At 43.5% G+C, this 70,355-nt stretch overlaps 5 protein-coding genes across 8 annotated transcripts in view; 3 read left to right on the forward strand and 2 right to left on the reverse strand.

The window, feature by feature from the left end:
• Positions 1 to 5,273: 5,273 nt before the first annotated feature.
• Positions 5,274 to 15,066, forward strand: LOC124033143 (sulfotransferase 2B1-like). Its single transcript, XM_046345099.1, has 6 exons — positions 5,274 to 5,473; positions 5,792 to 6,000; positions 6,124 to 6,250; positions 6,345 to 6,442; positions 11,673 to 11,853; positions 14,668 to 15,066. The coding sequence occupies exons 1-6, from the start codon at positions 5,335 to 5,337 to the stop codon at positions 14,862 to 14,864; spliced, it is 951 nt and encodes a 316-aa protein (XP_046201055.1). The 5' UTR covers positions 5,274 to 5,334; the 3' UTR covers positions 14,865 to 15,066.
• Positions 15,067 to 27,374: 12,308 nt separating this feature from the next.
• On the forward strand, positions 27,375 to 34,920 carry LOC124033826 (dipeptidase 1-like). The gene is made up of 10 exons (XM_046346185.1): positions 27,375 to 27,784; positions 28,912 to 29,038; positions 29,301 to 29,433; positions 29,776 to 29,926; positions 30,460 to 30,529; positions 30,971 to 31,147; positions 31,996 to 32,080; positions 33,617 to 33,692; positions 33,988 to 34,123; positions 34,352 to 34,920. The coding sequence occupies exons 1-10, from the start codon at positions 27,657 to 27,659 to the stop codon at positions 34,541 to 34,543; spliced, it is 1,275 nt and encodes a 424-aa protein (XP_046202141.1). The 5' UTR covers positions 27,375 to 27,656; the 3' UTR covers positions 34,544 to 34,920.
• On the forward strand, positions 27,795 to 28,991 carry LOC124033827 (ABA-inducible protein PHV A1-like). Its single transcript, XM_046346186.1, has 2 exons — positions 27,795 to 28,662; positions 28,696 to 28,991. The coding sequence occupies exons 1-2, from the start codon at positions 28,198 to 28,200 to the stop codon at positions 28,795 to 28,797; spliced, it is 567 nt and encodes a 188-aa protein (XP_046202142.1). The 5' UTR covers positions 27,795 to 28,197; the 3' UTR covers positions 28,798 to 28,991.
• A 411-nt stretch (positions 34,921 to 35,331) lies between the features above and the next one.
• On the reverse strand, positions 35,332 to 52,989 carry LOC124033828 (putative solute carrier family 22 member 31). Of its 2 annotated transcripts, XM_046346187.1 has the most exons (9): positions 52,544 to 52,989; positions 50,244 to 50,347; positions 49,903 to 50,057; positions 42,256 to 42,424; positions 40,556 to 40,701; positions 38,548 to 38,656; positions 38,149 to 38,363; positions 37,713 to 37,824; positions 35,332 to 37,613 (listed from the first exon to the last, which is right to left on the reverse strand). In XM_046346187.1, exons 1-9 carry the CDS (start codon positions 52,931 to 52,933, stop codon positions 37,208 to 37,210), a joined length of 1,806 nt encoding a protein of 601 aa, XP_046202143.1. In that variant the 5' UTR covers positions 52,934 to 52,989; the 3' UTR covers positions 35,332 to 37,207. The 2 variants fall into 2 exon arrangements, with proteins under 2 accessions (XP_046202143.1, XP_046202144.1); XM_046346188.1 differs by lacking the exon at positions 52,544 to 52,989 and having other exon boundaries at positions 50,221 to 50,347.
• A 6,215-nt stretch (positions 52,990 to 59,204) lies between these two features.
• LOC124033830 (ankyrin repeat domain-containing protein 11-like) overlaps positions 59,205 to 70,355 on the reverse strand; it is a 155,266-nt gene continuing 144,115 nt past the window's right edge. For 2 of the 3 annotated variants that reach the window (XM_046346190.1, XM_046346189.1), the window contains 7 exons: positions 69,864 to 70,006; positions 69,626 to 69,773; positions 62,275 to 69,482; positions 61,977 to 62,075; positions 61,523 to 61,690; positions 60,792 to 60,884; positions 59,205 to 60,672 (listed from right to left, as the gene is read on the reverse strand). In XM_046346190.1, coding sequence (XP_046202146.1) covers positions 60,487 to 60,672; positions 60,792 to 60,884; positions 61,523 to 61,690; positions 61,977 to 62,075; positions 62,275 to 69,482; positions 69,626 to 69,773; positions 69,864 to 70,006 — 8,045 coding nt within the window. In that variant the 3' untranslated portion in view covers positions 59,205 to 60,486. The remainder of the gene's footprint in view (positions 60,673 to 60,791; positions 60,885 to 61,522; positions 61,691 to 61,976; positions 62,076 to 62,274; positions 69,483 to 69,625; positions 69,774 to 69,863; positions 70,007 to 70,355) is intronic. The other variant, XM_046346191.1, reaches the window with a different exon arrangement.

Consider the following 70,355-nt stretch of genomic DNA (forward strand, 5'->3'; position numbering starts at 1 on the left):
AGTGCCGAACTTGCTGATGGAAGGAGGTATTTGTCTGTAGCTCAAAATCTCACAATACGTGGTCCCATTCATTCTTTCCTTTACCGGATCAGTCGTCCTGGTCCCTTTTTGTTAAGGAAAAACAGCCCCTGATGTTTCCCCTGCGTGATTATCAGGGCTGAATGACATAAGGTTAAGAATCGGTTATGTCTTCTTTGGATTCTGCAAGGGAGCCTCAGCATTCTTTGTCCTCCAAACACGACGAGTTGAGTTTTTACCAAAAAGTTATATTTTGGTTTCATCTGACCATATTACATTCTCCCAATCTTCTCTGGATCATCCAAGGGGGACTCTAGAAAACTTCAGATGGGCCTAGGGCATTTTGTTTAACCGGGTTCTGCACGTCTGTGTGTGTGTTACTGATGCTCCAGCTGCTTTCAGGCATTGGTGAATGATGTCTGCAGGTCATGCTGAACATCTTTGTTTTCGTTTACCTTGGTTCTGATTTTTTGCTCACTGTTCATGTGATCATTTTGTCCTCCAGCGCCTTTTGAGAATTGTCTTTATGTGAAGGGAGAAGTGGTCTTTTCATGTCTTCCTTTTCCGTCACATTTCTCGGTTCTGTTATTTTTCAAACCGCTGAAGGCATTCAGATTCATCCCCAGTCCATGCTGTCAGGTAGATAATTTTGTTTCACGTGTCGAACTTTGCAGCGCTTTGGTCTTGGCCGTAGTGGAGTTTGGAGTGTGATTGTTTGAGGTTGTGGACAGATGTCTTTATAATGATTACAAGTTCAAACAGGTGCCATTTAGTGGTAACGAGTGGAGCCCAGAGGAGCTTTTGATCTCCTAAAGAAGCGTTTTACATCTGTGAGAGCCAGAAATCCTTGTTTGAGTTGACAAAACAGTTATTTTCGACCATAATTTGCAAAAAAATGTGGGCTCATTTTGTCTGTCCCATTCTGAAGAGTATGATGAATTACAGGTATTTTTCTCATCTTTTTAAGTCGGGAGAACTTGATTGGCTAAATACTTTTTGCCATCCTGTAGATAGGTGAATTTTGTACAGTGGAAGTTGGGGCTGAGCAAAATTATCCGCACTGGCCTGACCATAAGAAACTGTCTCTGAGCATCCGTTCTGCCAAAGATGTAATGCCTTAATGGCTCATCCATTTTTGGACTTGAAATTAATTTATTACTTATCGATGCTTAAAGAATATAAGCCTTATAAATGCCTTATGTGTCTTCAGTAGCCTCCACCGAATGAGGGGAGACCCTGGGCGTGTTGTCGAGTTGACATCTTTTAATGAAAGAGAAACTCACCAAAACAAAACACTCACAAAACAAAACAATCCAATACAATGTCCTAGGAACCTTTTTCGTTCCCGTTCCTACTGTCTGGCGTTCTTCAGTGGGCTCACTCTGACAAGTTAGCCGGCCACCCGGTGGGAGAAAAAAAAGGGCTTGCTTCTATTCGCCATTTGATGGCCCAATCAGAGACAATGATAAACAGCTGTCTGGCTGATTGGGAACCGGACATCAGGCCAACATAGAAATCCAAAACTCTTCCTGCTTCTGCTCAAAAACTTGCTGTGTCTAAGTCTGTCCCCAGCCACCGATCCTCCTGGTCCTGCTCCTGGCCTTGTTGTGTCTCAGTTTGTCAGCCACCGATCTCATCCTGCCCTTGCTGTAGTTCAGTCTGTCCCCCCCACAGAACTTTCCAAAATACAGGTTTGTTTTCATTCTTTCCAAATGAACAAACACTATATCTCCTCAAAACATGGTTAAAGGCCCAGTGTCTCAGTCTGTCCCTAGTTTTTATATACTCCTGGCCTGTTTGGTCCTGATTGATGAAACTCTTACAGTTCTCTACCCGTGTCTCATTTTTATAATAATAATTGCACTAAGATTCCCTCTTCATGTTTTGTCCCTGGGAGAGGAGTTTTGGGTTCCTGGTGACATCACCTGCAAAATTCTTGCTGATCGATGATTTCCTCCGCTTAGAAGCTTTCCTTTTTGTTTTCAGGATAAAACGGTGAGTGGTGGGGAAACAATCATGTATTGTATTGTCATGTCTTGTCCAATAAATGATTTCTCTTGATTAAAAATGCTGGCATTGGACCTTTAAGGGCTCCTCTTTCAACCCTTTCTGTGGAAATTCAGTGTTACAGCTGTTTTAATTCTTAACGATGTTCCTGCGTTGACAGCATTCACACCTGCATATTTTGCCAATCGGAAATGACCATTACATTTATATTGCGCAATCTTTAATGCTTCAGAATACAAATTGAATAGAGCCCAAAACTATCATTTTGATATCATGCATCCTTGCATTCATAGCTTTGTCTTACATTTGAAAGTCCTGTTGTATTCTCCAAGCCAATACCTTGAGCAGGTTTTACCAAAACACAGGCAAGGTGGGACTTTGTTATTGTTTCCATTCAGCCCTTCAAGCTTCCACAACAACTAGAACGGAGACTCTCCTGTTAAACTGCAGGATTTTGTTTTCATGAGGGTGACTGGGGTCCCTGATTATACTAGTGTTGAGTTTTATTTTTGCCCTGTTTACATTGAAAAGACTCTGTTTCTGTTGATGATGAGCTTTTGAGTCCTCACTCACCTGCATAACACTAAGGATGTTTTATCTAGAGATTATCATAATGCAAACAAGTCATGTCCTTCACAGCTCATCTCCATGGTCAAGACTCTCTTTAATGCTCCTGATAGAGAGCTGACTGTAATCTGATTCAAATGAACCTTTTACCTCCAAACACTTATTTTAAGAGTAGACTTCTAAGTAACCATTAATAAGAGACTATTATGGGATGATCCTCACAATAATCAGGGTGATAAGCTAATGGTATCCATAAATATTCTGAATTCAGTCATAAATGACTAAACCAACACAGTGGCCTTGTGGTTAGAGTGTCTGCACTGAGATAGGAAGATTGAGGGTTCCATCCCTGGTCAAGTCATACCAGGAATTGAACCTCATGCCTCTCTGCTTGGTACTCTGCATTAAGGAAATGGGTTGATGTCCTGCGACTGACTAGCGTCATGTCCATGGGGTGTAATTGCTCCTGTCCCTATGTGTCGTTCTGGCTTGGACAAAGCTTACTTGTCTAAGGCTTACTATTTAGTATTATTAGGAATACCTGTCATGTGCTATTTAGCAGTAAAAGTTTCCACGTGTAAACTCAACATGTCTGAATGTTCCTGACCTGAACCCTCTATCTTCCAGATCCCATATAGGCCTAACAATGTAGAACAGTGAGAGGGTGAGTGAAAAGACCACGGAAAACCCTGGAATAGCTGAGTCAACCGTTAATTATGCCTTAAAATGATACTAAACGGGAGATTACATGCACCAGCATGCTAAAAAAGCTTATTTGCAACACAAGACCCACAAACATAAACCAGCGATTTAGCTGATCTCATGTTGATACTGGGCAGCTGCAACTTTCCCAGTTTAGGCTATCTATTCCCATCCCAGTTGAAATCAGGGGATCGGAAACCGTAAGGCTGATGAATGTAAAATACCAGTATAGGATTAGTAGGTTTACACTTCATTCAAACGTTTCATCTTAAATGACCTAATAATATTTGTGCCATTTGAAATAACCTTGTTAGACTACATTTTAATGTAATTAAAATAATAGATTCTACTCAATCACAATTGGGTTGATTTAGTTACACATTTCAAATATGGAGAGTGCAGGGATATTTCCCCCCCGCGATCTTGATAAGAAATGACACTACTTGTCAAGACAAGTTGTAATTAAATCGATTACATAAATGGGAACAAAAAGAACAGAGTCGGCTACACCAAAGAGTTTTCCATTCATCAAACATGTGGGATAAATTGCCACAGTAGATTTGCCATGGTAAAAAAAGCATGTTTAAATTTACACCGATGATAATTCACACCAGAGGGAGAACATTTCTTCAAAGATGTTGACAGCAAGCGATAGGCTACTAAAAGTTAACACTGACATCAGGTTTAAGGGAGCGGTAATTCAGTGGCCAATGATAATGAAGGTTGCAATTGAGACAAGATGTGCGGGTGATTTTTGCGTAAATTGATGGTTTAACAATGGATTACCCTGTGTTAAATTGGTGGCCAATTGTGGTTGCAATAGGCCCGTTTTAAAATATTTCCTCTTCACTTCAGTTTGCATCTCAATTCATCATCTTTGGTTGTAGAGCGAGGTAGCGACACATTCCTTTCCCTAAACAATGGACAGGATACATGTGTCTTAAGTCTATTTTTGTACATGGGGTTTGTTGTTTTTAATTTTTTTGCATAGCATGTTGACCACGGTGTAAGTTGGTGGGTGGAGCTATAGGAGAATGGGCTTATTGTAATGGCTGGAATGTTGTCAATGGAACGGAGTCAAACATGGTTCCCATATGTTTGATTGGTTTGATACCATTCCATTCCATGGGCATTGTCATGCTGAAACAGGGAAGGGCCTTCCTCAAACTGTTGCCACAAAGCTGGAAGCACATATTTGTCTTGAATGATATTGTATGCTGTGGCCTGGACCATGAAAAACAGCCCCAGACTATTATTCCTCCTCCACCAACCTTTACAGTTGGCACTATGCATTGCGGCAGGTAGCGTTCTCCTGGCATCCGCCAAACCCAGATTCTTAGGCTCGTATGCCACTGCCATTGAAACACGTTTCATGAAGTTCCTGTCAAACAGTTATTGTGCTGATGTTGCTTCCAGAGGCAGTTTGGAACACGGAGTGAGTGTTGCAACCAAGGACAGAGGATTTGTAAGTGTTACGTGCTTCCTCCCAAATGAGCGGAATTGTGGCACTAACTGATGGTTGTATGGGGGAGTTGTTTATGGCTCTATCACTTTCTACGTGCCGATGAAAATGAATGAAAGCATAAATGAAACAAAATATAGTTATGACACCTTAATCATCTAATTGGACTGTATTCTATCTATGTCCATGTTCTTGTCAAAATGACCCTATCATGGCATTGTCTGATGTCATATCTAGGGATTTCCTCATTTGCTGGGTGTTGCTCATTACTATCCTAAGTTGATAACTATATGATAAGTCTACAGCTGTAAGACACAAGTTTTGGGCAGTCTACAGGGATGACCTATGGACTTCTGAGAAGAGAACTGGTGAGTGCTGTAGCTGTAGAGTTAAAGGCCTCAAAATAAATGCTCAACTTTACTAAGGCTGGTGTTAACCACAGGCCAACGTCATGACATACTGCTTGGCTATTTAAGGTCTGTAGGAAGCCAGATCATCTCATACTTCCCTCCTCACAGAGAGTGAGTCAGAAAAACAGACAGAGAGAGACAGGCAGTTAGGTAGACAAGCAGACAGACATGGCCAGGCTGGACGTGACAGAGACCTTCCATCACATCTCATTCCCTGGGCACATTCACACCCAGGACTCCCTGAACTATGCCCTCCACTTCCAGTTTCAGGACAGGGACACTGTCATCGCCACCTACCCCAAATCAGGTGAGACAGGACAGCTCTGTCACAGCACATTAGACATGCTGCAACACTAGCCAACTGCAGGACTTTTTCCTCTTTCACACTTCGCAGTTGAAGCAAACGGTCAGGGCTTTAATAACTGTATATGCACAGACTCCAGTAGGTTATTGTATTGTTACTGTTGGTTTAACTTCTCAACGATTGCTTTCAAGATCCACTTCTCTCAGACCATCTGTCTTTGTGGAAGTAGTGGTTTAGGCAGGGATTCAATGAAGACAGAGGTATTAGATGTACAGTTCTCTCTCTTTAACTCTTCTTTCCCTTTGTGATCTCTGGTTAAAGGGACTACCTGGATGCAGGAGATTGTCACTCTTGTGAAAAACAGAGGGGACCCACAACTCTCCAAAATTGTGCCCAACTGGGCACGAGCCCCCTGGCTGGAACAGCATTACAGTGCAAAGGTGCTGGAAGCCACCCAGGGGCACCGAATCATCACCACTCACCTGCCCTACAACCTGCTGGCTTCTGCACTTCAAGGCTCCAAAGCTAAGGTAGGATGTGGTTATGTTGAAGAGACTATTCTCAAAGCTGTGAGACATTTCCTATTTTGTAAAGCAACTCTATGGAAATAATATATTGATAGTTAGTGTCACTATCTCCACCCCATCTCTCAGGTCATCTATGTCGCCAGAAACCCCAAAGATGTTGCTGTGTCATATTACCACTTCCATAAAATGGCCAAGTTCCTCCCAGAACCCAATTCCTTTGATGAGTTTCTGGATAGTTTTCTGGAGGGATCAGGTGAGTTGACACTAATGATTTGTACCTCGAGCAATTCTGGGATTTAATCCTACTGTTACAGTCAGATCTAATCCAACGTTTACCCTTTTTACAGTGAGTTATGGGTCCTGGTTCGATCATGTGAAAGGCTGGACGAGTCAAGCAGGAGTCTTGGCAAATGTTCTTTATATCTCTTATGAGGAGATGTGGCTGGTAGGATAACTATTGTCTATCACTGTCTGCTATGTATTGTTGTTGTCATCAATTGCAAACATCCCATTACATTCTCTCTTCCTCATTGCAGTTGTGTCACCCCTAACCATATTGTAGACGTGTCCATTTAAGCGCATCAGAACACAACACTTGTATTACAGTCTCATGAGTCTCTGAGGTTGTGTAACTACAGAAATAGGCTATGCTTCAGACATGAAAATATTAGTCATAAATTACAAATAGACCTTGGTGAGATGCTATTTTAAGTGACATTATGAAATACTACGTGAACATAGCTTTAGGAAAAATAAATGCTTGCTTTGTAGATATTCACTGTTTTATTTTTTTTATTTTTTACTTCACCTTTATTTAAACAGGTAGGCCAGTTGAGAACAAGTTCTCATTTACAACTCCGACCTGGCCAAGATAAAGCAAAGTGGTGCGACACAAACAACAACACAGTTACACATGGAATAAACAAACATACAGTCAATAACACAGTAGAAAAAGTCTATATGCAGTGTGTGCAAATGGTGTGAGGAGGTAAGGCAATAAATAGGCCATAGTAGTGAAGTAATTACAATTTAACACTGGAGTGATAGATGTGCAGATGATGATGTGGAAGTAGAGCAAAGTAAATAAAAACAATATGGGGATGAGGTAGGTAGATTGGATGGGCTATTTACAGCTGCAGCGATTGGTAAGCTACTCAAATAACTGATGCTTAAAGTTAGTGAGGGCGATATAAGTCTCCAACTTCAGCAATTTCTGCAATTCGTTCCAGTCATTGGCAGCAGAGAACTGGAAGGAAAGGCGGCCAAAGGAGATGTTGGCTTTCGGGATGACCAGTGAGATATACCTGCTGGAGCGCATGCTACGGGTGGGTGTTGCTATGGTGACCAGTGAGCTGAGATAAGGCGGAGCTTTACCTAGCAAAGACCTATAGATGACCTGGAGCCAATGGGTCTGGCGACGAATATGTAGAGGGCCAGCCAACGAGAGCATACAGGTTGCAGTGGTGGGTGGTATATGGGGCTTTGGTGACAAAACGGATGGCACTTTGTTTGACTGCATCCATTTTGCTGTGTAGAGTGTTGGAGGCTATTTTGTAAATGACATCACCGAAGTCGAGGATCGGTAGAATAGTCAGTTTTACGATTGTATGTTTGGCAGCATGAGTGAAGGAGATTTTGTTGCGAAATAGGAAGCCGACTCTAGATTTAATTTTGGAATGTCGATGTTTAATATGAGTCTGGAAGGAGAGTTTACAGTCGAGCCAGAAACCTAGGTATTTGTAGTTGTCCAGATATTCTAAGTCAGAACCGTCCAGAGTAGTGATGCTAGTCGGACGGCGGGTGTGGGCATTTAGTTTTACTAGTGATTTAAGAGCAGTTGGAGGCCACAGAAGGAGTGTTGTATGGCATTGAAGCTCGTTTGGAGGTTTGTTAACACAGTGTCCAAAGAAGGGCACGATGTATTCAGAATGGGGTCGTCTGCGTAGAGGTGGATCAGGGAATCACCTGCAGCAAGAGTGACATTGTTGATATATACAGAGAAAAGAGTCGGCCCGAGAATTGAACCCAGTGGTACCCCCATAGAGACTGACAGGGATCTGGACAACAGGCCCTCAGGTTTGACACACTGAACTCTATCTGAGAAGTAGTTGGTGAACCAGTTGAGGCAGTCATTTGAGAAACCAAGGCTGTTGAGTCTGCCGATAAGAATACAGTGATTGAATACAGTGATTGAGTCGAAACCCTTGGCCAGGTCGATGAAGACAGCTGCACAGTACTGTCTTTTATCGATGGCGGTTATGATATTGTTTAGTAACTTGAGCGTGGCTGAGGTGCACCCGTGACCAGCTCGGAGACCGGATTGCACAGTGGAGAAGGTATGGTGGAATTCGAAATGATCAGTGATCTGTTTGTTAACTTGGCTTTCGAAGACTTTAGAAAGGCAGGCCAGGATGGATATAGGTCTATAACAGTTTGCGTCTAGAGTGTCATCCCCTTTGAAGAGGGGGATGACCGCGGCAGCTTTCCAATCTTTAGGGATCTCGGACGATACGAAAGAGGTTTAATAGACTGGTAATAGGGGTTGCAACAATGGCGGCGGATAATTTTAGAAAGAGAGGGTCCAGATTGTCTAGCCTGGCTGATTTGTACCGGTCCAGGTTTTGCAGCTCTTTCAGAACATCTGCTATCTGGATTTGGGTGAAGGAGAAATTGCGGAGGTTTGGGCAAGTAGCTGCGGGGGGTGCGGAGCTGTTGGCCGGGGCTGGGGTAGCCAGGAGGAAAGCATGGCCAGCCGTAGAGAAATCCTTCTTGAAATTCTCGATTATCGTGGGTTTATCAGTGGTGACAGTGTTTCCTAGCAAATTTATGTTAGAAAAAGCTAGCCTTTGCTTTCCTAACTGACTGCATGTATTGGTTCCTGACTTCCCTGAAAAGTTGCATATCGCGGGGACTATTCGATGCTAGTGCAGTCCACCACAAGATGTTTTTGTGCTGGTCAAGAGCAGTCAGGTCTGAAGTGAACCAAGGACTGTTTTTTTAAAGGGGCATGCTTATTTAAGATGGTGAGGAAATTACTTTTAAAGAACGACCAGGCATCCTCGACTGTCGGGATGAGTTCAATATCCTTCCAGGATACCCAGGCCAGGTCAATTAGAAAGGCCTGCTAGCAGAAGTGTTTTAGGGAGCGTTTGACAATGATGAGGGGTTGTTGTTTGTCTGCGGACGCAGGCAATGAGGCAGTGATCGCTGAGATCCTGATTGAAAACAGCAGAGGTATATTTGGAGGGCAAGTTGGTCAGGATAATATCTATGAGGGTGCCCGTATTTAAGGATTTGGGGTTGTACCTGGTGGGTTCCTTGATAATTTGTTAGATTGAGGGCATCTAGCTTAGATTGTAGGACTGCCCGGAGTGTTAAGCATATCCCAAATTAGGACACCTAACAGAATGAACTCTGAAGATAGATGGGGGGCAATCAATTCACATACGGTGTCCAGGGCACAGCTGGGAGCTGAGGGTGGTCTATAATTTGAAAGTCACTCTGGATAAGAGCGTCTGCTAAATGACTTAAATGTAATGTAAATGTAACAGGCAGCAACAGTGAGATTCTTATTGCTGGAAAGATTGTTAAAAATTAGAAGCTCAAACTGTTTGGGCATAGACATGGAAAGTATGACATAACTTTGCAGGTTATCTCTGCAGTAGATTGCAACTCATCCCCATTTGTTAGTTCTATCTTTTTGGAAAATGTAGTAGTTGGGGATGGAAATCTCAGAATTGTTGGTGGGGTTCCTAAGCCAGGATTCAGACAGGGCAAGGACATCAGGGTTGGCCGAGTGTGCTAAAGTAGTGAGTAAAACAAACGTAGGGAGGAGGCTTCTGATGTTAACATGCTTGAAACAAAGGCTTTTGCGGTTACTGAAGTCAACAAATGAGAGCGCCTGGGGTCACGTAGAACCTGGGTTAACTTCCACCACCCGAGGAACAAAGGAGGATTGGGATACGGCTAAAGGCTATCAAAACTGGTCGTCTAGTGCGTTGGGGACAGAGAATAAAAGGAGCAGATTTCTGGGCATGGTAGGATAGATTCAGGACATAATGTACAGATGGGTATGGTAGGATGAGGGTACAGTGGAGATAAACCTAGGCATTGAGTGACTATAAGAGAGGTTGCATCTCTGGAGGCACTAGTTATGCTGGGTGAGGTCACCGCATCTGTGGGTGGTGGGACAAAACAGGTATCTGAGGCATGTTGAGTGGGACTAGGGGCTTCGCAGTGAACTAAAACAATGATAACTATCCTAAACAGTATACAATGCATATTTACATTAGAAAGAGACCTAAAGCGAGGCATAAAGCAATCATAGGTGTTGATTGGGAGAGCTGGCAAAGACGACAACGGGTAAGACAACAACAGCTAATCAGCTAAGACAACAACAACAGGTAAAAAGGCGATGAATGGGCAGAGAGGGTCAGTTAACTACACACAGGTCCTGAGTTCGAGTCTGGGGCTGACAGATAAACAAAATGGAGTACTGTGATTAATGAACAATCCAGCAGGCATCAGCTAAGTAGCCAAGTTATCATAGGGTTCAGTTAACAGCAATAGATTAAATAGGGAAGCCGCTAGGTAGTCGTTACTAAGGCTAGGAAGCGGCAGACAAATAAATAATACCTTAATAAAGTTAGCAGGCCACGGCTAATAGAAGCTTCTCTTCCGACGTCCGGCAAAGGTCAGTTGGGGGCACAGCGGGTGGAATTACGTCGGCAGACCAGTCATGATGGAACGGCAGGGGTCCATGTTGACAAAGAGTCCAGTCCAGTTGGCACATAGGTATTGTCACTGGAGTAACTTTGTTTGCTAGCCGGGAGATGCGCCTAGCTCTCGGCTAACTGATGCTAGCTTCGGGACAAGGGCGTTAGCCACTGTAGCCACTCCGTAGCAGTTCGATAGCAGCGATGATCCGATGCAAAGGTCGAGAGCTAATGGCTGGAATCCGGTAGTGTAGTGAATTCTAGTTGTGTTAGTGAAGAGTCCGGGAGGCATCAACTGTGTGGCCAAGTAATCATAGGGTCCACTGAGCAGGCCGGGAGATGGGCCTGGCTCAAGGCTAGCTTCGGGGCTGGGCCACTCGGTGGCAGCTAGCTAGCTGCGATGATCTGGTGTAATGGTCCAGAGCTTACGGCAGGAATCCAGCATTATCTTGGAGGGAAAAAAACTGTCCGATTTGCTCAGGGTTGATAACGCGCTGTGCAGGCTGGAAAGTAATTATCCAGGCTAAAAGAGTGTGGTGTGCTAAAAGTAAAGGCTGCTTGCAGTAGCTAACAATGACTAAATAGCTAATTAGCTGGTTAGCTGCCAATTGAGGTTTTGGCTATAAGGTCTAAAAATAGCAGATCTGTATCACATTGGGTGAGGCGGGTTGCCGGAAGATGAATTTAATTTTACAAAATGAATAAAGATAATGAACATATTTTGAAATATATACAAAAAAAGACTAAAAATAAAATATGTACATGGGAGAACGACAAACAACGTTTGCACTGCTACACCATCGTGGATTTGCACTAACCAACTGTATCCAACCTAATGAGCGTTTGGTCCTAGTTTGCCACAAATGTTGTTGATAGACGAGACATAGAGGATCAATTCAGCCTTTTGTGAAAACCACTCTATTTGTCCACATCTATAATAAGAGCATTGACTTTCCTCAGGACCTGCAAGGCTCGATGGAGAGGATCAGCTCTTTCCTGCAGTTCCCCCTGGTGGGCGAGGAGTTAACCAATTCCCTGAGACACTGCAGCTTCAGCAGCATGAGCGATAACGCCATGGTGAACTACACTCAGATCCCAAAGGAGATCATGGACCACAGCAAAGGCAAATTCATGAGGAAAGGTGAGGCGCCCTTGCTCAACAGGAGTTATATCCTGACTAGAGTTGTGTGTCAGTCAGTATCAGAAGGATAGAACAGTACCATAGACCTCCCCTGCACTCACAGTATGGTTAGAAGTGTGTAGTAAGGATGATCCTGAAATGTCACTAAGTTTGTTTATGAAATTATTTATGAGTACAGCTGATAAGCACATCCCTTTAAGAAAATGCACTGCGAGGTGAAATGGTGCACCATGGATTGATGATGAGCTGAGAAATGATTCAACGTTGGGATGCCAAAAAAGTAGCAGATAAATCTGGTACTTTGTTTGATAAGCGAAGTTAATGTAAATTAAGAAATCTAGTGACCAAGCTAAACAAAGGAAACAAAAAGGGATTCTATCAGCACAAAATTGATGAAGTAAAGGGTGATGGGAAAAAGCTGTGGAGAACGTTGAACACTATTATGGGTAGGAATTCAAACATGTCTGACACTTTTGTTGAATCAGAAGGTATATTTATTACAAAACCACATGACATCGCAAACTACTTTAATTAATATTTTACTGCAAAGTGGACAAGTTGAGGAATGCTATGATTCCAAATGATGGCTCCATGTCATATACCCTTATAAAATATTTTATCATGAAGGAGAGGCAATGCGGGTTCAAATTTCATCAAGTAGAAAGAGAAGAGGTAGAAAAGATGCTGTTGTCTCTTTTGGATGAAAAGTCACCTGGTACAGATAGTCTAGATGCCAAATTACTTAGAGTTACAGCTAACCAAATATCTACACCAATCTCAAGTATTTTTAACAAGTGCTCGATGTATGGGGTGTTCCCAGAAGTCTGGAAAGAGTCAAAGGTTATTCCACTACCTAAGGATAAAAAATCTGCATTCACTGGTCCTAAAAGTCATCCTAAAAACTTGCTGCCTGTGTTAAGTAAATTATTGCAAAAAATTGTATCTGTACAAATAGAGGATTATTTATCATGTAATGATCTGATAACGGGTTTCCAGCATGCATACAAAGGCCATTCTACGAGTACGGCTTTAGCACAAATGACAGATTGGTTAAAGAGTATAGATGATAGGAAGTTAGTTGGAGCAGTGTTGCTGGATTTCAGTGCTGCTTTTGAAGTAATTGATCATGAACTGTTACTTGGAAAACTCAAATGTTATGGTTTTAAGGATGCAGCTATCTATCCAGGAGAAGGAAAACGTGTTCTTTAATGGTAGCTTTTCAAATGGTGAAGATATACATTGTGGTGTTCCTCAAGGAAGCTGCCTAGGCCCACTGCTCTACTCTATCTTTACTAATGATTTACCTTCAGTAATGAACAAAGCAAGAGTGGTCATGTATGTTGATAACTCGGCAATGTATAGTGCAGCATCAGAATGTAATAAGCTAACAGATGTATTGAGCGGTGAACTAAGAATGGTGCCTGAGTGGGTTGATATGAACAAATTGGTGTTGAACATTTCTAAAACTAAATGTATTGTATTTTGTTCAAGATATATTCTTGCTGATGACCCCCAATTGAATTTGTTGATGAATAGAATACATGTAGAGCAAGTGAAAAAAAACTAAACTACAAGGCGTGATATTGGACTCAGCTTTATCATGGTCAGAACACATAGATAATATTACAAGAAAATGTTCAGACTATGTAACATCTAGTGCTCTGAATCAGGTCATCAATCCCTGGTCCTATCACACTTAGAGTAATGTCCAGTTTTATGGCCAATCCCTGGTCCTATCACACTTAGAGTAATGTCTAGTTGTATGGTCAATCCCCGGTCCTATCACACTTAGAGTAATGTCCAGTTTTATGGCCAATCCCTGATCCTATCACACTTAAGAGTAATGTCCAGTTGTATGGTCAATCCCCGGTCCTATCACACTTAAGAGTAATGTCCAGTTGTATGGTCAATCCCCGGTCCTATCACACTTAGAGTAATGTCCAGTTGTATGGTCAATCCCCGGTCCTATCACACTTAGAGTAATGTCCAGGGGTATGGTCAATCCCTGGTCCTATCACACTTAGAGTAATGTCCAGTTGTATGGTCAATCCCTGGTCCTATCACACTTAGAGTAATGTCCAGTTGTATGGTCAATCCCCGGTCCAATCACACTAAGAGTAATGTCCAGTTGTATGGTAACCTGCAGCAAAGAAAGATATAAAACAGTTCCAAATGGCTCAAAACAGGGTTGCCAGATTCTCTTCATTGCTCTAACCGAATGAATATTATTAAAATGCATCAGAATCTCTCATGGCTTCACGTTAAAAACAAATTACTATCTAGTCTTCTGATTTTCTTTAGGAATGTTATATTTAAAAATTTTAAAAGACACGGTACTTTTCTGTCCAATTAGTACATACTAGCAACACACATAACCACCAAACCAGACAGACAAATTCAGCGCAGCTAAAACAAATCAACCCAAGGACAAATCACCTTAAATGTACAGTTTTATATAGAGCTGTAGCTGAATGAAACATTTTACCAATCCATATTTCTCAGGCAAAAAGTAAATCCTTCTTCAAGAAAAAAATAAAAGAACATCTAATGAGATAGACCATATACCTGGACAGCAAATAGAAAGTATCAACTGAATGTTAAATGTGTTTCCTGTCAGGTATTTTAATTATCTGTATTGTCGACTTGTTGAATGTTTGAAGTCTTGATTGTGGTTGTTTGTAATGTCTTGTTAATTGCTGTTGGACCCCAGGAGGATTAGCTAGCGTTATGGCATCAGCTAATGGGAATCCTAATAAAAATGACAGTGCTGTGGAGAGATTGGCCATAATAATGGAGGCCTTGTTCTGTTTACAGGTATAATCGGTGACTGGAGAAACACTTTCACAGAGGAGCAGATTGGTATTTTCGACACCGTCTACAGCTACCAGATGAAAGACTGTCCCTTGACCTTCATGTGGGAGTGTCCTCCTGAGTCCTGTGGGAGAGGAGGAGGAGGACAGGCCTCTGGGGATCAGGATAGGGCCCTTACCCTCCACGACGCCGGAGATTGATGGATACGCTTCATACAAGTCCTGGAATTCTCTCACTGATGTTCTGTGTTTTTGTGAATGTACATATAATGTACACAACCCAATATAGTAAAACTATATAATGAAATTGATATGTTAATATAACAAAAATATTGTGTGTGACCTATTTGTTCTTGTAGTTGGGTTTTTCCACCTCTATAAAAAATCTAAATGTTACAGTTAACTGAATGAGAGTGAAGTTTCTCCTCCATCTTGGCTTGTGCTGCAATAGCTAGATGATGGGACACGAGAGGGACACATTTAACTCCCTGATTTTGACACATTTGCAAAACCTTCCAGTTTGTGGCAGTGCATCAATCAGACGGGATGATATATTAACTCCAGAAAGGCTGATGTGTACATAAAAAGCTGTTGTCACATAGCTTGACTCCGAACAACCTGTCAGCTCATGGGAACATGATGAGGAAGTTATGCAAACACATTAACTTAAGGTCATAATCCTCCCGATCACAGATTATATCAATGAGTGGCAGTGCATCAAGCAGAAGGGATGATATATTAACTCCAGAAAGGCTGATGTGTACATAAAAAGTTGTTTTTACATCAGTCACATAGCTTGACCCCGAACAACCTGGATTTCCCATATTTTAGATCATCTACTTACTGTATGTCCATCAGTAAGGTTCACAGCCCTGAGTTGTTAGGAAACTATGTGACTGATGCTAACATATGGGCATATATCATCATTAGACCTATCTAATCCCAGATGTGCTGCTCAACTAAAATAATGTGAAAGATCTGTTGCTCTCAGTTGTGTTATGAAAGCGTTCAAGACAGTACTGTCTCACCGACCAGAGATTGCGGTCAAGTGTCTTTATCATAGCGCTCCGGTTGTCTCATTGATGCTGCTAAAATATACAACCACATACAGTATGTCCACCTAATGCGTGTCATATTATTCAGTCTGGGTTGGTTGTTGAAGTTGTCTTTGTGGGGGCTTGTGCGTCGTGGGTCTTGTGGTCAGTGATGTCAGGATTTACCACTGGATTCCATTACGAAGGCGTGTGCCAGACCTGTTGCTGGGGGTCAGCATGAACTCTGTCCCCAAGTGACATGCATCAGCAACACAAGTATAAGAAGTGGTTTAGTCAAAGAGGAAGTGGTCTATTATTTCACTAGTGGTGAGTTCCAAGTCACATGTGTCCCAATCGCTCTTGGGCCTGTCAAGCTGTCAGCTCATGGGAACATGATGAGGAAGTTATGCGAACACTAACAAAAGGTCATAATCCTCCCGATCACAGTTTATATCAATGAGTGGCAGTGTGTCAAGCTGATCCAATGAGTGGCAGTGTGTCAAGCTGATCCAATGAGTGGCAGTGTGTCAAGCTGATCCAATGAGTGGCAGTGTGTCAAGCTGATCCAATGAGTGGCAGTGTGTCAAGCTGATCCAATGAGTGGCAGTGTGTCAAGCTGATCCAATGAGTGGCAGTGTGTCAAGCTGATCCAATGAGTGGCAGTGTGTCAAGCTGATCCAATGAGTGTCCCCTCAGCAACTAATGGCATCAATCTTCATCTGTTGCTCTCAGACTCCGGCTGCTTGATTAGTACTTACACAGCAAGACAAGTGGTGCTTCAGAGAGTACATACCTGGCCGGAATGTGTTTATCAGAGGAAGGGCTAGAGCTAGAGCACTGCACCTGGCCACCCAGAGGGTGGCACGTGGTTGTGTTGCCAGACTGACTTCACTGTGGAGACCTGCTGCCGCCCTCATACACCATCCAAATATAACTCTGAATCTATAGTTCAGAATAGATGGGTCTTTGGATGTACACTACATGTGGACACCTGCTCAAACATTTCATTCCAAAATCATGGGCATTATTGTTGAGTTGGTCCTCCCTTTGCTGATATAACAGCCTCCACTCTTCTGGGAAGGCTTTCCACTAGATATTGGAACATTGCTGCGGGGACTTGCATCCATTCAGCCACAAGAGCATTAGTGAGGTCAGGCACTGATGTTGGGCGATTAAGCCTGGCTCGCAGTCGGTGTTTCAAGGGGTTGAGGTCAGGGCTCTGTGCAGGCCAGTCTTCCAACCTGATCTCGACAAACCATCTCTTTATGGACCTCACTTTGTGAACCGAAGCATTGTCATGCAGAAACAGGAAAGGGCCTTCCCCAAATCTGCTGCCACAAAGTTGCAAGCACAGAATCATCTAGAATAACATTGTAGGCGTGAGCGTTAAGATTTTCCTTCCCTAGAACTAAGGGGCCTAGCCCGAACCATGAAAAACAGTCCCAGACCATTATTCCTCATCCACCAAACTTTACAGTTGACACTGCATTGGGGCAGGTAGCGTTCTCCTGGAATCCGCCAAATCCAGATTCGTCTGTCAGACTGCCAGATGGGCAAGCAGGATTCAGTTCTCCAGAGAACATGTTTCCACTGCTCCAGAGTCCATGGTGATCTTAGGCTTGTGTGTGGCTGCTTGGCCATGGAAACCCATTTCATGAAGCTCCCGACAAACCGTTATTGTGCTGAAGTTGCTTCCAGAGGCAGTTTGGAACTCGGGAGAGAGTGTGACAACCGAGGACAGATGATTTTTACGCGCTATATGATTCAGCACTCGGTGGTCCCATTCTGTGAGCTTGTGTGGCCTACCACTTCGCGGCTGAGCCGTTGTTGCTCCCACTTCACAATAACAGCACTTACAGTTGACAGGGGAAGGTCTAGCTGTTGGAAAGGTGGCATCCTACGACAGTGCCACATTAAAAGTCCGGCGCGAGTTGTGACATGGAGGACAAGTTGGAAATGGGATGCGCCACACCGGTGACATCACTGCCATATCTGCTTGTTGCCCAAGCTAAACATGAGAACAACTCCCGCCCACATTTTAAGCCCTGCCTTAGCAAACCTCACGATTTGTTGGGAGAGTTGTCTGTCTGAAGAGGACTCTCCCCAGACCCCTCCTTAGTTTCAGAGAGTAGCATGACACTGATGGTTGTGTGACCAAAGTGTTTAACCCTAACCCTAACCCATGGTTGAATCAAGAGCATATTTCTCACATCCAAGAGCCCTATATACCCTACTCAGACCGGAAGATGGAACATTTGAAAAATGTGAATTAGGTGAATTATTCATTTGAATCACTACAACTTATCAGGAATAGTGATGAAGGGGAGACCATCAAACCACTCCCAATAGCAGCAGAATAATTAGTATTTTGATCTTCCCTAAAAAGTCAACCTCATTGGCTATGCTACTCACTTCAGCATAGAAAGGGACGAGAGGTAAGTGTCACGTGTAAGTTGCCTTTCCTCTCTGTGCCTCTATCCAAATTGGTCCCAATTACAACATAATCTCATCCACTTCAGGAAGTTAAGCCTTGGACTTTTTGTTCAATCAAACTCTGTAAGCCAGAACCTTGTTAAATCAGGAATGCATTACCAATTGACATCAAAGCCAATGAGCACTGCCTCTCAGACCCAAGAAGAAAAAATAAGAATGAATGAAGAGTGAAGCAGTTGAGTTTGTGCACAGTGGCTGCAGGTCAGTTGAAACAGAACCACAACGTTTCCTGCAAGAGATTCAGACCGTCAAAAACATAATTTCATGCCTGATCTTCTCAGCCAATTGGCTTCAATATCGTATTTGAACTTCCCTCTTTTCTTATTATCTTCTTGTCTGGGCAGCATGTTGACATACAGGAACTAAGAAGCAGTGAACTAAGTAACAACTCTGAAATAACGTCTCCTGAGTCAATAATTCATCATGTCCTTCATCTGAATGTAAAATAGGTTCTCAAACATAATCAAGCGGCTGTAAGCTGGTGTCCTCCAACAGAGACAGCATCATTGTAGTCATACTGTAAAGGTCTCAAATGCTACACTGAACCTCATAGTGCTTGTGATGTCAGTAGTCAGACAGAATTACACTTGGTGCAGTCAAAGGGTGAGATATGCCAATCTAGGGTCAGAAGGGGAAATCATTTGTATTCTGTTGATAATAGCTGAAGGATGTGCTAGTCCTTATTATATTATTCCGACAGGTACTGTCACGTTCTTTCAAAATCGAACCCAGAAGCAGACCAGGACAAGGAGAGTAGGAAGAAGGTGAGTATTTATTTACAAGTGAATGTGAATGTGAATCCAGGTGGCGTAGCCGGCAGCGGTGGTGAGTTGATGGGAGTAAATAGGTGGATCCAATGGGGTAGCGGAATCCTCCGACGACCAGGTGGGAATGGTGTAAATGATCCGGGTGAGTAACTGAAGACCGAACAAACGGTGGTAAGTTTAAGGCAAGCAATACGTAAAAAACTAATTCTATCCAACTTGTGGCTGATACTATGGCACAACATACTGTTCATGGCTAACTATCCGGCAGGGAATGGATGTCAGGTCCGGGCTTGAAGAGGAGAGATGATGATCAGGACCGGGTGTGCAGATAGCTGATGAGATACAGGTTCGTGGATAACAGAACTCCCAACTGGCCACATTGCCCGGCAACCAGACAGGGTGCGTTCCAGGACACCGGAAAAAACACTCCAGGACAGAACACATGCAAAAAACAGACTCAGGAAACGGGATTCGTGACAGGTACAGAGAGAACTAATAGCGAATTCTTGTTATTATTTGACGTGATTTGATTGTAATTCTTTTGCTGCTTATCTACCTTATCTATGTTTTGATCATGTAATGTTATATAAACTAATCTGCAAACTCAATCCGAATCGATGACAAAGGCAGAGAAACCACAGAAGGACAGATGAAACATGTCACACATACACGGTGCTGTCTGCAACATTTACATTACATTTAAGTCATTTAGCAGACGCTCTTATCCAGAGCGACTTACAAATTGGTGCATTCACCTTATGACATCCAGTGGAACAGTCACTTTACAATAGTGCATCTAAATCTTAAAGGGGGGGGGGGTGAGAAGGATTACTTATCCTATCCTAGGTATTCCTTAAAGAGGTGGGGTTTCAGGTGTCTCCGGAAGGTGGTGATTGACTCCGCTGTCGTGAGGGAGTTTGTTCCACCATTAGGGGGCCAGAGCAGCGAACAGTTTTGACTGGGCTGAGCGGGAACTGTACTTCCTCAGTGGTAGGGAGGCGAGCAGGCCAGAGGTGGATGAACGCAGTGCCCTTGTTTGGGTGTAGGGCCTGATCAGAGCCTGGAGGTACTGAGGTGCCGTTCCCCTCACAGCTCCGTAGGCAAGCACCATGGTCTTGTAGCGGATGCGAGCTTCAACTGGAAGCCAGTGGAGAGAGCGGAGGAGCGGGGTGACGTGAGAGAACTTGGGAAGGTTGAACACCAGACGGGCTGCGGCGTTCTGGATGAGTTGTCGGGGTTTAATGGCACAGGCAGGGAGCCCAGCCAACAGCGAGTTGCAGTAATCCAGACGGGAGATGACAAGTGCCTGGATTAGGACCTGTGCCGCTTCCAGTGTGAGGCAGGGTCGTACTCTGCGGATGTTGTAGAGCATGAACCTACAGGAACGGGCCACCGCCTTGATGTTAGTTGAGAACGACAGGGTGTTGTCCAGGATCACGCCAAGGTTCTTAGCGCTCTGGGAGGAGGACACAATGGAGTTGTCAACCGTGATGGCGAGATCATGGAACGGGCAGTCCTTCCCCGGGAGGAAAAGCAGCTCCGTCTTGCCGAGGTTCAGCTTGAGGTGGTGATCCGTCATCCACACTGATATGTCTGCCAGACATGCAGAGATGCGATTCGCCACCTGGTCATCAGAAGGGGGAAAGGAGAAGATTAATTGTGTGTCGTCTGCATAGCAATGATAGGAGAGACCATGTGAGGTTATGACAGAGCCAAGTGACTTGGTGTATAGCGAGAATAGGAGAGGGCCTAGAACAGAGCCCTGGGGGACACCAGTGGTGAGAGCGCGTGGTGAGGAGACAGATTCTCGCCACGCCACCTGGTAGGAGCGACCTGTCAGGTAGGACGCAATCCAAGCGTGGGCCGCGCCGGAGATGCCCAACTCGGAGAGGGTGGAGAGGAGGATCTGATGGTTCACAGTATCGAAGGCAGCCGATAGGTCTAGAAGGATGAGAGCAGAGGAGAGAGAGTTATCTTTAGCAGTGCGGAGCGCCTCCGTGATACAGAGAAGAGCAGTCTCAGTTGAATGACTAGTCTTGAAACCTGACTGATTTGGATCAAGAAGGTCATTCAGAGAGAGATAGCGGGAGAGCTGGCCAAGGATGGCACGTTCAAGAGTTTTGGAGAGAAAAGAAAGAAGGGATACTGGTCTGTAGTTGTTGACATCGGAGGGATCGAGTGTAGGTTTTTTCAGAAGGGGTGCAACTCTCGCTCTCTTGGAGATGGAAGGGACGTAGCCAGCGGTCAGGGATGAGTTGATGAGCGAGGTGAGGTAAGGGAGAAGGTCTCCGGAAATGGTCTGGAGAAGAGAGGAGGGGATAGGGTCAAGCGGGCAGGTTGTTGGGCGGCCGGCCGTCACAAGACGCGAGATTTCATCTGGAGAGAGAGAGAGGGGAGAAAGAGGTCAGAGCACAGGGTAGGGCAGTGTGAGCAGAACCAGCGGTGTCGTTTGACTTAGCAAACAAGGATCGAATGTCGTCGACCTTCTTTTCAAAATGGTTGACGAAGTCATCTGCAGAGAGGGAGGAGGGGGGGAGGAGGGGGAGGAGGATTCAGGAGGGAGGAGAAGGTGGCAAAGAGCTTCCTAGGGTTAGAGGCAGATGCTAGGAATTTAGAGTGGTAGAAAGTGGCTTTAGCAGCAGAGACAGAGGAGGAAAATGTAGAGAGGAGGGAGTGAAAGGATGCCAGGTCCGCAGGGAGGCGAGTTTTCCTCCATTTCCGCTCGGCTGCCCGGAGCCCTGTTCTGTGAGCTCACAATGAGTCGTCGAGCCACGGAGCGGGAGGGGAGGACCGAGCCGGCCTGGAGGATAGGGGACATAGAGAGTCAAAGGATGCAGAAAGGGAGGAGAGGAGGGTTGAGGAGGCAGAATCAGGAGATAGGTTGGAGAAGGTTTGAGCAGAGGGAAGAGATGATAGGATGGAAGAGGAGAGAGTAGCGGGGGAGAGAGAGCGAAGGTTGGGACAGCGCGATACCATCCGAGTAGGGGCAGTGTGGGAGGTGTTGGATGAGAGCGAGAGGGAAAAGGATACAAGGTAGTGGTCGGAGACTTGGAGGGGAGTTGAAATGAGGTTAGTGGAAGAACAGCATCTAGTAAAGATGAGGTCGAGCGTATTGCCTGCCTTGTGAGTAGGGGGGGAAGGTGAGAGGGTGAGGTCAAAAGAGGAGAGGAGTGGAAAGAAGGAGGCAGAGAGGAAAGAGTCAAAGGTAGACGTGGGGAGGTTAAAGTCGCCCAGAACTGTGAGAGGTGAGCCGTCCTCAGGAAAGGAGCTTATCAAGGCATCAAGCTCATTGATGAACTCTCCGAGGGAACCTGGAGGGCGATAAATGATAAGGATGTTAAGCTTGAAAGGGCTGGTAACTGTGACAGCATGGAATTCAAAGGAGGCGATAGACAGATGGGTAAGGGGAGAAAGAGAGAATGACCACTTGGGAGAGATGAGGATCCCGGTGCCACCACCCCGCTGACCAGAAGCTCTCGGGGTGTGCGAGAACACGTGGGCGGACGAAGAGAGAGCAGTAGGAGTAGCAGTGTTGTCTGTGGTGATCCATGTTTCCGTCAGTGCCAAGAAGTCGAGGGACTGGAGGGAGGCATAGGCTGAGATGAACTCTGCCTTGTTGGCCGCAGATCGGCAGTTCCAGAGGCTACCGGAGACCTGGAACTCCACGTGGGTCGTGCGCGCTGGGACCACCAGATTAGGGTGGCCGCGGCCACGCGGTGTGGAGCGTTTGTATGGTCTGTGCAGAGAGGAGAGAACAGGGATAGACAGACACATAGTTGACAGGCTACAGAAGAGGCTACGCTAATGCAAAGGAGATTGGAATGACAAGTGGACTACACGTCTCGAATGTTCAGAAAGTTAAGCTTACGTAGCAAGAATCTTATTGACTAAAATGATTAAAATGATACAGTACTGCTGAAGTAGGCTAGCTGGCAGTGGCTGCGTTGTTGACTTTGTAAGCTAGCTGGCAGTGGCTGCGTTGTTGACACTACACTAATCAAGTCGTTCCGTTGAGTGTAATAGTTTCTACAGTGTTGCTATTCGGGGGCTAGCTGGCTAGCCAGCAGTGTTGATTACGTTACGTTGCGTTAAAAGAACGACAATAGCTGGCTAGCTAACCTAGAAAATCGCTCTAGACTACACAATTATCTTTGATACAAAGACGGCTATGTAGCTAGCTAAGAAGAAATTGCTAAGATTAGACAAATCAAACCGTTGTACTATAATGAAATGTAATGAAATGTAATGAAAAAGTTATACTACCTGCGGAGCGAAGTGCCGATGCGATCGCTCGCTCCAACCCGGAAGTAAAATTTTTTGCAACACTGAATAGTAATCTATTTAAATCCAGTAACTTTCAGAGTGAAGGTTTGTTCAGCCCTTATGCACAGGCCAGGGATATAAGCAAATCAGATAATCTGCTTTTGGAGATAGTGATAACTCCCTGTCTCTATTAGTGACTTCATTCAATTATCCCCACTGTATGTGTGATATAAAACACTACATTCAACGGGAGGGGATTGGGGTTGCAGGGGGTTCGGACACATGGAAGAATTGTCAAAAAGGTGCAATATTTTCCGTTTTTTATTTCATTTTCACTAGTTAGAGTTTTCTGATGCCCTGTATGATAAAGTATTATCTTACATCATATCTCTCAGTGACTTGATCTCTGCATGCTGGTGTCTCTGGCATCCTGTCATACAATCCTCTCCATATAAAGCTCTCTTTTCTACTTTCTCTTTATTCTGTCCACTGGGAAAACATTACCCCTCAGCTCCCACCTGGAGTAAGGGGCTGTCACTCATACAACACCATTTAGTCTAGTAGTTTAGTCATGGGAGAGTTGGCCACAGTCACCACAACCAGTCAGAACTGTCCCAGCTTCTCAGGTGTGGATGGAGGACCATAACCATTGAAGGGCTTGAAGGGTTTGTTGAGTCATTATGATTCCACATAACACCATTACCCTTACCAAAGAACACTCGACAAACACTCTTTAAGTGTGTACTAGCGTTATCAAATGCGTGTTTGTATACCAGCCATATCTATAACAATTAAATATCGGACTAGTTCAGTATGAATTTTCTGTGGAAGACGGAGTCGCTCTGGTAGAGTTCACAGGCTTCTGTGGATATACAGTATCTCTGATATTGTTGCATGTTGAAAAGGCACATTTGTGTGGTCGGGCACTGTAAATATGTCAGCTGTGAATGTTTCCTGGTTGGCTTGGCAGATATTAGTTTCCCAGATACAGTGGAGGACATGAGACAAAGCCAAAGTCCTCTCCACAACGTCAGAGCAATTGAAAACAAATATTATTCATGGATTTTACTCTGAATGGCTGTTTGACTTTTATTTGTCAGTTCAGCAACATGAAAGGCTTTCCGATAATGCTCCTTCTAAAGCCACATTCTACTCGTCTAATAATGGTATGGTAACTCAGGCCCTATGGGAAATAAAATGTTTTTTACTCACATACATGTTCTCAGAAACACACACACAGGAATTCCTGGGGATGTAGATGAGAAGGGAAACAGGAAGACAGGAAATTAAAGTCAGTCTCCCAATCAGACCTCAGAACACATTGTGATCACCCAATACCAACATAAAAGTACAAAGCGCCTCACGTTTCATAAACACGAGACAACTGTCTGTCTGTCTGTCTGTCTGTCTGTCTGTCTGTCTGTCTGTCTGTCTGTCTGTCTGTCTGTCTGTCTGTCTGTCTGTCTGTCTGTCTGTCTGTCTGTCTGTCTGTCTGTCTGTCTGTCTGTCTGTCTGTCTGTCTGTCTGTCTGTCTGTCTGTCTGTCTGTCTGTCTGTCTGTCTGTCTGTGTGTCTGTGTGTCTGTCTGTCTGTGTGTCTGTGTGTCTGTGTGTCTGTGTGTCTGTGTGTCTGTGTGTCTGTGTGTTGGGCACATAGCCCAGAAATTCGATGTGTAGGTGAGACTGCGACAACAGATAGAGAAAGAGACTGAGTGTCTTACGTACGTTTAAAGACTGGGCAGAAAGTGTTAGCGATGGCTTTCTAAAATCAGTCCAGAAACATGGACATACACAGACCACTCTGCTCAACACGTAAGTGGGCCACAATCATCTGTGAACACAAGTGGTCTAGATGAGCACTTATACAGCCAAGGTTCCACAAGGAACTTATTATTGGGTACAGATAAAGGATCTTAATTTGACCAGTTTCACAGTAGGAAACAATCCTACAACAACAGGACATGTGAATTATTGTATGGATTATAATTAATGGACATTTATGTAGGGGTTGATAAAGCATTATCATATAAGATAAAAAAGAGCCTATAGACTGACTACAAGGGTTATGTACTAGCGTTCAGATATCCCACTGCTATATTGATATACAGAGACCAGATTCACTTCCTGTCATTTGAGAAAAGGATTAACGCTGAAAGCCAAATCATTTGATTTATTGAAAATGACAATTCAAGGCAGAACACATACAATTTGAGTTGTGTACATTGCACCTAGTTAATTATCTAGGAGCTGTATGAATTAATTATCTTTCTCATCAAAGGTTAGAGAGCTACCATGAAGCAGAAGCTGTGCAGAGACAGCATAGCAAAGCAGGATAGTCTGGTTAAATTGTGGCCTAAGAGGGATAAAAGCAAGAATGACAAGAATGTTCCTCTATAATTATCATTTTCACTGAGGGTGCAGAGGTTAACCTTGTGTGAATTGAAGAATTGTGTGTTTACTCATGAGCATAAAAAAACGTTCATATTTTTACTGATGTTTATTTTGTCTTTTTACATATTTTGTCCTTTAGCGGATGCTCTTATCCAGAGCAATTAGGGTTAAGTGCCTTGCTAAACTGCACATTGACAAATGTTTCACCTAGTTGGCTCAGGGATTCAAACCAGCAACCTTTCGTTTACTGGCCCAACACTCTTAACCACTAGGCTACTGTACCTGTTGTCCTGTGTTGTAGAAATTCATCCTGAGAGAGACTTTGTCATTTCTTCAATCTATCATCTTTATTTAACATTGATTCATTATTGCAATAATGAGACTAGTCAACCCAACAGTCTTGTCTTTTGGGCCCAGTAGCCTAACCTTTACAGACAATGCAGTTTCTATATAGTTGTCACTAAAGAAGCTTATCTGCCTCTGGTGTTGCTTCTCAGATGCAAGAATGAACAGACACAATAAGGGTTTTGTTCTATACAATAGAATAGAATAAAACTTTATTGTCCATCCAGGATGGACATTTTTCTTTGGCATCATCTCCATTAAAAGAATCAAATACACACATTAATTTGCACACATTTAAACCAGTCAGTCCATCATGTTGCATGCACTAACAACATAGAGGACATTAATACATTCACTCGCACACGACCACTGTGCCAACTGCACTAGACGGATAAGTACATATACCGATACAATTTACTTTGCATTTAGTTGTCCAACAGCACAAGGAACGAATGAATGTTTGAACCCGTTGTTCTGTTATTCTGAAGCACCGTTCAGAGGGAAGTCTCTCGACTGAGGGTGTAGAGGGTGGGAGGGGTCACCAATGACAGCCAGTGCCTTTTTTTTGGTTGCCTTGTGGAACAGAATGTTCAAATACGCCTGTGGTCGACCAATTACTTTGCTGGCTGTGTTTACTATTCTAGTCAGTTTGCAATTGCTCCTCTACGCTCAGATTACCATAGCAGACTGTCATATTGAACACGAGGATGCTCTCCACCAAGCTGCTGTACACCCTCTCCAGAACATCCTGGCTGACCGCAAACCCCTTTCATTTCCTGATTAAGAACAGGCGTTGGCTTGCTTTTACATTTTTAAAATTCATATTCCTCCAGGCTCCCTTTATCTCAGTTACGCCCACCACATCTTATCTATGGAATGCTAGCTGTAAGGTTATTAGGCTCCTCTCTGTTCACACAGACATTTCATAGAACAGAAATGTCTTACTATTGGTTAAGTATATAATCGTTAACTATTAATATCAAACAAACCAGGTAAATATGTCATTTTTCTATCATACCTGTCATATGCAGGTATTGTGACTCAAATATAGATGTATTTATATTTGTGGACGTATAACAGTGACTCCACTCTGAGTAGAGTAGAAGGTTAACCCATCTTATTAAACTTGCACTGACCCCTGATAAACTCTGACCCTCGGCACATATTGTTGATGAGGTGCTCTCTACATATATTTAGAACACATGTTTAGAACATTTCTTATTTGAGTAGTCATGCCATCACCGGGCACTTTCCAACGTTAATCCACATCTATATCATTACCGGGGATGTCTTGCATATGGATTTCAAACTTGAGGGAGTTGTACTGAATGTTACACATTAACCAATATGCTCAACTTCATGTGTTGACTTTACAACCAAAGAGATAATGACAGAGTCGACATAATAAACTCTCAAGTATTTGACCCTGGCCCACAAGGAGAAACTTTGGGGACAGAGGAAGAGTTCGGAGGGAACACAGTGAACTGTGAAATCTGAAGAAGCACCAGACAGACCAAAGTCAAACTAACTTAGTGTAGGCTGAGAAATGTATTGAAACAAGTCAAAATACACTTTTTTTTGAGTTAGTAACAAACAGAGTTAGAGAGAAAACCATAGTGGCTGTAGTGAACCAGAGGCTGTTGGAGAGGACAAGTCCAGGTCAGGCTGGATGAGATTGTGTGTTAGTTTGACAGAGTAAGAGATGTTGTCTGGAGGTAGTGTATGGGGGACTCTGCTGATACTGTCCTGTGCTCTCAAGCTCTCCTTGACACAGGACGAACACATGAACAACGCACTGAGGCTAATGTCAGAGACACCACTGATTGATGGGTAAGTGACTAACACATTTTCCTCTCCTCACAAGACCCTAGAGTGGGTGATTTTGAATGTTTAAACCAAAATGAATCGTTTATAATACATTACATCGACATATTTGATTCACACTGTAATGTTAATGGCATAGAAGACGTGCCAATGTAAGGTGTGTATTGTATGTGTAAAGACTGACGCTGGAGATGAGAAGCAGGTACGGGGAGTTGAACATTTAATGAGGAACGGACAGGTAACAGGACAGGAACAGCGTCAGCACACGGGTAAACAAGGACGTATGGCAATCAATGCAGAAGCAGGGAACAGAGCGGGGAACCAGACAGATATAGGGGAGGTAATGACAGAGGGGATTGAGTCCAGGTGAGTCCAATGATCGCTGATGTGTGTGACGGGGGGGAAGGCAGGTATGCGTAATGATGGTGGCAGGAGTGCGTCGTGCTCGGGAGCGAGCGGGGGCTGGAGTGCGTCGTGCTCGGGAGCGAGCGGGGGCAGGAGTGCGTCGTGCTCGGGAGCGAGCGGGGGCAGGAGTGCGTCGTGCTCGGGAACGAGCGGGGGCAGGAGTGCGTCGTGCTCGGGAACGAGCGGGGGCAGGAGTGCGTCGTGTTCGGGAGCGAGCGGGGGCAGGGGTGCGTCGTGTTCGGGAGCGAGCGGGGGCAGGAGTGCGTCGTGCTCGGGAACGAGCGGGGGCAGGAGTGCGTCGTGCTCGGGAGCGAGCGGGGGCAGGAGTGCGTCGTGCTCGGGAGCGAGCGGGGGCAGGAGTGCGTCGTGCTCGGGAACGAGCGGGGGAAGGAGTGCGTCGTGCTCGGGAGCGAGCGGGGGCAGGAGTGCGTCGTGCTCGGGAGCGAGCGGGGGCAGGAGTGCGTCGTGCTCGGGAGCAGGAGTGCGTCGTGCTCGGGAGCGAGCGGGGGCAGGAGTGCGTCGTGCTCGGGAGCAGGAGTGCGTCGTGCTCGGGAGCGAGTGGGGGCAGGCGTGACAGTATATGCTTCGTTAAGATTTTGGAGTCTGTTTTTTAACGTTTCAAGATGGTTCTGTCCTAATGTACAGTTAAATAATGGCTGTGTGTTAGCAGCACTGACTGCCCTGCATGAATAGTACCATGCGTTGATCTCTCTGTCTTGACTCCACAGCCATAATGATCTGCCCTGGCAGTTGAGGATGAAGTTTAACAACCAGCTGAACAAAGTGGATCTGTACACCCTCAACAACACACACACCAACATCCCCAAGATCAGGGAGGGACGACTGGCAGCACAGGTACACACACGCATGCACCCACACAAACTGACAAGGACGCACAAAACGGTGTATGTGAGGGTGGTTGATAATAATACATGTATTAAATCAGGGACCCTAGCTTCAGCCGCGGGTCAAATTTTTTTTTCTTGAGTGGATGGTCGGGGGGCCAGAACATAATTACAAATAATTTGTAGACTTCAAATTGACCACAAGAAGCTCGCCAGTTGGGGAACTCTGTATTACGTAATAAACTGATAAAACATTTACTGTCCACTTGCAGTTCTGGGCAGCATATGTACCATGTGACACTCAGTACAAAGACGCAGCCAGACAAACTCTGGAGCAGATTGACGTCATCCACAGAATGTGCATGAAATACCCAGAAGCCTTCATGTTTGCTACCAGCAGCAAAGGTGAGAGTCATCTACAAAAAAAAAGTGTAATCAAAAGTTATACAGTAAGGGCTTTAGTTAATATGTAAAGTGAAAGTGTCATAGATTCCACAATGTACATTTAAAGGTAATTTCCAATTGAGCCAACATATGCAGCGTTTAACGTGAATGCAGTCTCCGCCAACACGGGAACATTGCCTTTAAATTTCAAACACAATGTAGAGCTGAACATCCGCGATACGGATTGAATGGAGCCATACATTTGGTTATGAGAATGAAACCCCTTTGGAACTCAACTGTGAAATACCATAGATAGCAGTTGCATTCACCCACCTCTATCATCAAGTATTTATTTTACCACAGATATCGTGGATGCCTTTAGTCAGAACAGGACAGCCAGTCTGATCGGGGTGGAAGGAGGACACTCTTTGGACAGCAGCCTGGGAACCCTGCGTACCATGTACCACCTGGGGGTCCGCTACCTCACCCTCACCCACAGCTGCAACACACCATGGTGAGTAGGCTCTGCTACCCTGCTAACGCCAGGGCCACCCTGGTCTGGGGACTTGGTGCCACAGATTATACTTACAGACAAGGTGCTCAACATTTTTTTTGTCGTACTTCATAGTTGAGATTCCTAAGTATATCAATGCTTTACACAGCATATGATGCTCTCTCAAAGAGCACATACAGCTAAGATAGAAATGACACGAATGTAAATGAATGAGACACAACAGGTAACAGCTGAAACTGCTTATTAAAAGACAAAAAAAGACTGTATTTCACTCAATTATGTGGTGGGGAAAATAGGGGATTCCTGTTGCCACCTGTCTCAGAGGTGTCATATTCTGGGGGGGGGGGGGGGGGTCTAAACAGATGGTCCTGCTAATCAAATCATGGCCCTGGACAGACTACAGGGCCTAATGAATCCCTCAGCCCCTCACTGATTCATATCATGTTAGCAGGATATAGGAGAGTGGAAGGGAAAGATCACTTCCAGAAGCTGGCCTGGTGTTTTACTGTGGTTGTGTGTGTTTTCCCCCCCAGGGCAGATAATTGGCTCGTGGATTCGGGAGCCGAGCAATCGCAGCACAATGGACTGTCTGAGTTTGGCAAGGTTGGTCTATCACACTGAGCCGCACACACACACACACACATTGGAAATACCCCACTCATAACAAAGGTAATATCTATGATACTATTTGGTGCAGCTTTTAATACTTCTGCTTCTGTCAAAAACATAGGCAATATTCCAAGTAAATATTTTTGTCAAATGAGCAATTCCTCAGAAACTATTGGATTACCCTCAAAGACTCATTTTCGTCTAGTTTGCCTTTAGATGTTCATTTATGTTATAGCAGTATGATATCACTTGTATAAAACACACTGGATGAAAACATGTTAATTCTCTTGATCCTAGCTACAAACCATATCATTAGGTTTGATAGGCTGAATGAATCACGTAGAATTGTCTCTATAACACCAGTAGGGTGACACAGTAAGAGGGTCATTTCCCCCAGTCCTGGCAGAAACATTCATTTTTTTCTCCACCCGACAGCAACTGATATTTGAGATGAACCGCATTGGGATGTTGATTGACTTGGCCCACGTGTCAGAGAACGTGATGAACCAGGTTCTAGACCTGTCCAAAGCCCCAGTCATCTTCAGTCACTCCTCTGCCTACGCTGTGTGCCCACACAAGAGGAACGTGCCTGACCACGTCCTGAAGAAGGTGGTGAGTGAAGGGGGAGAGGGGCAAGGGGATAGTGGATTACAGAATATATATGAGGGACTTGGTCATTCCTTCTCCTTAGACCTCATCCCTTCCCCGAGGAGGGTGGTGAGTCGGGGGAGAAGGGTGAGAGACGAGGGGATAGAGTATTGGGAGTCGGGTAGTGAGAGGAGAAGGACTAGGAGAGCAGGTAGAGTGAGGGGATTGGAGGGTGAGGTGTATAAAGGAATTGGACCTGAGATTGAGTGGACGTGATCGGATGAAGGGGTATGTGACGGGGGATAAGGGGAAGAACATGGATTGAGGAAACAGACAGGGAACTGAAAAGGGGTTTAAGAGTGAAAAGGAGGTATCTGGGAATATAGGCTGAGGGGAGGATGAGAAAGGGAAGGTTGAGGCAAAGGCAACGAAGAGTAAGCAATAAGACTGAAAATAAAACGTGGTAATGTCTACAGTGATATTAAAACTACAAAGATATCAAAAGGAAGTTAGAAAAGCCATCAGATCTTTCCAGTACCTTGGAAAACAGACACAAACTAAAATGTTTTATTACACTATTAAACCCAGCTCACGTCAGAAGCATTTATTGTGAAATACCTCATGCTGACAATAGCTTTACCAACGAGAGTACGGGAAACGTTTGAGCTATTCAGTGGTAAGGGCCCATAAAACTACAGATGAAGGAACATTGTATTTCTATATAGCACCATAAAATGTTAACAACAGAACATAAAAGCCCAACTGACTACACCAATATGGTAGCTACAGTTCTTCATTGTAATGGTTAGTGACTTGAGTTTATAGTTCTCACTTCATACAGTTTATATGTCTGTGTCCTTTTTTCTCACCAGCAAAACAAAAAAGGAATTGTCATGGTGAACTTTTACAACGACTATGTCACATGCAGCAATACAGCCAACCTATCACAGGTGGCAGGTGAGTAGCTGAGTCATGGTCATCATTTTTATCATTACTTTTTACTCTCCACCAATCACTCACTCACCCAACCTTGTCTCTCAAATTTTTATTATACAGTTTCTTCAGAAAGTATTCGTACCCCTTGACTTATTCCTCATTTTGTGTTAGTCTGAATTCAAAATGAATTCAAAAAATTATAATTCTCACCCATCTACACACCATACCTCATAACGCTAAAGTCAAAACATGTTTTTATACATTTTTGCAAATGTATAAAAAAATACACTGAAATATCACATTGACATAAATATTCAGACACTTCACTCAGTACTTTGTTGAAGCATCTTTGGCAGTCATTACAGCCTCGAGTCTTGACGCGAACAAGCTTGGGACACCTGTATTTGGGGAGTTTCTCACATTCTTCTCTGCAGATCCTCTTAAGCTCTGAGGTTGGATGGGGAGTGTCGCTGCACAGCTATTTTCAGGTCTCTCCAGAGATGTTCGATCGATCGGGTTCAAGTCTGGGCTCTGGCTGAGCCATTCAAGGACATTGAGACTTGTGGTGAGACTCCTAGGTTGTCTTGCCTGTGTGCGTAGGGTCGTTGTCCTGTTGGAAGGTGAACCTTCGCCCCAGTCTGAGGTCCTGAGCAGATTTTCATCAAGGATCTCTCTGTACATTGCTCTGTTCATCTTTGTCTCGATCTTGACTAGTCTCCCAGTCCCTGCCACTGAAAAACATCCTCACAGCATGATGCTGCCACCCCCATGCTGCACCGTAGGGATGGTACCAGGTTTCCTCCGGATGTGACACTTGGCATTCACGCCAAAGAGTTCAATCTTGGTTTCATCTGACCAGAGAATCTTGTTTTTCATGGTCTGAGTCTTTAGGTGCCTTTTGGCAAATTCCAAGTGGGCTTTCATGTGGCCACTCTACCATAAAGACCTGATTGGTGAAGTGCTGCAGAGATGGTTCTTTTTCTGGATGGTTCTCCCATCTCCACAGAGGAACTCTGGAGCTCTGTCAGAATGACCATCAGGTTCTTGGCCACCTCCCTGACCAAGGACCTTCTCCCCCAATTGTTCAGTTGGCCAGCTCTAGAAATAGTCTTCGTAGTTCCAAACTTCTTTCAGTTAAGAATGTTGGCGGCCACTCTATTCTTGGGGACCTTCATAGCTGCATAAATGTTTTGGTACCCTTCCCCAGATCTGTGCCACAACACAATCCTGTCTCGGAGCACTACGGACAATTCCTTTGACCTTATGGCTTGGTTTTTACTCTGACATGCACTGTCAAATAGACAGGTGTGTGCCCTTCCAAATGATGTCCAATCAATTGAATTTACCACAGGTGGACTCCAATCCAGTTGTAGAAACATCTCAAGGATGATCAATGGAAACAGGATGCACCTGAGCTCAATTTTGAGTCTGACAGCAAAGAGTCTGAATCAGTTTTAGAATAAGGTTGTAATGTAAATATAAATGGGAAAAAGGGAAGGGGTCTGAATACTTTCCGACTGCCCTGCATATTCACCTTTCTTTTCATGTTCAATCTAGATCACTTTGACCACATAAAGAATGTGGCTGGACACAGTATCATTGGTTTTGGTGGGGATTATGATGGAGTGGGCAGGTGAGTCGAGTGAATTGACCTAGGAGTTATTCACCTAGTTGCTAATTGTAATAATTCACCTAGTTGCTAATTGTAATATACCAGTAAAAAAGTATAAAGTAATATGTCTGAGTAGATATAGTAGTAGTATTTAAAAAATATATCAAAAGTCATGTCTGAGTAGTGGTAGTAAAATATTGTATAAATGTTTTACATGGAAAGAAACCCATTCTGCTGGGGGAGGAGTTCAGAAGAATTGCATAATATTGGCTTCAGTTTGACACACACACCCCTCTCTACCTGTGCCGTCTGTCAGGGTACCGGGGGGGCTGGAGGACGTGTCTAAGTACCCTGCTCTGGTGGCAGAGCTGCTGAGGAGAGGATGGACAGATGCTGAGGTGAAAGCTGCTCTGGGAGACAACCTGCTCAGAGTGTTCAGAGAGGTGGAGCGTGTGAGTACGACAGTAAAAGTTACACACTGACCTCTACAGCTCAGCACCCCTCACAACACCACTGTTTCCACACGATTGACATCAACACACACGCCTCCATAGATCCATTTAAAAAAGGGCTGATGCAATACAGAATACAGTGCATACACATAGATTACAGGCATATTTCATGCACTATTTGGTCCAGTGCTTTGTTACCCTTCCTGACTCTGAACTCCTATCTTCCAGGTACGAGACAGCATGAAGGGTACGGCCCCAGATGATCTGCCCATCCCTTATGAAGAAGTGAAAAACGACTGCAGGACCAGCTACGGCTACCCTGTCCCCAACCCAGACAGTGCTGGGACGATTCTCTCCCTCAGCCCTCTGGCTCTGGCACTAAAACTGACTCTGAGTAGCCTGCTCTCTTGGTCTCTATAAGGCCCCTGTACATAGACCATGCTGGGTGTGATGTTATGTCTATGGCAGTAGGCTGCCCAAGGCATAGCTGGACCTTACCACTGGAATTCTGCGGTCACTTCATCTTTCACAAGTTCTATTGGTGATGTAGTCCATGAACCGTGTTTGAAGGATTTGTACAACGAAATGTTAACATTAGTAAACCAGTAAATTCTTCTGAAACGGTGTTATATACATCACTGTTGACCTTATACCAAGTAAATCCATGACCAGGCAACTTTACATTTTAGAGTTGAAATTGAACGGTTAAATGTGGCCCTCAATAAACAAATAATCAGGAAAATTGTGTAAGCACAAGTATTTTGGGGGGGTATAATAATAAACATCTAATAACTCTACCATGCTGTCTTTACACCTTCCACTGCATCACTGCCTTTTTCACTTCAGTGTTGTACCATGAGCCATGTGACACAGGAAATACTAAACTGACTGAAAAGCTTTCAGAGGGGAGTTTATGGTTGAGAGACAACAGTGAGCATCCCAAATAATTGATAGGCTGTTCCAGATGTCATGTTCTGAAGCCCTGACTGAGCCGACTGCTGTACCTCTGTCTCCCTTTCCCCGTTCCTATACAGCCCTAGAGTCACGGAACACTGTCCGTTGAGCACATTTGACTTCATTTTGACATTCACAAAACAAACTCAAGGGCAGGTTAGAACAGTGTTTCACTCAGCAAAACAGTGTCTATGATCCCATCTGGCTCCGTCATTTTGATAACGCTGTACAAACAGACATCGTGAACTTGGCAATGGTGTGTTTGGACTTACTCCAAGCCATCTGATTTTATTTACACTGAAATACGTTTCCAATTCTTCAAAATACAAAAATCTGACTTTGTTGATAAAACATAACACAAAGTTGAAAGACAAAATGGTGGGTTTTGTACATGCAATACATTTATAAGAGAACAGCACCATCTTGTGGTAAGCATTGTATCAGACATATGAAGCACGGGGCAGAACTCAAAACATTTTCAGTTTTGGGCCATTCAAACTTACTGTTTATCGGATTTCATTTTTGAAAAGTGAGGTGAGCAAGCAAATAAAAGTTAAAAATAGAAGTGGATCAGCTTCAGAAAAATACTATAGCAACCTTAGTTCAACACCCAGTGACCTCGTTAAGACCCCATTGATGTCAAAAGCAGAATAGCATTGTTGAAAATGTCCCGGCCGGGTCTGTTCGTTCACCATAATCTGAAAGGAAGTTATGCATCTCTTTACTTGATGCTCGAGATCACTGTTATTCTATTTGTTTTTTTCTATGAGACATGTGAAGAGGGGCAAACAGTAGATCAACATTGTATGGCCTCAGCTTCCAGACTTTCGAGAGTCAGTCAAGTTATTCATAGCTGAAAATAATATAATACTTTGTACATGTAATTTAATATAAGTATTTTTTAGAAGGACAGAATATTGTCCGCTGTGGGGAAAAGTTGAGCAGCTGCATTTACATTTTTTCCTAATAAACTCACTGTACAAGGGGCTATGTTCCCATGCAAGCAAAAGAGGGGGATGAAAAAGGAAGAGCGAATGAGTTAGAGTGTAAACATCCTATCCAACAATAACGTAAAACAGTTCCACAGCCAACCTCAAACCACAGTCAAATACCAAAAAGAGCAGTGAAATGTGCTTTAATAGTTGATAAAAATGTATTGAATTAAATTACTTATAGAATGTTAAGTATCATGTCCTAGCAACTGCCTTCTTTGAACAGGAAAGTTCACCGTTTAAGGCAGAGAGATGGACGTGATACAACTAAGCACAATGAGGTAAAGTCCCATTTGAAAGGTTATAATGACTCCGAGTAGAGGTCACATTTCAATAATTGTAACAACTTTGTTCCTGATGCAAATCATCATGTGACAACATCTCATGTTCTTAAAACAAGTGGACAGGATGAAATGACCTTTCATTGCTTAGGTCATATTATCAGTACTTCATTGAGCCCCCCCCCCCCCCCCCCAAAGAAAAAAATCTAACAATTGGCTACAATACATTCCAGTTTGAGCCAAACTGACTTCTATCTGTGAGGTCCCCTCATTGAGTCACCAATGAGTCAGATTAAGTAACAGTCAGGACCCTGCTCTTTCTCTTTGCAGTCACAAGACAGCAGTACTGAAAAGCATGAGTCACCAGTTAAGTGGACAAGCAACGCTTCTCAAGTGAGCCTTAGTGGTTAATAAAGCCATAGCTCCCATGCTGCACAGCCTGGAGAAGAGAGGGCGTTAACACAGGTCTTAGAAACAGCAGATCTCAATCAGTGCAAAAACAAAGGACTTAGCACAGTCTTTCAGCAGAGTCTGTGCAAGCACACACACAGATAGTTTCTGTTGTATTGTTTGAAACACTTGGCACAACAACAAATAAGACGGACACAGTAAATACACACATCTCCAACTCTCCTCCCCTTCCAAATATCCAAGAAGACCAGTCGTTCAGAGCGATACGAGTCTGGATCACACCGTCTCAGTCTGGTGAAGGGGAACCAGGCAGCTAGCCCAGGATGAAACCAGGGAGAGATATCCAGAGGGTTTGAGGTGAGGTCTCTCTGTGGGAGAGGAGAATGGGTGATGGTAGTTAGAGGCTGCTAAGATAAGTCCTCTCTTAGTGCCTCTTCCTACAGTATTCAGTGCACCTCGCTGTTGGAAGGCAACAGTGGGGACTGGGAGGGCACAACGATCTTATAGGGTAAATTGTCTTTGATGAGCATCTTCCTGGTGGCGGTGACCAGGTGGGAGTAGTTATCAGGGTTGTACTCGGAGGCTCCACACCGGGTATAGAGCAGGGGCAGGTTGTCTTCACGGGACAGGAAGAGAGGGGGCCGTCGCTGGCCCTCTCCATCCTTCAGGGAGTCGGGTAGCGGCTTGCGCTTGCTCTCCGGCAGCAGCATGATGGACAGCACCGAGAGGACGGCGAAGGAGGCGAAGATGACGTGGTGGAGGAAGAAACCCCTGTTGTTCTGGAGCTCCATCATAGAGGAGGCAGCCATCCCCATACAGCCAGACGCAAGCACCAGCCCCAGGCAACCACCACTGAGTCAGAGGGAGAGAGAGGGTCAGGAGAGATATAGAGCTCACTAACATTGTCAAGGGCACCTGACCCAGCATTCTGAGAGTAGACATAATACTCACCGGACTACGGTAGGCATGACCTCACTGGCGAAGAATGCACTGAGCATGGCCAGGGCCTGGGAGAAGAGGAGCCCCAGCACAGACAGCACCAACACCAGCACTCCACAAAGATCTAGAGAAGGACAAGGACACGTCTTTCTGATGACTCACTAAACTAGGCAAACTAGGAAACAGTCCATTTAAAAGAAAATTGACCTGAAATAACCTGAAAAAAATCTAATGGCCAATCAGAATCATAACAGTGACATCATTATGAATGAGGTCATTGTGGAAAACCTATGGCTACTGTACGAGGAGAAGAGTTACTAATGAACCATGTACAGGAGAGAGAAGACCGTATGAGACCCTGTATTGGTGTACTTAAAGAAAATGTGTGTATAGAAATAGTAAAGCAACGTAGTATCATCATCATTGAAATAAAGCAGGTTAAACCTACACTGTGTGAGGGCCAGCAGCAGCAGCGAGGACAGGCCGGTAATAATGGCAGACAGAAGCAGGATACCACGGCGACCAAAGAGGTTGACGGACAGGCAGAGGAAGATACATCCCAGAGCTCCAGTCACCACACGCAGGAAGTAACTAAAATAGAAGTTGTGGGAGTAGCTGTGAAGGTTCCTGATGAAACAGTACTGGATGCCTGTGCCTATGAACCTGGAGGAGGAGGAGAGTTCGGAAAGGTTAGGTCCTTGGCCCAAAACATGAAACTTACTCTGTCCAAACTGTACTGTTAAAAGCAGCTGCGGTAAATGCTAACATTACCATTCCTCGTGGCTGTATTGCTCAGTGGAGGGAGTCATACAGAAGGTCATACAAGCTGTGTTAGATACTAACTCACATAGTAAAGCTAAGGATGAGGCAGTTCCTCCAGATCACTCGGGTGGAATGCAACTCCAGGACTGAGTGGTAGCAAGGCTGAGTATCATCTGGGTACTCCGCATCCATCTCTACCGAGAAGAAAAGGAGAGGGAGGGAGAGATATGAGCCTGTATTCACACTGCCAATACCAAAGCCAAAGGGCACTTGACCCAAACGCTGTTCACTTGGTACAAACATATAACCCACATTCCATAGGGAATCTCTCTCCTCAGAAGCAGTGCCTACGATTAAAATCACACTAAATGGAACCATTCAGTCGGACTAGAAGTTAAGAGCGTTGGGCCAGTAACCGAAAGGTCTCTGGTTCGAATCCCTGTGCCGACTAGTTGGAAAATCTGCCGGTGTGTTCTTGAGCAAGGCACTTAACCTTGATTGCTCCTGTAAGTCACTCTGGATAAGAGCATCTGATAAATTACCAAAATATAAAATGTCATGGGTCTTGATTTGGACTAAGGTAATTCCAGTTCGCGATTTAGTACACTACGGTCGCATTGAAATGTCCAACAAACAAAGAGCTCTTATCGTGACTACCACAGGAGAGCACAGGTGTTGGATGCTCTCACTCGTTAAGTGACTGGCTGCCTGTGAAAGGCTGGGGCTGTGAAAGAGCTCAGTTGTCTAGCTGGCACAGGTAACCAGGCACACTTCTGAACCATCTCAGAAATGTCCAATGCTACGTGTACCTCAAACAAAGTTCACTAATATTGGATATGAGGGAATGCTGTGAGTGGACTGGATGGGTTGTCTGTTAGGTGTTGCTGTGCTGATTGTGGATAAGTGAAAACCAATAACCTAACATATGGGGAAACCTGGCTCGTTTGGATGTATCGCCCAAAGCATTAGTTTACCTCTCTAACAATGCAGCTACAACGTTAAGATAAAGATTTTTGGTTTGGGTGCCAGGCAGGTATTAACCCTGCTGAAAGGAAGAGAATAGGATAGAGAGAGTACAGCTAGCACACACACACACACACACACACACACACACACACACACACACACACACACACACACACACACACACACACACACACACACACACACACACACACACACACACACACACACACACACACACACACACACACACACGAGGCTGCCTAGAGTGTAGCCTGTTTGCCAGGTATCCTCTCTCTCCACTGGCACACCACAGGGGTAACCCAACCAATAATACCTCACACAATAATAAGGATTAGAGCGACTCATAGGTAACCGACTATAGAGAACCCAGTCATCAACAAATAATTTGCAATACTCTGTGTTAGTTCCAAAAGTGAAGAGTGAATGGGTGTATGAAATTGTGTGGGTGTAGACAAAACAAAAAAAAGGCTTAAAAAAGTACCTAAGTCTCTAAGGACAGAAAACCATAGGAACCAATATAAATCTAGTTCAATCAATAATCCCATATAATAAACAAATATGTCCTGAAAGCAATAGTAGGCCAGCAGTACTGAACATACTATGGCGTGCAGCGCAACAAAAATAAAATAAATCAGCTCCAGTGTGAAGCACTGGAGCGAGAGAGGGCTATGTCTTCGCTATAAACTCCAGGCTTTCAGTTGCACTCGTCTGCCAGTCTGGTTTGTTGGTTTATTTGTCAACGCTTCGCAACAATGTTGCTACTAACAAGAGCAGGTCCCGAAAGATTCAAAACACGACATTGAGCAGTAACACCGGCGCGATCGATTTAAACACTTTACCAACTAAGCACGCTGAAAATAAACAAGACTTCTGCAAAGAGATACACACAGTCAAAACTACCGCGTCAACCGACAGCTCTCACAGAGCGGAAGAGTCATTTTCATTTCCTCCTTCCTGACTGCTGATGCGCTCTTAAAAGTGGCAACACACGGTAAAGGCTCCGTGCAGGATTTCGCCGCAACCGATTACACTACCAAAGGCAGCAGACATTATTCATTGACACAGACCAGCTAAAAGGGTCAGGATAGGGTGGGGGATGATGATACCTGAGAGCAGGTTCTCAGCAGGGTAGATGTCCTCATTGAGATAGACTCTGTTTCTGGTGGAGAAGATCTGGAGACACCTCTTAGCCTGGTGGATCTGACCTGTGGCCAGAAGCCAGCGTGGAGACTCAGGAAACACTGATGGACAACTGAGGGGGATACGAGAAAACAGGAATAGAAAAACACACGTCTCTTCCTCCATCCATGACACTCTCTACTTCCTGTCCTTCCACAAAAATGCATAATAATTATAACACACATCCCTCTTTCTCTATCCATGCCTTTAGACGTTCTGTCCCATGACAAACAATATACACTATTACCAGGGGTGGGCAAACTTTTTGGTTCGAGGGCCACATCGGACACATTTTTTGGGGGGACCAATTGTTTGTTCAAGTCAATTTGCGGGGGCCTCCATAGTTGCGCAGCGGTCTAAGGGACTGCATCAGTGCTTGAGGCGTCATTACAGACCCGGGTTCGATCCCAGGCTGTGTCACAGCTTGCCGTGACTGGGAGACCCATGAGGCGGCGCACAATTGGCCCAGCGCCGTCCAGGTTAGGGGAGGGTCTGGTAGGCCAAGATTTCCGCTCTAGTGACTCCTGTGGCGGGCCGGGAGAATGCACGCTGACACGGTCACCAGCTGTCCTCCGACACATTGGTGCGGCTGGTTTACACGTTAAGTGGGCATTGTGTCAAGAAGCAGTGCTGCTTGGCTGGGTTGTGTTTCGGAGGACACGCGGCTCTCGACTTTCGCTTCTTCTGAGTCCATACAGGAGTTGCAGCGATGGGACAAGACTAACTACCAATTGGATATCTGATAGGTGAGAATAGTCTGTTAATTGAATGATTAGAATATTCCGCCCTGAAACATATCATTGTATTGATTATAATGTATGAAATCATAATCAATAAATGTGTAGTCCTAGTCAGAATTAGGGTGAAACAATATGCCTTTATGGTATTCTAAACACAGACTGTCTGAGCTTGGTGCCGACCTGACTAGAGATTTGTGAGAGGACGGGGAGTCTCAAGGACAAAGTCACCATCTCTGTCGGCTGGGTAGAGACAGACAGTGTGTGCGTAGCAGGACATGTGTGTACGTATGTTTGTGTGTATGTGTGTGCGTATGTATGTGTGGGCGTATGTTTGTGTGTGCGTATGTTTGTGTGTGCGTATGTGTGTGCGTATGTTTGTGTGTATGTGTGTGTGTATGTGTGTGCGTATGTGTGTGTGTATGTGTGTGCGTGCATATGTTTGTGTGTATGTGTGTGCGTGCGTATGTTTGTGTGTATGTGTGTGCGTGCGTATGTATGTGTGTGCGTGCGTATGTTTGTGTGTATGTGTGGGCGTGAGAAGTCAGTATAAAATGAATTGATTTGTATTCTTGACTTCAGAATGTTCCCGTGAATAAACATTAACTTTGGTAGACTGGGCCTCTGTCTGTTTCCTTTTCTACCAGTATCTTACAAATCCTGATATAACAGACTAAGGAAAACTTCATTGAATTGGTAAATGAACAGGAGTATAGAATTCTCCTGACAATATCACAAAATTAATGAGAAAAAAACACACAAAAAACAACAATTGTAAAAAATAAATAAAAATTGTCTCGCGGGCTGGATTGAAGTACCTGGTGAGCCGTACTTTGCCTCCCCTTGCACTATACCGGGTTTACACAAAAAAATGCTTATGACAGACTCACCACCAATAGGAGAGCAACAGGAGCAATGGCAAGGTTGCCACTGCTTGAAGAACTGGCCAATCACGACACAGCACCGCCAGCCCTGGCAACAAGAGCTCTGCCACGATGGCAAAGAAACCACTGACCATTTCAACCATGAGACGATGGGGAGGGTCACACAGCTCCAGTCCTGGAGAACACAAAGGGAGATGCAGAGGATGAAGGAAGGAGATAGAGGAAAGAGAGAAAGAAAATGCAAATAGTAGCCTGACTGACCGTAAAACTATTTGTGACCATTTGTATGGTGTGAAATTCCTCTCTACTTTGACCTAAACTCCAATGTCCTAGTTCTCCTCCTTCAAAACCCCTCACAGAGAAAACAAAGGAAAAAAATACACATTTTCTTCCACTATGTTCTGTCCTGCTATTGTTCCCCCACTCCCCCTTTGAAGAACTCTCTGTCAGTAGATCAGAGGCAGTCCTCCAGAATACAGCCTAAAACCAAAATTTAACCAGTGACCTTAGAGGAATGTAAGAAGAGCAAATGTGTGTGTGGGTGTGTTAAAGACTGCGGTGGGCCTCCCTCTCAGGCTGTATCTAGCAACATTACTCCCACACACAGAAGGGTCTTAAAAACACATGGAGCACTGCTTGACCTCTTTCACTCAGCAAAGAACACACCATTTCACACAATTAGCAAACCCCAAACCTCCTAACAATGGAACAACACTGGGGAGGGGACGACTCTTGGTCTAGGGATGGTCTAGCCCAGAGAGCCTTGAGTTACCTCACACTCAAGCCATCTCTGAGAGAGGGAGGGGGTGTAAAGGGGGAAGGAGAGAGTCAGTGAATAAGTAATGCTCAGCTTGGCTCCAGGCTGTTTTTTATTTTATTTATTTATCCGTTATTTTACCAGGTAAGTTGACTGAGAACACGTTCTCATTTGCAGCAACGACCTGGGGAATAGTTACAGGGGAGAAGAGGGGGATGAATGAGCCAATTGTAAACTGGGGATTATTAGGTGACCATGATGGTTTGAGGGCCAGATTGGGAATTTAGCCAGGACACCAGGGTTAACACCCCTACTCTTACGATAAGTGCCATGGGATCATTAATGACCTCAGAGAGTCAGGACACTCGTTTAACGTCCCATCCGACATGCCCTTTGAACCCTAATAAGACAGCAGTGCAACAAGATGGCACCCGGTGACCCGGGTATGCGACCACCACTCCGACACAGTCAACCCCTAACCTGTCACCCTCCCCTATCCCTTAAACATCCCCCAATCAATGATCCTTGATGTTTATTGGCAACAGAGGGAAACCCCCAAGTGAGGAATCCAGAGGCTAGGGATTGGTGTGGGATCATGGGACATAAGGTAAGGACTTTCTAACCCCCCATAGCAGCAATAGAGGGCTATGGTCAACCTGGAAGTAACAAACATAAATCTGGGACATTCCAAATAGTATGGCACGTTTCGTATGGTATTTATTCATTTGTGGCTATCCATCATCCATTTCGTACAATATGTTACGAATTCCAATTTGTTGTAGCTAATGTTAGCTAGGTGGCTAACTCTAGCTGGGTTTGGAGTTAAGGTTAGGAGTTAGGTTAGGGGAAGGGTTAGCTAACATGCTAAGTTGCAAAGTAGTTTAAAAATAGAAAGTAGTAGAAAATGTGAAAATCAAATGTTGTCAGTGATGAGATTCAAACACGCAATCTTTGGGTTGCTAGATGTTAGGCGTTCGCATTATATGCCTAGTCCACCCATCCACACTGCTTTTGTTTGCCTTCTGTCTTATGTAACCATACCAAACATAACATACTCATTTGAGTGTCTCCGATTTACTTATACGATGTTATGTTGAGTCTATGAGACCAGGTTGCTACGGGAAGTAATGGGGGAATGCCACACAGCCTCTTTTTAAAATATTTTTTTTACAACGTCAATATGTATTTGTTCTCAATGTGTTGACGTGAAACTGGTAACAGTTGAGAAAAAAGTCAATAGTTGGAAGAGTCGCAGAGTTAATTGAAAATAATGCCATTGTTGATTAGATACTTTTTCATCAGACTATTTTCTCTTTAACTATATGGACAATATTGACACACAAAAAATGTAAACTATATATGAATACAGTTATCCAAGTATAAATGACCAGAGTTACAATAGATTACCAAAATGACTGAAGATTCCATTAACTTTGGTATATTACCAGTAGCTTTGCAGTACTTTTAGAAGAGTGCAAATTACATGTAATGGCAGCAAATGGTCTCAGTTCCATTGACTTCTATGCAATATTGACGTGATTGATTAATCTGTGTGCGCTATTGATTAAAGTAGAACAAGCGAATCAATTTCAGTCTGGAGTGACCGTTTGGTAACTGTTGATGGGTGAACAGTTAAGGTACTAATTTAGCAAAATACAATGAACAAAAATATAAACACAACTTCAAATATTTTACTGAGTTACAGTTAATATAAGGAAATCAGTCAAAAATAATAATAATTAGGCCCTATTCTATGGATTTCACATGGGAATACAGATATGTATCTTTTGGTTACAGATACCTGAAGAAAAAAATTAAAAGTATGGGCATGGATCAATATCTGGTGTGACCATCATTTGCCTCATGCAACGCGACATCTCCTTTGCATGGAGTTGATCAGACTGTTGATTGTGGCCTGTGGAATGTTGTCCCACTCCTCTTCAATGGCTCTGTGAAGTTGCTGGATATTGGCAGGAACTGGAACAAGCTCTCACACACGTTGATCCAGAGCATTCCAAACCGGCTCAACATGTGACATGTCTGGTGAGTATGCAAGCCATGTGGAACATTTTCAGCTTCCAGGCATTGTGTACAGATTCTTGCGACATGGGGCCATGCATTATCATGCTGAAACAGGAGGTGATGGAGGCGGGTGAATGGCACGACAATGGGCCTCAAAATCTCGTCACAGTACCTCTGTGCATTCAAATTGCCATCGATAAAATGCAATTGCATTCCTTGTACGTAGCTTATGCCTGCCCATACCATAACCCCACCGCCACCATGGGGCACTCTGTTCACAAAGTTGACATCAGCACATCGCTCGCCCAAGCAACGCCATACACTCAGTCTGCCATCTGCCCCGTACAGTTGAAACCGGGATTCAGCCTTGAAGAGCACACTTCTCCAGCATGACAGTGGCCATCGAAGTTGAGCATTTGGCAAGAGCTCTGGTGGACATTTCTGCAGTCAGCATGCCAATTGCACTCTCCCTTAAAACTAGAGATATTGTGTAACATTGTGTTGTGTGACATTTTAGAGTTTCCTTTTATTGTCCCCAGCACAAGGTGCACCTGTGCACATGCTATTTAATCAGCTTCTTGATATGCCACACCTGTCAGGTGGATGGATTATCTTGGCAAAGGATAAATGCTCACTAACAGGGATGTAAACAAATTTGTGCACACAATTTTAGAGAAGTAAGGTTTTTGTAGCTATGGAAGATTTCTGGGAAATTTTATTTCAGCTTATGAAACCAACACTTTACATGTTGCATTTATATTTTTGTTCAGTATACATGTGGTGTGTATAGGGAGCATTTAAACAAATCTATTGTCTTCAACATCAGAACTTATTTCAGCATATTGATATGATTTTGGACATTTAAAACTGGTGTTTTGACACCATGACAACAGGAAGCAGCAACAGTATTTTTCTCAACTTATGTTTTAGTAATATAAACTCAGCAAAAAAATGAAACGTCCTCTCACTGCCAACTGTGTTTATTCTCAGCAAACTTAACGTGTAAATATTTGTATGAAAATAACAAGATTCAACAACTGAGACATAAACTGAACAAGTTACACAGACATGTGACTAACATGAATGGAATAATGTGTCCCTGAATAAAGGGGGGTCAAAATCAAAAGTAACAATCAGCATCTGTATTAAGTACTGCAGTGCATCTCCTCCTCATGGACTGCACCAGATTTGCCAGTTCTTGCTGTGAGATGTTACCCCACTCTTACACTAAGGTACCTGCAAGTTCCTGGACATTTCTGGGGGGAACGGCCCTAGCCCTCACCCTCCGATCCAAAAGGTCCCAGACGTGCTCAATGGGATTGAGATCCGGGCTTCTCGCTGGCCATGGCAGAACACTGACATTCCTGTCTTGCAGGAAATCACGCACAGAACGAGCAGTATGGCTGGTTGCATTGTCATGCTGGAGGGTTATGTCAGGATGTGCCTGCAGGAAGGGTACCACATGAGGGAGGAGGATGTCTTCCCTGTTACGCACAGTGTTGAGATTTCCTGCAATGACAACAAGCTCATTTCTATGATGCTGTGAATACACCGCCCCAGACCATGACTGACCCTCCACCTCCAAATCAATCCCGCTCCAGAGTACAGGCCTCGGTGTAACGCTCATTCCTTAGACGATAAAAGCGAATCCAACCATCACCCATGGTGAGACAAAACTGCGACTCTTCAGTGAAGAGCACTTTTTGCTAGCCCTGTCTGGTCCAGCGACGGTGGGTTTGTGCCCATAGGTGACATTGTTGCCGGGTGATGTCTGGTGAGGACCTGCCTTACAATAGGCCTACAAGCCCTCAGTCCAGCCTCTCTCAGCCCATTGAAGACAGTCTGAGCACTGATGGAGGGATTGTGCGTTCCTGGTGTAAATCGGGTAGTTGTTGTTGCCATTCGCTACCTTATTTTATTATTATTTATTTCACCTTTATTTAACCAGGTAGGCTAGTTGAGAACAAGTTCTCATTTACAACTGCAACCTGGCCAAGATAAAGCACAGCAATTCGACACATACAACAACACAGAGTTACACATGGAATATACAAACATACAGTCAATAATACAGTAGAAAAAAATCGAAGTCTATGTCTATGTTCATCCACCTCTGGCCTGCTCGCCTCCCTACCACTGAGGAAGTACAGCTCCCGCTCAGCCCAGTCAAAACTGTTCGCTGCTCTGGCCCCCCCAATGGTGGAACAAACTCCCTCACGACGCCAGGACAGCGGAGTCAATCACCACCTTCCGGAGACAGTAAGTAATCCCTCTCACCCCCCTTTAAGATTTAGATGCACTATTGTAAAGTGACTGTTCCACTGGATGTCATAAGGTGAATGCACCAATTTGTAAGTCGCTCTGGATAAGAGCGTCTGCTAAATGACTTAAATGTAAATGTTAAATGTACAGTGAGTGCAAATGAGGTAAGAAGGGAGGTAAAGGCAATATATAGGCCATGGTGGTGATGTAATTACAACATAGCAGTTAAACACTGGAATGGTAGATGTGCAAAAGATGAATGTGCAAGTAGAGATACTGTGGTGCAAAGGAGCAAATAAATACAGTATAGGGATGGGGTAGTTGAATTTGCTGTTTACAGATGGGCTATGTACAGGTGCAGTGATATGTCAGCTGCTCTGACAGCTGGTGAGGGAGACATGACTCTCCAGCTTCAGTGTTTTTTGCAGTTCGTTCCAGTCATTGGCAGCAGAGAATGGGGCCTGTCCCGCAGGTGTGATGTTCGGATGTACCATTCCTGTGCAGGTGGTTGTTACATGTAGTCTGCCACTGCGAGGATGATCAGCTGTCCGTCCTGTCACCATGTAGGGCTGTCTTAGGAATCTCACAGTACGGACATTGCAATGTATTGCCCTGGCCACATCTGCAGTCCTCATGCCTCCTTGCAGCATGCCTAAGGCACATTCACACAGATGAGCAGGGACCCTGGGCATCTTTCTTTTTGTGGTTTTTAGAGTCCTTTTTAGTGTCCTAAGTGTTCATAACTGTGACCTTAATTGCCTACCGCCTGTAAGCTGTTAGTGTCTTAACAACCGTTCCACAGGTGCATGTTCATTCATTGTTTATGGTTCATTGAACAAGCATGGGAAACGGTGTTTAAACCCTTTACAATGAAGATCTGTGAAGTTATTTGGATTTTAATAATTCTTTTTTAAAGACAGGGTCCTGAAAAAGGGACCTTTCTTTTTTTTTGCCGAGTTTACATGGTACTTATAATTTTTTAAACATGTTTCTACTTAAATCAGAAAATGTTGCTAGGATTGATTGATTTTGATGATATTAGTGAAATTGTGAGAATGAGTTTGTCCTGGCTTCCCATAGATCATTGTCCCTACACAACGCTAAGGGAAGCACTTTGTGTGGGAGCTTTTGATATATGGGTTTGGTCTATAGTTATCCAACAGATGTTAGCCACTGACATACTTCTGAGTGAGAAGTAATAAAAACTGCTATTAAATATATTTAAATATATTTAGCCGACTGCTTTAATTCAGCTAAACAAAGTCGGATGTAGAACTCCCACCTGAACTGTCCAGAATACAGAAATCTACAATATGATCCACATGACCATTTCACAAATGATATTACATTTTGAAGAGGAAACGTGATTACATTTCACAGAAATACTCTGCGCTGACGTAAGAACAATACCAGTAACTGCCCTAGGCTTGGGCGGTATACCGTATATAGGGGTATACCGTATACCGGGGTATTTAGAAATAGCCACAGGAGGCTTTTTTAATACCGTCAATACCGAAGTTTTTCAATAAATTTACATTTGTAGCTTTTTAAGTAAATACCTGCAGACCGCGTTCTTCATTTTACCTTTCACATTACGAAGCTTACCGCAGTTCCACAGAACAGTTGAGCCAGTTAAGTGTTTGTTTGTAAATTGCACAGCGGGGAAAATGAGGAGCAGTTGAGTTTAGCTGTGAATTGACAGGGGTCGTGTTTCATATTTAAAGTCAACAGTTTTTTTGCTTCAATAGTGATCAGGACCGTGCAACTACTAACTAAACCACTACTGTTTTCCTTCACAGAAAATACATTTGTGCAACACATTCAGAAAGTGCACAACGCTATTTGGCTGGCAGCCACACAAGTGAATGAGCTTACAATGAAAAAGCACAGGTTTTTTTTACTTGAAGTTTTTTGCTTGAAGTTAATATTGCATTTTACCAGAGAAAAATAGACGACTACACCGAGAAGCGTACAGGAGAAAAGCAGCTCCACAGTCAGAGCGCTGTCTGCTGATAGAACACCCATTGGTGAATTCCCAGAGTGGAAAAGTGAAACTGAAGCACAAAATGTGTCTGATACAGAGCAGAAATTACAATAAGAAGCATTTTAGATCTGCGTTTACAAAAAACGCAGCAAGATATTTCTTATGCATTTTATATTTATTTTCTGGGTGAAAAACGCTTGCATTTTGCATTAACGCAACCCTCAAATTTACACTTGCTAGTTATCTACGTAAATGGCTGAATTAATAAGGAGACGGGGCATCATATAGTGTTAGCTTTCATCTGTGTTTGGAAAGTCAAAGCCCTTTGGATGACTTATCTGTACAGCTTCCCCTGCCATCATGGACAGTTGCTGCTTTGCGTGATGCATTATTGTCTCTACCTTCTTGCCCTTTGTGCTGTTGTCTGTGCCCAATAATGTTGGTACCCATGTTTTGTGATGCTACAATGTTGTGCTGCTACCATGCGGTGTTGTCTTAGGTATCTTTTCATGCAGTGTTGTCTCTTGTCATGTGTGTTTTGTCTGATATTTTTATTTAATTTAAACTGCCCCGTTAAGTGTGTACTCAGGAGTGAGTGGTATTAGTATGGTGAGTCAAGTGTACTTACTGGCGAGGTAAGAGGAGAGGAAGACCCCAGCCAACATGGCACCCTGAGACAGGCGTAGCAACAGAAACACTACAGGGCTGTTGGACAGACACACAGCTACTCCTAACAGACCGGACAGAGACACAGACAGCAGGAAGCCCTGTCGACGACCCAACCTGAACAGAGAAAAGACAGTTAGAGACACATAGCTTCCCATGCACACATATTAAACATTCATAACAGCCTAATACCATCAATAACATACATTAAATATGTGTGGTGAAATTAATACAATTGTAGTTTACAATTATACATAAATATAACAGAAACATCACGCACACAAAATGCAGAAGTGTAGCTACCAGTCACACACTGTGCCCAGGAGGACATATCCCACAATCCACCCTGTCATGAAGCAGATGTGCTGCAGAGGAATCTTCCAGTAGTCAACACACACTAGGTTCCACTGTGGAGCAGAGAGAGACAGACAGAGAGAGAGACAGAGAGAGAGAGAGACAGAGAGAGACAGAGAGAGAGACAGAGAGAGAGAGAGAGAGAGAGAGACAGAGAGAGAGAGAGAGACAGAGAGAGAGAGAGAGACAGAGAGAGAGAGACAGAGAGAGAGAGACAGAGAGAGAGACAGAGACAGAGACAGAGACAGAGAGAGAGAGAGAGATGGTGAGTCATTCCACCTCAAAAAGAACAATAAAGAGGATTGACACCCACCATCTCAGATTGTTCTGAAATAGTTTATGTAGTTAGAAAAAGATAAGATAAGTGGGAGGCCACAATCCGGGTTAGATCCCGGGCTGTGTTGCAGCCGGCCACAACCGGGAGACCCATGAGGTGGCGCACAATTGGCTTAAAAAAAATGTAAAAAATAAAATAAAAAAATAGATTAGCATTTCTGAAACATTATTTGTTGAAATATAATTGATTTGATCCAAATTGGCCATTTTAAATGTACAGGATTCATATAGTAACTATTTAGTTGCAATCAATTAGCTTAATTTCTCAGAGATACAATTATTTTCAACAAAATAATGTTTCAGGAAGGCTAATCTTATCTGTTCCTAACTACAGAAACGATTTCAGAACAATCTGAGATGGCGGGTGTCATGGCTTTCTGAAATAACATGGATAACATGGAATGACCCTTTTGCCAAATAGTTAGGAATGAGGTAAAAGAGCCAAGTCAATGGAGCCACTGAAATAATGACATAATGGGGGGCACACACACACACACACTTGAGGGCAATGGAAATCCTTGTGCGAAGGAGGAGGAATTCAGGAGGAGGAATTCAGCTGTGTGATAGATATCATCTCCTGATTGAATAAGAGTGACTGCAGATAGGTTTATAACATTAGAGCCACTGCACTGTTTGGTTTCCAGTGCCTTCCATCATTCTCCACCCTACTCTAACGCTTTCTTTCTTCCTCCCTCCCCCATCTAATAATTTCATTTGCTCCTTTTCTCTCCCTTGCTTCATCTCTTGATCTGTCGTTATCATCCCACCCATTAAAAATGTGGGGGGGGGGGGCTGGTTGCCAGGGAAACATGCGCGAGAAAATACACCACATCAGGACAGCCGGCACACACTCTCTCTCGCACACGCAACAGTATTTGCCTTGTGTCTGAACATTTGAGTAACTGCTGATACTTCAGTTTACCAAGATCCCGTTCCAGTATTTGCAGTGGGATGGGCTTTCCCCTTTTTTTGATATTATAATGGGCTGCTGAGGTTTGTCCAGGTGCAATAAGTCAACATTTAGTTAACTTTTCCCAAGACGCAAAACTGGACAGCGTTAGAGAGGCATTGACCGTGCTAGTCTGAAATAAGAATATAGGGCTAGTAGTAAAACATATGAAAAGGGTTCCCTTAGAGCCAAATAAATTCAGTTGAACTCGAGTGTTCCTTGGTTATGAGATGGCTAAGGGTCAGTACAGAAAGATGAATGCTCATCCTAGACTGACCCCTCGTGTGCTCTGTTGAGGACATATCTTCCCAGGAACTCCATCAGGGTGGAAGAACACGGTTGTCCCTGCATTTCCTGTTGTGCTGCTATCATCACATAATCACACATTCACCCATATTTCATGGCTCTGCACAGCAGTTTCGTTATGTAATTAACATACTAATGTGATCTGATAAATAGTGCTAATAGGATTTTGTGTTGTTGAAATCTGGTAATCAAATTCAGCACATAACCAAAACACCATGTATCCTAGAGTTACAAACTCTAAAGCATGTTAACCAACAGCAGACTTGAGCAATGAGTAGGACTAACAGGGCATGTGCCGTGTCATCTATTGACGTTATCTAGTAGGCCAATTAATGACCGACTCTAGCCCCAGCAGTCTGTCTGGGACAAGCTCAATTAACACAAATGGGAATTAAAAAATTGCAAACCCCGAAGTAATAGGCTAAACCCAAATGTACTTTGAGTAGCCGACTTTGAATGGATGAATAACATTCGACAGAGCTTGGCAAAGATATTTACACATTAGCCTGAAAGGGCGGCTACTTGTAAACCAAATCAGGTAAGGTAAATGCGTCGTCATAAAAACATCACTAGCACACGAATGATTGCTAATCTGGCAAAAGCACAAACTCTCCTAAAACAACCACAAACCATCGAATCCAAGTATATATTTGTTTACCTCTGTCACATAGTTGCTCTGAAGCGCCGCAGCTTGGTCGAACTCCCATCCTCTCGTACATGGCACTATCTCCTTTGGAATGCTGTCTATGAAGTTGGAGACGTTTCTAGGGTACTTATAAAGTTTACAGTGACTCAGTCCAGAACCATTCTCCCACGGTATGGCAAAATTGAGATACCCTTGTCTGGAATAATTACTGAAAATAAAACCCGAAGGTAAAAGGGTCGGGTCGGGTTTACAGTGGTACGACCCGGGAATCAGGGTGTAAAAAACGTCGCAAAAAAGATTCAGCATCACAGCAAAATTCGGAAACCAGCTGAATATGGAAACAATTCTGTTATATCGTCCATATCCACCGATTTTGGTATAAATCTTCGTTTCAAAGTCCATTGTTAGAGACAATGCCGAGACAGCTGTTAGTCAGTAGTGTTGGACATCCACACACACCGCTGGGCATGGCAGGATAGGTTAGATGAGATAGCACAACTCCAGCCAAGTGGGCAGGTCGGTGAGTAACCGAAGTGTCATTGGTGGGAAGTCTATCTGCTCGTAGATCAGTGTTTGTACGCACTGTGGCCTAGGCCTATTTCGCACTGACAGATCGACATATTTCTTAACTTTATTTAGAGGATGATTTCAAATGGTTACCCTCTTCATATCTGGCTCATAAGTAACCTACTATAAATACTTCTGTGTCAACAAAGATAATGGCATCTACTGGTCATATTGCATGGCAAAAAAATAGGCCTGTTATACCCACAGGTCTACGTTTTTCTCAAAAGTCAAAACCCCTCATAACCATAGATCTAAATATCAGCCTAAACACACACTTTTCCAGGCGTCCTCCTGGGACGATGAAATTAAGATGTAAATTAAATCTGGTGCAACACATCCCTTCTCATACTCAGACTGTTGATTTGTTGTACATTGTCCCTGCCAAATAAAGTATACATAGATGTAAAGTGTGACATGTGTACACTGATTGGTATTCTATCAACTTAACTTGCCTGTGATAAATGTGCTAACCAATCTTAATGAATTAAAATGAACTGTTTTTAACGTTCCTCATTTGTCTCAGAAACTGTGTGCGTGTGTTGGCATGGTGCTAAAATAGATGTGCCCTTCTCCCGAATGACACAAGGCATATTTAAGAGTGTATGAATGAGGACAAAGTAAAAGCAGAAAACAGGAAATATTTCAAAATTTTATTTACGAACATAATCTCTGAGGAACAACAGCAGTTCTCGCGCTCTCTGTACATGCAACTGTAGAAAATAACAATTTAGAATTTTTCTTATCAGTTTAGTCTTTTTTAATTTTCTCGCCTTTGTTTTTGCAGGAAATCAACACAGCTAGAGGTGAAAGTACTGGATCTTTTACAGCACTGACGATAGCATCAACAAACCCCTTCCCCCATAGCTGCTCCAACAATATGTACACAATTCAACTACATTGTACAAATAAAAAAAGTGACGTTGTTACATCACCTGCAGCGAGCGCACTGTCTCGTTGCTGTTAGAACCCCACATTCTACGCAAGTTTAGACTAGTACAAAGAGGAGGGTGCAAAACGTCCTGGGATATTTATTTACAATTATGTACAATGTCTCCAACGCATTACAGGAGGAAAATTTACACAGCGGAGACCTTTAACTGAAACATACCACAGGTGTCAGAAAGATAATAAATAGGTTATTTGTCACCATTTAAAGAGTAGTTCTCCATGCTTTATTAGTCATTTCCCATTCTAATGAATCAGCTACTGTCTTGTTCAATAAAGGAAACTAGAAAAAGGCTTGAAAATGTGATTCTATTATGTAAAATAACAGTATGTCCAGTTAAATATTAAATTAACACTCAGATGGACACAGTAGAGGTAACTTGTTGCAGACTGATGAGGTCACAGGGTAATCTAGGGCATGGCCAAGTGGTTCACAGTAGGGGGGAGAAGGGAATGAGACCGGTGTACATTTCCTAATATGAATGATTCTTCACTGGTGTGGCTTGGAAATAATATTTGGATGTGTGTATGAGACACCGGTGTCTCGACAAAAATCACAGGGGATGTTGTCTTGATATATATATATTATATATATATATATCAACCAAATGTAGATTTTTTTTGGAATGAAAAATAATTTGAATGGTTAAAACTATTGCTCTGTATGTTTGCTGCAAGCTTGGAATTCCAAGGTTAGATTTGACACTAATTAGCCATCACAATTTCAAGCCTTTGTGGTTCAATAAATGATGAAATAAAGAAATCAAGGCAGGGCTCAAACCGTTCAGGTGAGAGAGACGAAACCGAAACACACTTGATGTCTTGTAAACAATATTGAGGGTGTGGGGGTGTAGTTACGGTATACATTCTGCTCATAAGAAGTGATTGACATGCCACTGGTGTTTTATGCTTCGTACAGAAGAAAAAACCCAAGAGAAAAAGACAACACAACACACTCTGATCTAAAACACAAGAGGATTCTGTTGACAAAACTCCCTCTCCCCCGCAGAAAAAGCACTAAAAAACAAAAATCAAATAAAGAAAATTGAGGGCTTAAATCAAACTGCTGAAGTCTACATGATGCTGACTACCTGTGCTATGACATTTATTTATGCGTTTACTGCCTTATGACTAGATTTTCCTCTTTCAAAATGTCCAGGACTACAACTAGTCAACTGCCCGTACACTGGAGTAGCAACACCCATTGCACTTGAATAGACACCTCATACACAGCTATGTTGAAAGTGTGTACATAACGTGACAAAATGTCACTTGATATTGCCATTAGGATGAATGTGCAGATCACAGACTCAAATCTTTTTTTAAAAATCAGGACCAACCAAAAATAAGGAAACAATCAATTCTCACAAATCAATATTCCTATTGGATAAAAAAAAAATTATTTCTTAACTATCACTTTTGCACCATTCTTCCCCCCTTTGTGTACGAGTTAACTTAGTCTGCTTTTTGGTTCATAATTGTCTAGGCCTTACTCTTAGCATGGTAAACAACACAATAGAGCGAAGTATGATGGCCTACTGAATATGAATCAAACGGAACATTAAAACTTCCTGATGCCCCTGACAAATACCTACACTTGGTACACTTGAGAAGCTAAAGTGAAACAAACTACCTTCCTGTTAATATCACCATCCACCAAATAGTTCTGAATAAACTATGATGAAACTTGCTTTTAGAGTGATTAGTCATAAAAGGATTATTGACTAACAAAAAAGGAATTTGATTAAAAGGCTAATTAAACAAATCTCATTCATGGGCATGCAAGTCAAACCTAGTTCTTTTAAAATCAAAGAAACAATTGACCACAGAGGAGTATGATCTTTACTTTGGCTCCACCCTTTGAGTATTTGAAGAGCAGCACCTTACACTGTAAACTTATCTCCACTACTGTACAAAACTAGATAGAGGGGGTCCATACTTGCGAACATTAGAAAAAGTTTGAGTTTAAACTTTCTCTGTCTCAAAATATGCATCAGCCAATTCAAATCGCTGACATAGTTGTATTTGACAAGGCTACGTTAGCTGTTGCACATAACATAACCTGGCACATTTAGCCCTATGCTAGCCTGACCAGTTGGCAGTGATTATTTCCTGTAACAAATTCCACATCAGCCTATCAAAGATCTCAAGACTTCACATCCACCAACCAATGGCATCACTTAATATACATCAACTTGGCCACCAGAGGGAATATTTTAAGCTTCCAAATTCAAAGGTTTACATTTGTTCAATTTGGTCTGTAAAGTATAGCGTCCCAATATTGCATAACACATCATTGACTATGCTGCTACTAGCTACTAACGTTGGACAAAATTCAAAAGGCATGTTTTCGCATATATGACAAAATCACAAGTTTATGCTTATCCGTTTCACACACATCCATGTGCTTTTAGGGGGAAAAAAATATAAAAGGGTCATTTAAGTTTATCGTACATTGGCCCCAAAAAGTCAGACCGTTATGGTCTTGTCAAATAGCCGTCATGTACCCCTACTACCATCGCAGCGAGGAGTCATATGCTGCTAAGGCAATTAGAGGCCCCTTCATGTCAAGCTTTTTTGTTGAAGGTCCAATGGCAACATTTTTCTCTCAATATCTGTGTATCAATTAAGTACCCTACTGTGATTGTCAAAAATAAATAGCTTCTCCAGCAAGAACTTTGATAGGACTGTCTGGGAGTGGTCAGAGGAGCCTTATGGGTGGGATGAGTCACCTGAAAACAAAATTATTGGCAGGGAGGAGGGCAAACTCTGTTATTGGTCTATTACACTTACATTCACCAGGCAGTCTAAAAAAAACACCCAGCCAAACCAGCTGTTATTTCAAACAGCTCTTACACTAAAAGTGCATTATAATTTTGATCATATCTGTATTCCAACCTGTGTGGAAATATATATATAAAGCAATGGGAAAAAACTTTACTAGTGGTCCTCAAAGCTCGATTCAAATAACTAATATGTGATGTGGATGATTTTTATAATGCATATAAAATGTTGTAGCCTAAATAAGAAAATAAGTGGTGATTCTGGTCTAACAGTAAAGTTATACTATGCTGTTATATTTGGTATGTTAGGCCTATGTAGTATACTAATGAATCATTAAGTGATCTTGCGAGACATTGATTCAGCTTTGATCTAAACTTTATTCAAATTCTTAAGTCTATTGCCGTACCTGGCAACAAATCGAATTAACCTAAAAAAAATCCCAATACAAATCTGTCAATTTGAGCAAGAGATGTGTTGTTTTGCATGGGATGCATCTCAATCCACCACATCCACCCATGTCGGCCTTCCGTATCTGCTGTGGAAAGTGGCAGAGCTGTTTGTCAGACCAAGAGACATTTTGAAAATCAGTCTTCTCACAAAAATGTCTAACTTCCAAACGGTTGGCCTAGAAACTAATATGACCACACTATGGGAAGATGAGACTATTAAGAAAACGATGGGGTTTTAGTTTTGCTCTACAACCCCCACAACTGTCACGGGACATGTAACCCAGTATCGGTAATTCAAATTTAATTAGAATTATATATAGGTAGTTTGTGCCAAAAAAAGTGGTTAAATATGTGTCACCCCAAAAAATATATACACTTTTCCTGATCTCCCAGATATGACAGATACTTCAAAACCTTAATCCTTATGATTGACTTTTATTTTTACCAGTCTGTTTTTCCATTTACGAATCAGTTATTCAATTAGTTTCTATAGCATAGTAGTAAAGCCCAAATTAAATATTTTATCATACCTAGTGAGGTCCTAAAATTCTAAATCAAATAGCTAAATAATCCACGGTATGACCATCTTAAAACAATACCATATGTTAAACTCCCCTCGCCTCAAGGCTTTGAGGTTCAACAAGCACCATTCTGAGAAGTGGCAGACAGTTGCAAATGACCAGGAGCCAGGCTCACCACATTGAGCTATTGGTACAGTTGAAACTACATGTGTGTTTTTTAAAACTTTGATTAGCAGATGGTACCGGTTGACATCTGTTAAGGATGCTCTCATGGAAAAGGGTTCTAATGGCATCCAAGTCAAGATTTGAAATTGGCTGATGCAGAATGTGTAACCTGACATAATCACTGCCTTCGGGTCAGGTTAGTATAGGGCTAAATGTGTCAGGTTATGTAATGGGAACAGCTAACATGGAGCATTTTATATCATGCAACTACGTCAAAGATTTGAATTGGCAGATGTGCATTTTGAGACAAACTTTTTTTACTTACAAAAATACATCTTATGTTCGCAAGTATGGACCCAGGGAGTTTGGAAGCTAACACATCCCATAATTAAAGCAAGAATTCATTTTTTAAACCAATATGGAATGTGGCCTGTATCTTGTGGATAAACAGCTTTGCTAAAAATTAAGATTCTAAACATTTCTTTAGTTAAGTAGTTTTAGGTGGTATACGGTAGAGATCAGGAACAACAATGCCAATCTGATGTGGGCTGAAAAACGGTTAACCTGTAAATGATGCCTATGACCGTGACATTCAAAAAGGGAAGTTAAGGATTTCAAATATTGAGTTGGCTGTCAGATCCCAAGTCTTGTGGCCTGAAAGTTCTCCAACGTCATGATGAATATTATTCCTAAAGACCCAAACATACAATTAAAGTCCAATTAAATGGGTAGATTACATTTTTAAAAATAAAGACAAAAAGAAAATCCCATCCAGAATGAGAAAATAATATGATGGTTTTGCTTGTTAGTGGCATTTCTTTCTTGACCAATCCAGATGTACCCTTGTTTGACTTGCCCAACACTGAGTAAATAAAAATATTCACTGTAAAAAGGCATTTTCTTGGTTTAGATTTTTTTCAGATATAATTGTGTAATAAAGCAATGACTAATATAACTATGCTATTCTTTAAATAATTTTATAACCATTTTGCTACATCTGAGGACTATAGTTGTGGCCCTTAGTTTGGGCATTGTTCAATATGGTGGGGTTTTGTACTACCTATGTACGTTCTGGTGATTCCAACCCAGGTAACTTATTTTGACCAGCCCTGGACAAAACCTATAGATGGGAACGTTACAACTGTGCACTGGAGTCTTTAAAATATTGACAACGTGTGCACATTTTGGCCCATGGGTATTAGGGGGAAAGTGCTGCCCGAAAGTGAACTGTACATACAAAGATCATTTTTATTCATTTATTTTTTTACACTTAACTGAGTGATGTTACAGTACATACGTTATTTACAACTGTGCAGTAATGTGTGGCAAAATAAATTATCTAGAAGGCAGCAAGAATACATTGGTTAACGAATATAAAAACTGTACATAATTTACGGAATACAATTTTTTTTCAGTTTTCTTTTTTCCCATTAAACTAATATTGGCTCTGTAGTGTTTCAAGTCACTTCCTCAGAAACAATTAAATGCCCAAGTAAAGAAAGACAAAAAGAATATTCTCCTCTAAACCACCATCTGTTTAGTCTTGAATTGCAACATTCTTGAATTATTCTTTTATCCTGTTTTTCCATTTGCAGTCATAGTTGCAGGTGAACAGGTGTGTGTGTGTTCTACCTATCTTGGCAGAGTGTCAGAGGCTGGTTCTTCCTGCATGCAGAACCAGATGACCAGACTCTAGTGGGGATGCTCCGGTTCATCCCCATTCTCTGCCTCACTCCTCTGCCCATGAGGCGGAAGATGCCGCCTCTTCCCCTCCGACATTAACCCCCGACACACTATGGACCCTTGGCTGTACTCTGCTCCGGGGCAGGATGCTGGTTCTACCGGGTGTGGTGGTGGGCTGTGGACAGAGGGGACTGAAGCTCTCTGACTGAGTGTGGCCTTATGGTCCCGACCAGAGACATCGTCCACACAGACCCTCCTGTCCTTTCAACAGGAAGAGGCTGGAGGTCCCGCAGATATTACTTGTTGCACCACCATATCGCGCATGCATGCCCTTCTGGCCATGTGCTGCGTTCTCCTCCTCAAGGCTCACCTGGAGCTCTGTGTCCACTGTGGTGCCTCATTCTCATCCACCAGGAGATGATCCAGAATAATGGGAGGGCTCCTCTCCAGCGTTCCTTTGTTGTTTGATTTTACGGGGACCCAAAAAATTCAGAAAAATATTTCTATATCTTATCCCCTATTCTCTGTCCAAACATCACCTAAAAGGGAGGTGGTGTTTGGCGCTTCAAAGCAAAGCCGTTTTGCTTTTTATATTCTGAACAAAAGCATAAAAACTTGAGGGATGAAAGTGCAAGTTGTGTTTTTCCCCAGTAAAAAGATGCTTCCTCCTCTCATGGAAGAGAATCATTAGCAAGTTTTTTTTTCTTTGAATTTTTTCTATATAATATATAGGTTTTATTCCTCTTCAAACCGGCTAGCCCTTACCATACGTTCTGTTTGATGTCTCTTTGATAAGTGATGATATTTGACCTCTAACTCTGTGAACGAGTGCATGTTTCTGTCACGCGGGCAACAGCACAAAGTCATCGTTGACGTCAACCATTGGCACGTAGAAGGAGGGGACCTCGTTGACGCACAGAGACTTGTGTACAGCAGGGTCCAGCTCCTGCACCTTCAGTTGCCACTCCATCCTCTGCACTGCGTTCAGGGCAGCTGCCTCATGCTGCTGCCGCATTAACAGACATGTCTGAGAAGAGAGAGAGGCCATTATGAACCAGCAGAAATACAACTGTCATACACAGATAGCCCGCATTTCAACCATATAGCAAATGTGCCGTAACAGATGAAGTACAGTCATATCGTTACCTTCATGCGGTCATATTTGTCATCCACGTCTTGGATCCAGGAAATGAACTGGCGAGCGTTGAAGCGATCTCTCACTGACTTGTTCTCATCACCCTGAGTTAAAGATGACAAGAATGTCAGATTTGATTTTTTATATGTACACTACCTTTCAAAAGTTCGGGGTCACTTAGAAATGTCTTTGTTTTTGAAAGAAAAGCACATTTGTTGTCCATTAAAATAGCATCAAATTGATCAGAAATATAGTGTAGACATTGTTAAATGACCAAACAGGATAAAAGAATAATTCAAGAATGTTGCGATTCAATATTCTTGTCATTGCTTCTTTAATCAGAACAACAGTTTCAGCTGTGCTAATATAATTGCAAAAGGGTTTGCTAATGATTAATTAACCTTTTAAATTTATAAACATGGATTAGCTAACACAACGTGCCATTGGAACACAGGAGTGATGGTTGCTGACAATGAGCCTCTGTACGCCTAAGTAGATATTCCATTAAAAATCAGCCATTTCCAGCTACAAGTCATTTACAACATTAACAATGTCTACACTGTATTTCTGATCAATTTGATGTTATTTCAGACAAAAAAAATGCTTTTCTTTCAAAAACAAGGACATTTCTAAGTGACCCCGAACTTTTGAGTGGTAGTGTATATAAAATATTAAGAGTAATTGGAAGAGCTGACGAAACAAATTCCGTGTGAATGGCCCTGTCTGTCAACTTTTTGCCCACCTTTTTAACCACCCACAGACGCACCTGACTCTCTGTTGGCATGTTGTACACCTCAGAGTCCAGTAACATTGTGCAGGCACTGAATGGGACGGCCTGATTGGCTATCGTCCTTGCCGCTCTGCAATGGACCCGCAGTACTTCTTGCTCACATGAGACAATAAGCTTTTCCTGGAAGGAGAGATATAGAAAGTCAATACAATAAGACTGGAGAGAGGGGAGACAAACTGGACTTTTAACTTTACTTCAAAATCCTTTTGCGCAAAGTGATAAGGTTCATGTGAAATGTCACAATTTTTTTACGATTGCTTGGTTGGAGAAATGCCTATTGCAGTTTTCTATTACATAGCAGCTTTGAACATTCATCAAAGGATTGTTCAAAGCACTCCTTCTCAGTGCGACTTCAGAAGTGAGATGGATAGATATTAGGGAGGGTACAGTGAGCCCGTGTTCTTACCCTCTCTATGCTGTGCTGCAGTCTCAGCTTCCCCCTCACTGTCTCCTGCTGTCTAAAGAGCTCCTTCAGGGGCTCCGATAACGATGGAGGTGGAGCAATCTGAGAAACCAGAGCAATGATTTGAGATTATGATGTAACCAATCTTTCCATTGCAACAAAGTTCAAACTTTTGTTGTAAATGTGCTGTGCGGTTATTATAGGTTACAGAACGCAGTTACTTGACGTGTGTTATTGTAATGAAATCAAATCTATGAATCAACAGAAGTGTGAACATTTGTAGGGGAAGGGAGGTACTCACCACTGGGATGTGCAGCTTGCTGAGAGGCTTGCCATCCAGCAGGTAGGAGCCTGTGTAGGTCACATACTCAGCGTAGCACTGAGGGGCCTGTGGTGTGATGTAGCACAAGATCTTCCTCTTCTCCTCAATTTTTTTCCTTATCTGCAGGTATTCGAAGTAAGGGTTAGAGCGGTCACTGTGGTAGGGTTCTATGTCATCCAGTTTGATGGCATTGACAATGACAGCCAGCGTCTGTTGAATCATCTCCCTGGTCTGCTGCATGGCTGTGTTGACCAGCTGAACCTGCGGTTTGGGGAACTTCCTCTTGCGTGGATGCTGCGTCTGGGATTCCTCTTCCTCCACAGGCCGCCCTTTAGTTTTGCTGACCACTACAGGAAGCGGCGGAGGGAGAGCCGGGGTAATGATTGGTGTGGTGGAGATGGTGGTGACAAGTTCCTTTTCTTTCTCCAGAACAACAAAGGGGACAAAGGTAGGGGTGTGGATAGGGGTGGTTGTGGTTACAGCCATGCTCATGGTGACAGGGGTAGGGACAGATGGAGGTATCACGCTGGAAGGTATAATGCTGGTGGTTGTACTCTCTGCTACTACTCTACTACTCGGCTTTTTTGTGGTAGTGGTATTCTCCTGTTTTGCCAGCATCTGGGCCCTGTTTCTGGTCATCCTCTGTGGGATCTCCTCCACCTTCTTGGGAAGGTCAGTTGACAACGTTGTCAGAGTGACCGTGAGCTTAGACGTGGTCTCAAGAGCCTCCGAAACATGGACTGTTCCAGAAATCGTGACAGCAACTGGCAGAGGAACTGAGGGGACAGGACTGCAAGTTGGCCCAACAAAGGGATCTGATACCTGCCCACTTTGTTCTGGTTTAACAGTTGTCATGGAGTCCATACATGGAGTAATTACAACTGACAAAGACTCGGTCAGTGACATCTGCTTGTGATGCTGGGTATTGTTTGTATCAAGAGCTGAGAACATGTTTCCATTGCTCTCATCAATCTCTTCATATGTGGCTCTGTTTTCGAAGACCTGTGTTTTCACCAAGTTAATTTCAGGGACATTCTGAGGCTCAGACTCAAATTCTGGTTGGAAATTGTGTTTTGGTGAGGGCACAACCAAATCATGCAAAGAATCATTGAGTGTTAGGACCTCGGGAGGGCACAGGGGTTTGGCCAGGATAGGCAGGTCAACCTCCATAAGCTCTTCGCCCTCTATTGTTTCAATAGCAGGAGGCCTTATATGAGCAGGTGGAGGCTTGTAGTCGGCTGGCTCTGCATCTCTGATGTCAAGCTCTGGCATCTCCTTGTCTGGCAGGGAGGTCGGGAGGGAGAGAGAAGGGAGGTCAGGTAGAGAGAAAGGGCCAAGATCATCCAGCTCATCCACTGTAGCTGAGAACGGGTCTGTCCAGGGCACCACTGGCTCGTCGCTTACTGCTAGAGGCATATGGCTCTCAGAAGTAAAGCCATGGGAGTTTTCTCTGCCAACTTGTACTGCACAAGAAAGCTCTGAGTCCATCTGGTGATTATCCTCCAAGTTTGGCTTACAGTCTGTGAAGAAAGACTCTAACCTTGTGGAGGATGAGGTGGTTGTCAAGTAGTTTGGTTCCAATTCCATGGGTGTCATTTCAGGTCTTGCTGGAGAAATTGGAATGTCCTCCACAGCCTCTTTTTGCTCGTCAAAGTCAGGGTCAGGCACATAAGACCTGTAAGCAGCATATGGAGGGGTCACTGATGGATGGCCAGGTATGGCAGTAATGTGCTGCAAATCACTGTCTGAATGCGAGAAGGGGCTGGTTATCTTGGAGACAGCTGCCTCTATTTCCCCATAAGTCCTTTGAGGAGATTTCAAAATCATCTCAGAGTTCCAGCTGATGGTATGATCACTGGAGTTCTCCACCTGGTTGGGTGGTGGATGTGGGGGAGTCAACTGATGCACCTCTGTAACTCTTCTGTCTGGAGATTCAGCCCAGCTCTTCCGCAAAGGCTCTTCAACTCTTGGAGGAGAGAATGAGCAGACGTCCCTCGTCTCCTCAGCAGCATGATGATCAAAATCTGTTGGTTCTTCAAGATCCCCTTCCTCCTCCTCCTCTTCTTCTTCTTCTTCTTCCCCCTCTTCATAGTCCTCCTCTTCCTCATCCTCCACAACAGGGGGCAGATACTCACTGCCACTGACTGGGTCAGAGGGAACAAGACTGTGCTCACTTTGATGAGGCTCAGAAAGGTCATCAATATCCAGGGGAGGAAGAGCAGCAGGTGCAGGGGTGGGTGGAGCAGCAATGTCCAGACACGGCTCCTGGGGGTCAGGTCTGTGGACTGGCGTTGAGGGCTTCATCAGGAAGTTGTTGTAGACAATCTCAGGTAGGTGTTCACAGGTCTCTGTGCCAGCCATTGCTGTGGTGGCCCCATCTAGTGCAGGTTCGCCAAGTTCCAGCCCAGGAGACAGCATTCTAATAGGTGAGAAGTAAGGAGGAGACAGGCATTCAAGTCTCTCCACTGATGCTGCCTTGTCTTCTGGAGGCTGGGAGGCTGCCAAGTCAAACTCAGAGGCGTCTGGCAAAATGTGTTGTAGAAACTTGCCAGCTTCAGCTTTGAACTCCTCTTCCAGGGGTCTTCTAATATCTGATGAAGCCGATCGACTGACAAGGGGCAACTGGAGATTCTTAGCCGGCGTTATACAAGTCCCTTCTTGGAAGGTGTGCGATGAGTTGGAGTACCTGTCAAAGAAGGATGGTGAGCAGGCATTCATAGACATGGCCATGGCTGATGAGTTCTGACAATCTAACCCATCAAACATTATATCAGGGTAGTCCTCTGCACTGCAGGATGGAGTCCGTGGCGTCTGCATGATTTCCTCATAGCTGGGACAAGAGATTACAGGTGTGGGGGTGGGAACACCCGTTGGTCTATTCTGATCTTGCCTAGGTGAGGCAGGGAGATTTTCTTTCATCTGATGGCCTGCAAGCCAGTCCTTTGAATTTTGAGTGTCAATGGGTTGTGGCTTTCTTTCCGGAGACATAATTTGGGCTGGGAGACCAATATCTTTGAGCTTCTTCTCTTTCAATGCAGATTCTAAACTATTAGATTTTTTGGATGATAGTTCATTGCGATTTTTCTTTATTTCCTCAGTGGACTTTGTTTTATCCCTAAGTTTGGGATCCCCTGATCTGTGTCTTAGTTTCTCCATCTGCTTCATCCTCTCCTTATGCTTCTTATGGCGTTCTTCAATCTCCTGGTCTTTTAAACCTAACATTTGCCCAAAGCTGGTTAGTCTGAGATCCCCATCAACCAGAAGCTTTGAACGTGGACGGTTGTCTTTTCGAGCTGTGTCTTTAGATTGAATTACTTTTTCATTTTCTTCTTTAACCTTGGACTTAACATGGTCCACCCTACTGTCTTTGTCCAAAGAGTCTCGATTTCTTTCTTTTTTCACATCAAATTTGGGACTGTCTTCCTTTGATCTTTCCTTCAAATTGGTAATTTGAGGACTCTCTTTCATTCCACATTTAATCTCCTCCTTTGAGTGTTTAAGGGATCCAAAGCCATCCGTGTACTTGTGCTTCTCCTCTTTGACTTTCTCCTTATGTTTCTCTTTTTTCTTTTTGTCCTTGATCTTATCACTGATGACAGTACTCAGTTTGTCTTTGTCAGCTTTTTTAGACATCTCCTTTTCAAACTCCAATGTCTTCTCAAATTCATCTTTATCACCCTTAGACCCAAATGGAAATGTGTAAGGGTCCGCTTCTAATGGCATAGGCTCTTTCTCAAAGGGCAGACTTTCTCTGCGTCCATAGGATTCTCTTATTTCCTCGATCTTGTCTTGTTTATCCCCCTTTTCCTTCTTGACTTTGTCCTTCTCCTTGTCATGACTCTTTTTGGACGACGATGAAGATGAATGCCGGTGCCTCTCTTTCTCTCTGAACTTGTCTTGAGGATTAGATATGGAGAGTGAGTCTCGTCTCTCATCAGTAATGTCTGGAAGGCTGATGTTGGAGGAATCATAGTAGCTGCTGAGCACTGGCTCATGACCCTGATCAGTGAAGCTGTCTGAGGATAACTCACTGTTCTTGTCATTGGAGTCATCCTTGTAGTCATTCATGGCCTCTTCCTCTAGCTTCTCCAAGAGCGACTTTTCATTTTCCCCACTCCCCTTTGAGGGCTTTCTGTCGTTAACATGATCTTGCTTGTCTTTATATTTACTCTTGGTCTTTTCCTCATTGGCGTCCCTCTTGTCCAGAAGCTTCTGCTTGTTTTTCTTCTCTTGGTTTGAGTCCACAGACATTCTGTCTTTGCGTTCCTTGTGTTTTGCATCAACAGAATCTTTATCTTTCTTGTGTTTCTCCAAGGAACCCTTCCTCTCTTTCCCCATATCAAATGTGGTCTTGTCTTTTTTCTTGTGGTCTTTTTCTTTCTGTTTTTCTGTTGTGTGTTTGGCCTCAGCAGAATATTTTCTGGGTTTTTCCATTTGGAAGTGATCAAGCTCATCCCTGTCAGATGTGGAGTCTTTCCTGTGAGAATCGGACAACCCAAGGGAATCACTTAACTTGGCCACACCCCCATTGTAATTGTCTTCTTCATCCTCACTTTCATCTGTGAAAATGTCTGCTATCTTGTACCATGTTTTCTCAGGTTTAACTTTCTCAGGTTTCCTTTCCTCCTTCTTCACCTCAAGGACATCTTTATCCCGGTCAGCATGCTTGTCCTGTGAAGCTTTTTCTTTCTTGTCCTTAGTTTGTTCTGAAGACACCTTCCTGTCCTTGTCTTTGTGTTTGTCTTTAGCTCCCTCCTTTTTGTCTTTAGAGCCTCTGTCTGTGTCCTTTTCTTTCAAAAGCTTCTCAGTTGAGGTCTTCTCAGGCTTCTCCTTGTCCTGTTCTATGGATCGGTCTTTAGGCTTTTCCTTGTGTTTGTCAGCTTTTGTCTTTTCTCTCTTTTCCACCCCCTCTCCCTTTCTCTCCTTCTCTTTTCCAGAGTGGTTCCTTTCTCTAATTTCACATGGTTTGCTGACAGTTTCAATTTCTTTGACGGAGGCATCGTTCCCATAATCGTCTCTTATGGACTCCTGTTTGATTTTCAAGTCCTTTCTTTCTTTAGTGAACTCATAGGAATCTTTTCGGTCTCTACTGCTGTCCGTGGAGTCCTTCTCTTTCTTCTCTTTGACAGTATCGGCAGATTCCTTTCGCTTCTTCTCCTTTTCCACAGAGTGGCTGGAGTTGAGTTTCTGTTTTTCGGTCAAATCCTTTTTCTTGTCACAGATTTTTTCTGAAGAGTCTTTCTCTTTCTTCTTGGAGGTCGGCTCTTTCTCTGACCGTTTGTCATTATGATCTAATTTCTTGTCTTTGATTTTGTTCTCCTTCCTCCGGTCTCTGCTCTCTATTTTTTCAGTCTCAACGATCAGCTTTACAGTGTTGCTTGCTTTATAGTCTTTGTAGTCCTTCACAGGAGGAGCATCCCAGCTGTCATCTCCATATAGGTCGCAGTCAGAGGAAAGGTCTGACGCCCATCGGTCGTGGTGGTCGTCTGAGGCACTGAGCTTGGTGTCTTCTAGGTTTAAGAAACGGTTACTGACATCATAGACTTCATAATCAGGCTCTTCCTTCAGAACCTTTTCTTTCTTAGATTTTTCCTTCTCCTCCCTGGCATTTTTCTCCTTATCCACCTTAATATGTTTTTCTTCTTTTTGCTCACTGCTCTTCCTGTCTGGTTTAGATGACTTGTCCTTTGACTTTTTCTTCTTCTCCTCCTTTTGAGTCTTTTGTTGTTTCTCCTCCTTGGGCTTCTCTTTTTCCTTGAGGCTCCTTTCTTTTTCAGTTTTCAAGGGCTTTTCCCTCTCCTCCTTGCTAGGTTTCTCCTTGGTGGACTCTTTTGTTTTCTTGGATTTCTCCTCCTTAGCAGTTCTTTGCACCTCTTTTCCAGAAGACCAGTCTCTGTCCTCAGATTTGCCCTTCGACAACCTGTCCTCCTTTTTCAAATGCTCTTTTTCATGTTTAGAGAGCTTGACCTTGCTTTCAGCTGGAGACTCAGTCTCAACAAGGAGTGACTTCTGCCTTGAATCATCAAAATCAAAGGAGAAGCTCTTAACAAATTTCTCGTTCATGTCTTGATTGAGCACTAAACTGGGAGCCTTTTCTTTCGCTTTGTTTTTGTGCTTGTGTTTGACTTTATGCTTTTTCAACACTTTGCCATCTTTATCCGTTTTGGAGACAGTACTGTCTGTGTTGGAGTTCTTGTGAAAGTCACAGTTCTTTTTGTCTAGTGCATTGGTGTGCACATTGTTTTTCTTTCTGTTTTCCTGTGCTTTCTTTCTCACCTGTTTCACTGACTCGACACTCGAGTCGGCAGAGGAGTAGTCCGACTCACTGGAAAGCCTTGTTCTAACCGAGTCAGAGAGGGAGCTTACATCTGACCATACAGGAGATGACACAGTCTTCCAGCCGTCTGTCCTCCACTGCTTTGGGTTATGCTCTGTCAGCGAGGGAGTCAGTTTCTGAGAGCTCATGCTTCCATGAGAAGAGGAGGAAGAGGATGCAGAGTGAGTACTGAACTCAGAGGATTCTTTTAGGCTCATTGTGGAGTCCTTTATACAGTTCGAGTTCTTCATAGAGCCTTCATCATCCTCACTCCCTATGTCCCCACAATCAGAGTCAGAAGTGCAGAATTTGTCATTGACTTTACCAAATCTGACCTCCTTACTGACATTTTTTGTCTCCTTCTTCCTCTTCTTCTTAACTTTAGTCTTCTCTTTCTGCTGTTTAGAGCTCAGTGTAGCAGAGTCCCGGGCCTTGGTATTAGTAGGTGGCGCTGGTTGCCGTGGTGTGGGCATAGGTGTGAAACACAACGTTCCATCATCCTCGTCTGAGCTGTCAGAGAGAATCCGTCGAACAGCCTTCTTTGGTGTGAGCGAGTTGCTTTTGGAATAGGTTTTGACCACCTCCCCCTTCGGTACTGAAATTAAGCCGCCAGCCTTGGTGACACTGGGAGACTCCTTGCGGAACTCTTTCTTGAGCAAGTGCTTGTCGTCCACCGGAGGGACGCGCTCTTCCTCATCATCCTCGTCAAACTCATACTCGTCCTTGACGGGGGTGGTTGTTGTGGATAGGGGCTGATCCAGCCCTTTCTTCCCTTTCAGCTTCAGGCCCTTCTCAAACTCTGAGTCTGTGTTATTTCCATCCACCGAACTGGATGGGGCAAACGATGGGGCATCTTCTTCCTCTGAAGATTCTGGGAAAAAAAAAAAAAAACAGTTAAATAACAGCAAAAATCTGTTGCACCCAGTGGTTAAAGGAAAAGCAAGGAAGTTAAAATACAAGTAAATGGCAGAGTGAAGGTGTTCAGAACTACTCATGGTATAAAATGTCACACACCTGACGAGCTCTCCTCACTGGAGGTATACGTGCCTTTTCCAAGCAACAGATTGAGCATCGTTGGGGAGTTAGCAACCTTCAACGCGGTTTCACCCCTTCTGTTGCTTTGTCGAGGGTCCCCTCCATACCTTAAAAGCAACTTTACCACCTACAAAGAAACATTGAAATATTTGTCTCAGTCCTAAACACGGCCGTTGGCTTTCTACATGAGCAATCGCAAGCGTTACACTGAAGTTACCTTGAAGTGCCCGTTGTTTGACGCGTCATGCAGAGGGGTGTCGTCGTCCAGGCCCTTGGTGTTGACCTCTGCACCGGCTGCCAGCAGCTGCTTGGCCACGTCGTAGTAGCCTCGGTTGCACGCTTCATGCAGTGCAGTCCAGCCTGTGAATCCCAAACACAGTTAAATAACGGCTCTAATGTTTCTCAAACGTAGGATTCAAAATGATTACAGCACTCAATTCTGAACATTTTAGATTGCTAGAGAAGCTAGAAATGTGCCACTATTTTCATGAATATAAAATGTAATACAGAAGTATGGAGATATGAGGTGAAAGGCAAGAGGATGGAGGAAGAGCAGCAGAGAGAGCGAGATGATTGTGGCAGGGGCAGCAGAGAACAGTAGTGGCGAGGTAGCTAGTTTTAAGGCATACACATCACAGACAAAGAGACTGACAGCGAGGAGCAGGAGCAGCAGAGGCTGAAGAAAGCGAGGAGCAGCAGAGAGCAGCTG

Source organism: Oncorhynchus gorbuscha, linkage group LG04, assembly GCF_021184085.1.
Source record: "Oncorhynchus gorbuscha isolate QuinsamMale2020 ecotype Even-year linkage group LG04, OgorEven_v1.0, whole genome shotgun sequence".
Lineage (NCBI taxonomy): Eukaryota > Metazoa > Chordata > Actinopteri > Salmoniformes > Salmonidae > Oncorhynchus > Oncorhynchus gorbuscha.

Bases quoted from the DNA above. Each gene is read 5' to 3' on its own strand.
- LOC124033143 (XM_046345099.1), top strand. From the start codon at position 5,335: ATGGCCAGGCTGGACGTGACAGAGACCTTCCATCACATCTCATTCCCT. The intron at 5,474-5,791 runs GTGAGACAGGAC...CTCTGGTTAAAG, and splicing joins CGCCACCTACCCCAAATCAG to GGACTACCTGGATGCAGGAG. The intron at 6,443-11,672 runs GTAGGATAACTA...GACTTTCCTCAG, and splicing joins CTTATGAGGAGATGTGGCTG to GACCTGCAAGGCTCGATGGA.
- LOC124033826 (XM_046346185.1), top strand. From the start codon at position 27,657: ATGTTGTCTGGAGGTAGTGTATGGGGGACTCTGCTGATACTGTCCTGT. The intron at 33,693-33,987 runs GTGAGTCGAGTG...GCCGTCTGTCAG, and splicing joins GATTATGATGGAGTGGGCAG to GGTACCGGGGGGGCTGGAGG. The intron at 34,124-34,351 runs GTGAGTACGACA...CCTATCTTCCAG, and splicing joins TGTTCAGAGAGGTGGAGCGT to GTACGAGACAGCATGAAGGG.
- LOC124033827 (XM_046346186.1), top strand. From the start codon at position 28,198: ATGATGGTGGCAGGAGTGCGTCGTGCTCGGGAGCGAGCGGGGGCTGGA. The intron at 28,663-28,695 runs GAGTGCGTCGTG...GAGCGGGGGCAG, and splicing joins TGCGTCGTGCTCGGGAGCAG to GAGTGCGTCGTGCTCGGGAG.
- LOC124033828 (XM_046346187.1), bottom strand. From the start codon at position 52,933: ATGGACTTTGAAACGAAGATTTATACCAAAATCGGTGGATATGGACGA. The intron at 42,425-49,902 runs GTAAGTACACTT...TGTGTTCTCCAG, and splicing joins CCTCTCCTCTTACCTCGCCA to GACTGGAGCTGTGTGACCCT. The intron at 37,614-37,712 runs GTGAGTATTATG...CCTCTGACTCAG, and splicing joins GTCATGCCTACCGTAGTCCG to TGGTGGTTGCCTGGGGCTGG.